We start from the raw sequence: 66,367 nt of genomic DNA, 5'->3' as shown, positions 1-66,367 counted from the left end.
AGTACATAACATACGTAGGTAGATATATAATGTAGGCTACGATGCGCCTTTCAATGCAAAGCAATGAAACAAACATGGCGCTTTGCATTTCAAATACCGAACCATAGATCATTAAACGTCATGATGGGAACTTTTTTATTTTCTAAAAAAAGAACGCGACCATAACATAATAATCAGTAATAGCGCTTCAAGCGGCTTTATTGCGCTATAAAACTGCTTGCGCGGCGCCGGCTTTTCGAAATTCAAATTCGAATTTCGAATTGTTCCTAGAAGCACTAATAGGGTTACCGTGGAGTAAGCATTTTATACGTTTATTGTTTATTTATTTTACGTGGAACTGTGCTTTTCGCTCAGATTCTATTAAATGATTAGTATGCAATTATATTTACAATTAATGGTAACATTGCAACTACTAGTTCTGAATGATAAAAAAGCATTCATAAGTGCTTACAATGTCTGTTTATTATCTGTGTTAATTTATTTTACAAGCCTTTATATTATATCAGTTATTTTAATTCTACAAGAACTATCTTTCACTTGTGTGGTCGTTATATTATAGTACTAGAATATACCTAATTAAGATTATTTATATCTGCAATATTAACTATTAGAAACAGACATTGCAAACTAGTATAGTAAACCATAAATATCATCGAATTGCTTTTAATTTAAAAATGGTTAAGTAGTATAAAAAAACAATGAGAAGCCATAAACAAATCTCCAAACCAAAAAGGTTTGTTCACGCCTCATAAAAGCATAAAGGCATATCGGCAACAAACGATAAATGTCACAGAACTATAAATAAAACCGCCATGAAAAAAAACCATAAAATAACACAGAACTCTATTAAATCAACTACCGTTTGGGCAGAATGTTGTTTAAATAATAATTAATAGATTTTGAATGAATGTGACGAAATTCAATCTTAAAAATATTAATAAAAAATTTGACTATATAATTTTATTATCGGCTAAAATGTCCTATATGAATAAATAAATAACTTTTGTTTTGATTTGGTTTGGTTTGATTTGATTTGATATATTATATTGCTAGTGCTTTACATAGATTAGACTTATAAAAATATGTTGTAAAACAATTTATTTGTTGTAATAACCTTTAATGGTAACAGTAAAAGAGTACCGTAAATAGTAACACCTACCTACTGTAATAAATATTAAAGCGTAATAAATAAAACCTAAATATTTTCTTATCAATGTATATGAGTAGTAAAAATTTTTAAAAAGTACCTCTGCCATCAATTGTTTCTCTACTGTATTCCACTGAACCTGCGACTTGTTCTTTTACCACAGATAACATAATATAACTTGTACTTTATAGTTGTAATACTTGGTCTATAACGCCATTATGTGCTAATTTCGACATTCATATATGTTCTTAACACTTTATAAAACTTGGTACGATAAAGTATTCGATCTTACATTTAGGAAGTTGAGGGGTAATTATGGGGCAAATAAATAAATAAATTTATTAAGCATATATCATATATACATTTTCATAAACAATTTGTTGTAATTATATCTCAAATTATAGTAAATACGGGAACTAACACCTCATCTTGACTGAATATATAATATATATTTCTGGCTAAAGCGAAAGTTTTAAGTCTACTTGACTTGATTATTTTAAAGAAAAAAGTTACTCTATTAATAAAAAAATTGGACTGGCCCGCCGATGGTAATGCATTCAAGAGACTATTTTGTTAAAGGGTCAGATTTCGCTGTTGCCGACAATATTATCGGATGGCCTGTACTTTATAGGGAGTTCAATTCCATAAAACGAGTGCGGGAGTAATGCGTAAATATTCCATAATTACATAGATATATGAATAATCATATACCGCATATATGTATGTACTATAAATTAGTATGTTACTATAATTAATAAGATCTATTAAACATTTTAGAATAATAATGATTCTTAATAATTTTTCATTAATAAAGTAATAAGTTGTCTTATGTAGTACCAGTATAATCTAGTACCAGGAAATATTACTTTTTAAACACTGACCTATAATTAGGTATTACAATACCCACTTTATTAATTGAATTAAATAAAATATTTTATGAACCAAAAATGAATAAAAAATATCTGTTGGTATCTTCAGTAATTGGAATAAACATAAAAAAAAACACAAAAATATTACTTAGGTAGTACTAGTTAATTATGATTACCATCAAATACAGTCAATTCATGTTTTCAATCATTCATAACCTTAATGTTATACATTCCAATTTAAAACAATATCTAGAACTACTTAAGACTTCACAAAAATTGTTTTTAAACCTGCTTGTTACTTAAAAACTCTCACCAAATGGGTTGAAAAATTATAAACTTATAAAGACTATAACAAAAATTACCCTTAAATTTCCTTTTGATTCTATTCTAAATTCGTCATCCAGAATTTCTTTAATTTATAAAGCATTTTCGAAATTTTTGTTATAGGCAAACACATCCCGTGCCAATGCAAAATTTAAAAATAAAAATCATTTACTAAATTGTATACGAGTTGTTGCACTGCATCCTGTGCTCATGCAAAATAAAAAAATGTCATTTACGAAGCGCCATGCGCCAACGAAATCTGCCGATGTTCTCCGACTAAACCCGATTGTAAAAGGCGCGGTCTCTTTACTCCTCTGTTTAACATTGTACATCATTTTTTACAATACAAATGACAATTCAAATGAATAGGTCCTTTGCAATTTTTTCCCCCAATAACAGGGTCCATTCTTCTATTGTTACGGGGGGTCTGAGTGTTCCATTGCGATTTTTTTGTAAGGTGCTCTGTGCAAAAAGAGTTCACGGTTCTTAGAGAGATTATTGATTCTGTAATGTTAATTCTGTTGGCATTTTATGATGCCGCTATTTGATTGTTATTAATGATTGTATAACTTGACTTAAATTATGTTTGGATTGTGTAATTTTAATTTTTAATGTGTATTAATTATCTATAGTTGATTGTTGTATATTTTTTTTAAGTTTTTACGTAACTGGAATGTTAAATAAGTGCCCACTTGATAGAAAGGGCCATTCGTCAATTGGAACGCTATGAACAAAATACGGCGGCAATTTTAGCACCCCCTGTATATATAGATTTAGTTTGCTATGTACATATTTTTTAAGTAATTGGAAGAGCAACAGATTGTAAATAGCAACCACCCGTTTATAGTAACAAGAATAGCGCTACGAACATCACATTATCATGTGTTACCACTAATACTCACAGGATTAAGATGTTATGTTTCTTATCTTGTAATTTCACTGCCTAATCTGCATCCTAAAGCCGAAATACAGCTTACAAAACAAGCTGCTTGGTGGCTGAAATATGTGAGTCTCAGGTACCCGAACGAAGACGAGTTTTACAAAAAAAAATATGAATATCTGTCTGTGTATCTGTGTTAAGAATTTTTAGGAAACTAAAAGATATAATTTGTACTCAGTAATTTCACTGCTATATATTACCATTCATACCAGAACACAGGTTGTTATGAGAATTGCTTAACTATAGAATTAAAAATCTATATATATATATATATATAGCTTGATACTTGACTTGTTAAGAAAAAGGTGTAGTAAGAAAGAAATAAAAATATATTGTATTACTTAATTAAAATCTTTATTACTATAAATTTATTATTTATTTATTATTTATATATTAAGTTTATCCCTTTATTCTACAGCTATATAGAATTAAGTGAGGCAAAAAACCAATATATACATGCACAAGAAAAGGTTGTAATAAAAAAGTATATATAATAATATACTTTTTTATTACAACCTTTTCTTAAATTCGGTAATAAATATTTCAATTAAGTATTTTTAATGTTTTATTTCTTACGAGTACATCCAAGTGAAATTATATCTACTTAGTATAAGATCTTAGGCGAAAATAAATAAATAAAATGTATTATTTCTTTTCTTTTATTCACTTTCTTATATCCATATGTCTTTTGATTTTAATGATCAGGATAATGGAATGGTGCACTAACGGTGTACGCCGACGGGATCGAAGTGGATGATAGGATGAGTATGAAGTCTGGTTAGTTAGCTCAGCATGGCAAATTCATCAGAAAATTTCATCACCGCCATGACAATTACCAGGAAAAATCGCGGGAGGTCACCGCGTTGGGTCCCTGGACCCGATCAAATATAAAAAATTCTCATATCGCGGTGTTTATTACTAAACTCATCAGTTCTACCGATTTTATTGACATTTTTTATGCATATCAGATAGGTCTGAGAATCGGCCAACATATATTTTTCATAATCCTCAATGGTATGTGGGCCGGCACTCCTAAATATTTTTCTATAATTTTACTGTGTATTTATTAATTAAATACATAAAATACTAAATTTTCACCCTTCTACCATCAACCACTATTTTTTAATAGCAATATCAATTTATATGTTTACAAAGCAAAACAATGTTTGCCGGGACAGGCGACACATATATGTATATATATATATATATATATATATATATATATCTCTAATTAACCTCACATTTAGTGATACGAGATTTTTTATAAACGATATAAAGCTAAACTAGTTGCAGCGCATGTTTTACAAACTACAGAATGTCTGAATGGTAATTCTAAAGTGTGGTCATTGTGAGATAAATTGATCGCATGCGTTTATGTAAATTGTGGGAAAAAATAGACGCCACAAAACGTCAGTGTCACGCTGAACGAGCATTTTGCTTTTCAGGGGATTTTCTGTAACACTACTGCAACGAATGTTGTATTTTTTAGTGCTTTAACACGCCGGCTTATTCGGTGATGGTCGTGGGTTCGATTCCTCATACAAAACAAACTTTTGTGTCTACGAGTATGTTTGTTTGTTGAATACAATTGGGTATTATCTATTTGCATTATGTAGTATGTAAAATTAAGATTGTTTTTTTCCTTGTATTAGTATCTATGTATACATTAGTAACTAGTGTGTATATATGTATGCAATCTTCCTAAGTGGGCATAAATAAATAATTACGTCTGTATGTGCTATTATATTAAAAATATACCTATGGTTTTCATTATTTATAGCAGTTGTTTAGTACCTTATCTTAGCTTGGGACTAGATGGCGAAGAAGTGTTTTGTAGTAATTTGGGTTCGATTCCTCGCAAGGTACAAAGATTTGTATTCATGAGTAGGATTGTTTGGGTATGTTCTATGTATTTATAACGGTTATCTAGTACCCATAACACAAGCTCTGCTTAGCTTGGAACTAGATGGCGCTGTGTAAATTGTTTTGAGATATTATATTACATAATATTTATTTTCCTTCCACACTGACTGGCTAGAAAACAAATATTAATACAAAAAACTTGACTTGCATAAGTGACTAGAATGTCCTTTTTGAAAAAAAGAATGTCTGAATTTGAATTTGGAATAGCGCCATATTTTGCAATATTGACGATATTTTGACAGCCCTTTAATTCCACAGAGAACATAGACCAAAAAACTCCCGCCAATTTGTAGAGGCAATAGTATTAAGAAAGTGCTACGTCATCACCTAATGCACTCGGTCACCGTTCTGTCGCGTCATCACTTAAATAAATGTATCCCAGTAGCCAACAGTGATGTCTCACTCGGCCCTGTCAAAATATTAAAACATTTTACTGATTTATTAATTTTGATTTTTTTGTCCGCCATTTTGGAATTGACGACGGAAACAAGTCTTGTAACTGTAATTCTCTATAGTCTCATAATTCTAATTCTAAATTTGAATATCTAATATGTTGATCATAGATAGTTTTATTATCTGTATCATATAGATTATGTATATCTAAGCACCGTATTTTTTATGTCATTTGTATGGTGAATCATGCTGTTCACCCACAAGATGGTAAGTGGTAAGCGCTTACGGACATCATATTATTATAAAATACCGTTGCTATTCCGAAGGACTAAAATATAATGTTTTCTATCCTGTATTTTCACTGCCTTTTCTTACCACTAAAACAGCTTATAAAAGCTTACAAAGGTTAAAACACTGCTGGCGCTGAAGTACACAAGGAGACGATTTTTTACAAATACGTAAGTAGGTACCTACATGAATAAACTATCCTTGCCTACGGTTTTACTCGCGTGAAATTTGTAGCCTAATGTGCTATTCTGATGTATAAGCTATATTATTGTAAAGTTTTATTAAAATCCATTCAGTAGTTTTTGCTTGTAAGACCAACAAACACCCATGCAATATTCACACTTACAAACTTTCGGATTTATAATATTAGTAAGACTAGCTGATCCGCGTAACTTCGTCTGCATCGCACTTACATGACATTGATACTTATATTTTGCGCAATTTACGTAATATCTTTTAAAATTACAGCCACAATTATTCTGATGTATAAGCTATATTATTGTAAAATTTCATCAAAATCCTTTCAGTAGTTTTTGCGTGAAAAAGTATCAAACATCCATCCATACTCACAAACTTTCGCATTAATAATATTAGTAAGATGAGTAACTATATAATATTGTATGTTGTATTGTTGATTGGAAGAAAAAGTTGCGAGTTGCAAGCATGCCTTGTTCAGTTTTTTTATGTAAGTGATAAACCAACTGATGTCCTAATTAATAAGATAAGATAAGAAGTATGTGTGTATTAAGGATATTAAGAATTTATTAGGGCGTTGGGTTCCGAAAATTTCACGAAATAAAGTGCATGGCTGTATATGCCGATACTCGAACTGTTAATTATAAAAAACACTAGTAGCTCATCAATACAGTATTATATCCCTATATACGATATCAAATAAACAGTAAAACTGAAATGCATTTAGTTCGGCACATTTCACCGTAAAACAATAACAAAAAACATATACTATATTACAAGTTCTACACTCAACATGTTCAACCGTATTCCTTTGCCTTAAATCTTTAAAAATGTCGACGTGCAGTGTTGCCAACCGCAAGAAATAATTTTGTACAGCTATAAAAACGGAGTTGTAGCTAACAAGGTGGATTTTAATTATTTAAAGCTCTGTGTTAATTTAGTTTTTTTTTTTTGCCGAACCGATGCGGCGTCTTTGCTCGGCGGTCACTTTATGGGTGTATTTTTTTTGTTTGTATAATTTGTAAAATGCCATGTTAGCGCCGTCGTAGTGTTCGAATGGACTTTTTTAAATGATTATTTATATTTGAATGTTTCCGGCCGAGTTACATCGAACACTGGCCACCCAGATTTAGAAAAAAAAGCAAATGTTTATTCTAAAATTTCATATTACTTTTTAATTATTATTAAGGTTTAGGTAGGTAATTCATAAAACGATTAAAACAAGTAGTTTTTATGCAACTGGAATATAATAGCAACATGTTGACGGATAACGTGATGGTAAATAATTTTATTTGTTAACTTTGACGGCCTTGGTGGTCTAGCTGTTGACAACACCGCTTTACTTTTTTTTTTATAACATAGAGGACAAACGAGCTTGCGGCTCACCTGATGGTAAGTGAATACCGTCGCCCATGAGCGCCCGCAATACCAGGAGAGCAATTGCAAGCGCGTTGCCGGTCCTTTAAGAAGGAATAATATAACCTCTCTTCTTGAAGGTTTCAATCAATTGTATCGGTTCGGAAATACCATTGCTGGAAGGTGATTCCACAATGTGGTTGTGCGTTGCAAAAAGTTTCTAGATAAACACGCGGTGGAGAGCCGCCAATCAGCCAGATGATCAGGATGGTATTTTAGTTTCTAGCAGTCTAGTTAGTACTGCAATGGTGAAATTAAGTTTTGCTGTTCATGTTGATATAATAATAATAATCTCAGGACAATTCACACAGCGCCCTCTAAATCCTAGTTAAGCTAGCTAAACATTGTAATATGGGTACTGGATAACTGATACAAATACATAGATATATATTTTTTCGTAAATACATACATATTATACAAACATCCGGAACGATACAAATAATCATACTCATGAATACAAATGTTTGTGCCCTAAGAAGAACCAAACTCGCGACTATCGGAAGTAAAATGGTATGCTAAACCGTTAGACCACCGAGGCCGTCAGATATCACTCAGGTGTTTGTCATTTCTATAAAAAAGATAAACAATTAGTAAAAAAAGATACGAATTAGAAGGACAAACAAGCTGCTAGCCCACCTGATGGTAAGTGGTCACCGTCGCACATATACATGAACAGCACGTTACATGTGACACCTGTGATACCACTCATGCGTTGCCATTCCCGCGGACTCAGGTGTGTTTTCTTATCCTGTAATTTTACTGCTTAATCTACAGCCTAATCAATTGATAAACAGCTTCCAAAGCAAGCTGCTTCGTGGCTGAAATAGGTGAGACTGAGGTACCCACGCTGACGAGTTTTTACGTCTGGAATATCCATGTATTAATACTTGAAGCATAACTTTGTACCTCTCTTTACGAAAATTGCGCGGACCTTTCATTTATATAGAGAAGGACTTCATAGTGATAATATTTGTTTAAAATTATGCATAGAGGATACTTTAAATCAATAAATAAATCATAACACACACTACAGGGCTGATAACAAAACGTCAGTGTCAAATAATGTCAAATTTGTTAATAAAATTGTCAAATGAGCGAATCGACGTTTGTCTGTTAAACTTAATCTCTGTATATATTAATATGTGAAACAAGTATTTGACAATAGTAACTTAATAATGTTCAAACTTATTAATTATGGTCGAATTAGAGACCATTAGTTAGACCAATAAGAATTGTATCTTTACAGTACTATAGCTCATACATCATAATAACGTATAGGTTATAAATATAGGGTATAAATAATTTCCCGCGGGTGAAACCGCGGGAACAGCTCGAAGTAAATAAGAATAATGCTGTAATGCTGAATAAATGTCTTTATTATATAAGTATTTAAAACCTATACGAATAAATAAATGACTTTACAATGATCAAAAATATTATTTGTAACTAAAGAAAGAGGTTTTACTTACTAAACCTAATAATACACTAATAGTGTCCATTTTGTGTCATAGACACACAAATTACTTCCACTTTTTTTTCTAGCCGGCTTTCTTTAGAAAGGTGTATAACAAAAGTTACCTGCCGACAAAGTGTCTGTATGATTGATGTGCAAAATCTAAAGAACTCGCATTGACAGTTAGCAAATTCGTTTATGATTTACGCGTGCCGTACTGTACCATTTTAAATTGTCTACCTTCAAGCCATGTCTATGGGGTGTAGTTAGAAAATACAGCAGATATAGCTTGTAACTGTTGATAACTCTTATCTATGGTATGGTATGGTATGTTAACTAGTTACTCGCCCCGGCTTCGCACGGGTGTACATGTATTATATATATAAACCTTTCTCTTGAATCACTCCATCTTTTAAAATATCGCTTCAAAATCCGTTGCGAAGTTTTAAAGATTTAAGTATACATAGGGACGGACAAACAGCGACAGCAACTATGTTTGATACTGTGTGAGACACAAGAAAATGTTATCCTACATATTTGTTTTTAAATAGAATTTTAATTGCTATTTCATAGAACTTAGTATTTAACCTTCGCCTATATAAGTACCTGCAGTGTGGGAAGGCCTCCAGCAAGGTGGACCGACGATCTGGTCAAGATGGAAGGCGATGGATACGAGAAGCGCAGGACCAATCGTCGTGGAGATCTTTGGGGGCGACCTATGTCCAGCAGTGGACGTCTTCCTGGCTTAGATGATGATATAAGTAGCTGAGCATCATCTCGATTCTCCCTATACAATATCAGCGGCCTCGGTGGTCTAGCGGTCTAGCACACCGCCTTACCTCTACCGGTCGCAGTTTCGATTCCTGGCACGGTAAGAAACAATTATATTCAAAAGTATAATTGTTTGTATCGGTCGGTACAGACTAATACAAAATATAGTAAACACGCAGGTGTTTTCTATGTATATTTTGTATGCATATAAAAAAATACATACGTTATATATCAGTTGATCAACGCAAATAGTTATGAGCTACAGATAAGAGCAACACATAAGTTTCTTGCTCATTCTTCTTGCGATGAATCTGCATTCCGAATGTGCGGTAGAATAAATAATTTGACTATTCAAAAGTGCTTATATTAAATTTATTTGAATGAAGATTATTTCTATTTCTATCTATTTTTATTTCTATATGTTATTTATTCATATATATTTGTATGTGTATCGTTTAATATATTTTTTATATTTGCACCGCCAACAATTATTCTCTGCACCACCCATGGTTGACTGGTAGATAATGCCGCATGGTGTTAAGTCCGCCATATGTACTTTTATGTGCATTAAAGTTTTAATAAATAAATAATGTCCTTGTAACTTGTATTATGCAAGATTTTAAAAACATGTAAATAAATAATCAATATAGTAGGCAACGGTATTTTTTTTACTAAAAGAGAGGGTCTCTACCTCTTGGAGCGTAAAATCTACTTTGTAATATATTCTAATCACATCATTTACGTTCCACGTACCCTTTAGCCATGCCGCTTAGGGTTGGTTGGTTTACAATCGGATCGGTTTTTGTTAATATAACATTATAACATTGTTGGTACGTCCATTGTTTGGGATACTGCCGCTACCGTTTCAGTATTGATTTTTATAGCTATACTAGCTGACCCAGCAAATGTTGATTTACGATATAAATTTAAGTACTAATATCGCTATTAAAAATAGAGGTCGGTGGAAGACAGGTGAAAATTTGAGGCTGGATTAATTTTTTATCTACATAGTAAAAAAAATTGTCGGAATAATAAAAATTTTTTTTTGTGGTGAGTTACCCTTAACACTTAGGAGAATAAAAATTAGTTATAAATATATATATTTCAGACCTACTGAATATGCATATAACATTTCATCAAAATCGGTCAAGCCGTTTCGGAGGAAAATTTTAAATATTGCATTAGTTGTAATATTAAGTAATACAGCATTTTAAATGTATGCTGAATATTGGTTTGAAAGACCTACACGGATATATCTTACCATATCATATGTTCTTCTCCGAAATTTCGAGTAAGTGGTAGAATCTTACTAATATTATAAAGGCAGAAGTTTGTGAGTGTGGATGGATGGATGTTCATTACTCTTTCACGCAAAAACTACTGAAAATGAATTCTAATTAAACTTTACAGTATTTTAAATTATATCATTACATAATATAAAACAAAGTCGCTGTCGCTGTCTGTCCGCCCCTATGTATGCTTAAATCTTTAAAACTACGCAACGGATTTTGAAGCAGTTTTTTTAATAGATAGAGTGATTCAAAAGGGAGGCTTACAGATATAATACATGTACACCCGTGCGAAGCCGGGGCGAGTAGCTAGTCATTCATAAGAATAGCACATAGGCTATAAATTTCACGCGTATTAAATCGCGGGCACAGCTACTGTAAAATATTATGAGTATTTAAAATTCAGTTCTTATATATATTTTAATTATTTTGATATGGGTATTGGTATGTGTATGGTATGTGTATGATTATCTAAATGTTAATTTAGATAATCACACTCAATAATAATTCAATTCGACGTATTTAGTCCAGTGATTCACAAAGTGGTCTATATCAACCCCCAGGGGTCTATGACAAACTGCAGGGGGTCTACGACAGCGCTTATCTTGTTGTTTTTACTTATGTTTTTAACACTAAACTTTACTACAGTTAGAACAAAAAAGAAGGGGGGGTCTCCTTAAATCGGAAAATATGGGTAGGGGTCTACGACACAAAAAAGTTTGGGAAACTCTGATCTAGACCATAACGGGTGTTATGGGTATTAATTAAAAATATTAATTAGTATGATAACTAAAAATTGTAACTGAAGTTAGCTAATAGCTGGGCAATTCACACAGCTCCATCTAGTCCCAAGCTAAGTAGACTTTATGTTGTGTACTAGACAGCTGATAAAAATATAACTCTGTTCAAACAATTCATAGGTACTTACATTGTAAATCATAATTACAGTATATTCTATGTTTGAGATACCTACCTGTATTTTACATAAAAAATATAACTCAAGCTGTATGACACGTTTCCTTCGGCTTCCCGCCATTTCAACATAACCTAACCTAACCAAACCTCAAGAATAAAAAAGTCCAGGGTCTCGCGTGTCGTTCGTGTTGGAAATAACCGGCACATAGCCGGTGTATAATTGTACATAATCCCTATGTATCGGAGGATAATATAATTTGCGTCCGCGAGCACCACTCTAATGACAGGCCGCGCAGCGTAGCACGCATGCGTCGGTCGCGACACACTACGCGGATTTGTTCCTTCACAATTGTAACGGATACAATAATCTTATTAAAATTATATAAACGCGAAAGTTTGTAAGTATGGATAAATAAATGATAATCTTAGAACAATTCACACGCAATCTAGATTCAAGTTAAGCTAGCTAGAGCTTGTGTTATGGGTACTAGATAACTGATACAAATACATAGATTTTTTTTCGTAAATACATGCATACACACATATTATAGATAGTAAACACCCAGACCGATACAAACAATGAAACAAATGTATTCATGAGTATGATTGGATCGTACACCGTAAACCTCTAGACCACCGAGGTCGTCAAAGATAAATATTTGTTACTATTGCTTTTTTTCCATAATCAAAGAATACTTGTCCGATTTTATAAATTCTTTAAGTGTTGGATAGCACATTTATCTATGTAAGATTCCTCTGCGACCATTAAGAGCAAAATATTGCAAAAACGTTAAAAAACAGCAACTTCACCAGCGTAAAGTTGCTGTCACCTACATTAGTTACCCGCTTAATATCAGTACCTACTACATAATTAACTCTTTTGTAGCCCTATACAAAGGAGAAAACAACTGTTTTTGAAATTCGAATTTTGAATCAAGATAAGTACGTTCTCGATTTGAAATGTAGTAAAACTGCCGAATATAGATATTATATGCTTATTGTTATGTACAAAGAGAGAAAAAATCGCGTTGTGTGTTCGCACAGTGTTCAGAGAAGTAAAAACAATCGCGTTTCCTCTCGCCGACGTGATTGAAGTTGTCTATTTCGGTACACTCCTCCACAACCAAAAGTGATTACGATGTAGGCATGTGATCACTATGATCGTGCATACGACCTAACCATAGAGTCTCTAGTAATCTTTTTTGTGTAACTGGAATAGGAAACAAGCAGACGAAGTACCTGTAGTAAAGGAGCAGAGGGTTATTTTTTTATGAATGATAACGGAGTGGTGATCTCGCCTGCGCTAATGGTTTACACTGGCGGGCATCAGTGGAAAACGATAAGATGAGCATGAGATCAGGTCAGTTAGCCCATCGTGACAAATTCACTAAGAATTTATCACAATGGTTTCCAGGGGTTTCCAGGATGGTTTCCAACCTGACTTGTACATTGCTAGGAATAAGATAATCAGTCTACATTTCTAATAATCCCCTTTACCCCCAGCAGGGTGTTGTTAATAATTTGTCACATTGTCACATGTACCATGTCAAATTCAAATTCAAAATATCTTATTCATGTAGGTCTATTATAGACTCTTATTATATGTCAAATCTACCGTCAGTTCAGAATGATTTCGAGATGAGAAGAACTGACAAGAAACTCAACTCGTATTTTTTTTAATTTTGTACATATTTACAATAATACTATTTCATTTAAATTCAAATTTGGGATGTCATTGTCATTTTGTCATTTCGACCTCCACGTTGTGTACCATGGAAGACATAGAGTGACGAGAGAGCCCTTAGCCTCTCCTTATGGAATACCTTTCGCGGGATTGGAGAGCCATCTCCACTCGCCGCTATCGTCCGGTGAAGCTGTAAAGGCTAGCAGCATTAGAATAGTTTGAAAAAAAAAACTTATAAGGTTTTCCATCAACATCAACACATGGAGAAAATGCCTCTAGGTGTTAAGTCCGCCATGTGCACCTTTATTAATGTATCTGTGCATTAAAGTTTAATAAATAAAAAAAAAAATATTTGCCTTTCTACTTACATAAATAAAATAACAAACTGAACTGAACGGATATTAAGATATACGAGGACACGACTATATTACGAGGATAGATATTGGCTCTGTATCGTCGCGAACTTTCTAGATTAATTTTATCGTTAGTTTTTTTTTTATATACTCTCAATATCGACGTTTATTACTCGCAACGGATAGCAATAGCAGTCGTACAAGCTGCTATGCACACGCCCAGTTGTATCTGTGACTACGGCGCGAGTGCATGTCCATCGTTTCGAAAATTATCTCTTCATTCGGCCTCACCTACGTATTCAAAGACCGGATCTTCCGTAGGTGGATGTTCATCGAAGGCATTAGCAGAACAAGGTACGTGTGTGCATTATATTTGCTATTGTCAACGAGTTTTAGAACATCGATTTATTCGTATACGTAATAGTCCCTATGTAGCATAAAGCCGCTATTTCGGATTGGTGCGAATGCTACAAGCTCCTTCAGCGTTTGGGCATTACAGCCTAGACAGAAAGCTGAGTGGAAACGAATTTGGTCGCTACTGTATTTTAATAATTAATTAACAATGTTTGTAATATTGTACACGTTGTTTCTTATATGTTTAATATGAATGTTTTGTATGCGCCAAATAAATATATTTTTCTTTCTTTCAGATAAAGTCACGCGTTAAGCCTAGTATGATGTAAAAGATAATATATCCGACTGTACAACGCTCAGCGGCGCCGCAGCTTTCAACGGTCAGACTTCCATCCCGCTCACGTAACAACTGTCTCTGTCTAACGCAATGACAGAATAACTCTCACTTTCAAAAATTGTTTTCTTTTTTTTATATTATTAACCCTTAACACGAATAAATTTATGGCAAATAAAGGTATTTACGTCTCTCGACGTTTCGACTTGGTTTCACTAGCTGTGGTCAGAAAAGCTGACTGAGCTTGACTTGATTCAAGACCCGGTTAATAATATAAATAATGTATATTAAACACGAAAGTTTAAAAATAGGTATTGTTTTCTTTTATTTTAAAACGACTTATTTATTTACGTTATACTAAGCGAGATTTATAGTTTCCTAATATACCTAGTTAGAAAGCAATCTTTCTAACATATACACACACTTGTATGTACTAACTCGACGGCCTCGGTGGTCTAGCGGTTTAGCACACCGTCTTACTACCGATGGTCGCGGGTTCGATTCCTCGCACGGCACAAACATTTGTATTCAAGAGTATGATTGTTTGTATCGGTCTGGGTGTTTCCTATGTATGATATGTATGTATTTACAAATAAAAGTCTATGTATTTCTATCAGTTGTCTAGTACCCATAATACAAGCTTTAGCAACTAGCTAGCTTAACTTGGGTCTAGATGGCGCGAGTTGTGAATTGTCCTGAGATTATTATTATTATTACTAATATATACACATACATACTACATAAATAATCTACTGCTATCTTATAAAACAACAAATTACAAGTAAATAAGTTTAGATATATACTCTAAAACATGTATACGACCTAAATATAGACAGTTATTCGCGACTTTGTCTGCATTTTTTGAGATAAATGTATGTAGCTATGGCTCTTCTCGTGATAGAATTTATCTTCACGCCAAATTAACATCATTTCTGTTACTTGTAAAAATATAACTATAAGACAGAGAGACATTCTTTTTTATTTACAATATTTATAGTTTTATAGTAGGTATATAGACGAGCTTGGTGCTCACCTGATGGTAAGTGATTACCGCCGCCCATGAGCACCCGCAACACCAGGGGAATTGCAAGTGATTTGCAGGCCTTTTAAGGATGGAATAAGCTTTTTTCTTGAAATAATATTGCATTTAACTTTTAAATTACTTACTTACTATTTTACCATACTTGTAAATACACCTTTACAGCATCACCTTATGAAAATATGGACGAGTGCAAAGGTCTGGCACTCCAAATCCGCGGAAGGACTCTTGGAACATCTGAAGACCAACTACTACTTCACGGATTCGAAATTAATACACATAATTCTCAGATCTAAGGTTTGGCAGTCAGGTAAGGCCTCTGCATCCTGTAACTTTACTGCCACATCTCCCCCTTAAACAAGAACACAGTTTACAAAGCAAGCTGTGTTGACAAAAAACGACTAAGTACAAAAATTTCGAGGATAAATATATATTTTTATGTTGTTAACCAAATCTGAACTTACTACTTTTTAGGTCAATAGCTTAAAATATCCATTATACCATAGCGGAAAAAAATAAATAAATAAACATAAAAACAAATACAATAAAACAATCATTTCACTATAGCTACTAATAAGACACGCTTCGGAGTAAAACCGCAGCCTTTATGACTCAGAGGCCCAAGGTTCGGTTCCCGGAAGCGATTGTAACACCTTGAACCCTTGAATATTAAGGTAAATTGGTTTTTAATCGTTTCATTTCACCAAAAATTCTATTAGAGCATCATAAGATGTATCATGATCTAATAAAATTTCATGCCTAATAAAATTATTTAGTTATACAACAATAATATCGGAAATACAGGAAGGAATTATATAATAGAGATAAAAGATAATTCCTTAAAATTGTATGAAATTTTAGAAGCTAAGGAAAAAGTATGATCATAGAATAAAAACATAGAGAGTCGCGGTGGTCTAGTGGTTTAGCACTTACATGCGATGGTCGCGGGTTCCTAGCTCGGTATAAACATTTGCATTAATTGTGTGTCTGTGGGCTTTTTTTAATATTATTATTATGCTGCTGTGGGCTTTTTTTAAACAAATACATACATACAATTATTTTCCAATTATTTTTACGTTTTCTTAAATAGTAATTGCATAGGAAATGTAATTTAATTTAATCACATATAAGAATATTATATATATATGTACTAGCTGACCCCAAACGTTATTTTGTCATATAAATTAAAATCGGTATTAAAAATAGGGGTTGATTGTAGGGTGAAAATTTTGGGTTATATGTATTTTTTAATGCCACATTAAAAAATATACATGTCTTAAAAGAAAATAAATGTCAGGGGTGGACAGGAACCCTTTTCACTTAGACCCCTAAGTGAAAAGGGTTCCTGTTCCTGTAATAAAAAATAGATAGTAGCCGGTTCTGAGGCCTAGTGACTACTCATTTTAATATACGTTATAATATTATTATACATACTGTTCCATATTCCGAACTTCCATTAGTCTAAGCAAGTTGTATCACCGGCTTGCTTACTGGAGCGAAGGGCGCTTGGTGTAATACTGGCCACTAATAAAAACATGTGGCCATTTAAATTTCGATTATAAAATAAAATAAAATAAAACAATTGAAAATAACAACTGGATGATGAAAAGGACGCTCCGTATTTTAACTATGATATTTTTACAATTCACACAGCTATCGAAAGCTTGTGTTATGGGCACTAGATAACTGATACAAATACATAGATATATAGTTTTTACTTAAATACATATATATTATACATAGAAAATTACAGATTTTTTTTTATATAATATAATTGTTTTTATTAAAATATACACTCTAGAGTGCGTGGCCACTAAATTGTATTACACATCGGGACGTTCCTGAGCAAAGGTAAGTTTGGTGTTATCTTTGGTTTGGTGGTGTCTTTGCTTACTTTGGGGTGTTCGGAGTGTGGTAGACGTTCTTCCCGTGCGAAATCGTATTTCTCCATTTGTTACCATTAATTATTTCCTTTTCAATAAATACAGTCCACTCTCTATTTTATTTATTCTTTATACGGATTCGTAGTCCAACACATCTATACTATTTTCTATGTATATTACGTAGATATATATTTACAAAAAAATTATCAAGATTTTATATCAGTGTCTAGTACCCATTGCACAACCTCTGCTTACCGTGGGATTAATTGGCGCTGTGTTAATCATCCAGGGTTATTTATCATATGTACTTATACATAATCTATACATATAAACGAAATTGGAGTGTCTGTTTGTAATATTGAAGTAACCGTTTTTTGTCAAAGTCGCTGTCGCTGTCTGTCCCTATGTGTGTTTAAATCTTTAAAACTACGCAACGAATTTTGAAGCGGTTTTTTTAATAGGTAGAGTGATTCAAGAGGAAGGTTTCTATATATAATACATGTACACCCGGGCGAAGCCGGGGCGAGTAGCTAGTATAGTAATATTATTAAGTGTTGTACTTCTATAACAGAAGTTTTAAGAAGTGACTTTATAGTCTGTAGATCTCAACTAACAGTACAATATGATGTCAGTATTAATGAATTACATTAGTGGTACATTAAAGTTCCGTACGACAGTCGGACGGTGACTGTCAGAAGTACGGTTGGCGCAGGCGCCGCCCACTACCGGACACAATAACGGATAAACCTATTAATTATTTTTATATATATTCTTTATATATGATACATTTCACAATTATGATATAGTAAATTCACACATATATTGACGTTCTCGGTGGTTTAGCGGTTAAACACCGCTTTACTTCCGATCGTCGCGGGTTCTATTCCTTGTACAGTGCAAACATTTGTATTCATGAGTATGATTGTTTGTATCGGCCTGGATGTTTTCTATGTATATTATGTATGGATTTACTAAAAAAAATATCTAAATATTTATGTCAGTTGTCTAGTCCCCATAACACAAGCTCTGCTTACCGTGGTACTAGATGGAGCTGTGTGAATTGTCCAGGGTTATTTATTATTATTATTATTCTATATAATAAAAAAACCATTATGAACCATTTCGGTCACGTTAGGTTTTAAAAAACACATTATTAATGGTATATTCCTATACGAGATACGACGTCACAGACAGATACATAGACACAAACTTAACACCCCTCTTTTTGCGTCACAGTTAAGTACAATACTAACATTTAACAAAATAATACCAAGTATCTACTGTCCTATTTATTTGAACGCAAGTGTATTATATCTACTTGCAACGCATGCTGATTCAGCATAATTATATTCCTTCCACATTACACTAGTGTAACAATACCTTATGTTGAAGGAATAAAGTCCATTTTTGTTTGTATTGAACAATGCAAGCTCATATACGGTCAAAAGAATTAATTAGTGATTTAGTTCAACATCTTTATATTCATTCCGATCTGCTACCTGCTCTGTAGGACCATGAACTATTTATTTTTACTTTTTTAATATTGTCGATGCCTTCAAAGAGTGTGGAAAGGATATTTCATATTTATTAATACTAATATCTGATGCATTGTCTTTTGACACCTGCTTTGCTTGTTAGTATATTATATTGAATGAACGATACATACATACTTATATGTTTCTGAGGAAAAATAAATAAAAAAAAATGCTTACATTTACATTAAGTAAATACACATATTGCATACCTAAGTAAATATTATTTTACTTCAATAGTACTTTATATATATTATAAACGTAAAAGTATTTTAGTATGGATGTTTGTTACTCTTTCACGCAAAAACTGCTGAATGGATTTTTGATGAAATTTAGAATGAAGTTTAGAATAACAGATAGTATGAATTTCACGCAGGTGAAACCGCGGGTACGGCTAGTACGAGTGTATTTTTGTTCACTAAAACAACTAATAGATAATGTAGAAAATAATATTAGAAACTTTTGTCATTTGAAAATTCTTTTAGTGTTGTTTAAGTGTCTTCATTTAATGAGGATTGCTATACGATCATATAAAACATCACGCTACCGATAATAGGAGCGGAGCTGCAATGAAAACAGTAGCAAAAACGAGGAAAATAACAATAATAATAATGGATAATTACATAATATACTTACATAAAAAAAACCCAGACAGATATGAATAACGTGACCATTTATTCTTTGACTCAAAACGGGACATTTATTTATATCAATTAATAGACAGTCAATAAAGGAAACAATTTATTAAAGGTAATTCTTTTAAAAAAAAGTATTACCCCCGTAAAAAGGGAGATGTAACATATATAAAAGAATAATAATAATTAACTCTATATTGTGTACACAGAATAAACAATAAGAAAATACAGTAAATAGAAAAGTAATTACAATAGGCAGTCTTACAACAACTTACAACAACCTAGAGGAGAGGACGTATCGTAGATTAAATAGAAAAATGTCATTTTTAAAAATTAAAAGCTAGAATTGCCTCCTTTTATATAAGTCAATTAAATTAACCACGCCGTCTTAATCATTATCTAAATACTTTTAAAATGATATATGATACTTCTTTGTGAATTTAAAACTTTAAAGGTAAAAATAATTTAAATTAATTTAAAAACTTTAATTGCTTGTCTACAAGACAATATAAAAATGGCACGTTTTTTTATATTCACCTTAATTATCAACAATAATCTACATCACAACCGGCCCGCTCGACTAAACATATTTTCACCGAGTTTCCAAAAACGGGACAATTTTGCGTCCCAGAGTTAATTTCGGGGACACCGGGACTTGTTGTTATAAAAAGGGACAGTCCCGTTTAAAACGGGACGTCTGGTCACGTTAGATATGAATAATCATACTCATGAATGCAAATATTTGCATCGTGCGAGGACGCGAACCCGCGACCATCGGAAATAAAGTGATGATCGTAAACTGCTAGACTATCGACCTCGGCAAATGTGAGGTAGACACAGTTGCGATGGTCTGCTAGTATATGTGTCTAAAAACTATAAAATGGTAGCTCTTTTAGATACTTTTTCAATACATTGATTAATGATGATCTTTCCTTTTCGCTATTACCAACATCATCAGCCATTCCACCAAATAACAATTGCTCATTTATCATAAACAAAGTGTGAGGCCGCAACTCGTAATGTTAAAGTATGATTTATTAAATATTAACCTGCTTTCACACGTAATAAAACAAAAAGCTCGAAACGGAAGAAGCCGAGATTAATTACTTTTTAATTCGCCATTTTGGTTGCGTCATCGCCGTGAGTGACGTACGTTTGCGCGGGAACGATAACTTTTTTTTTATTTTCTTCGCTTGGTTGATCTGACGTTGACCGCGGGAGTATGCATACAGCCATCGTACTTAATGTAGATTTAATGTGTGTCTTTTTATTTAACAATATAGTTTAATAAAATAAATAATATTATGAATACATAATAATGAAATGTGAAGGTGGTTTCACAAGGTCGTAGATAAATAATTAAGTACCTAGTGTTTTATTCCAAAATATAGGTATATTAAAGGCAAAGTTTGACTTACAGAAATCATATTAAGAGAAGGCGTAAATTTGTTTCTACACGTTTTTAAAAGTTTAATATGTCAAAATATTTGTTTCACATAACGGCAATAGTTATCTATTTTTCTAACTAGGTACTCCGTATAGCCATGAATATATTCTAAAATCGTATTGACTGAGGGCTTTTTTTTTAGATAAAGAACTAAGTTAATGAAGTACATAAATAGGTATATACCGTATCATACCTACAGTCATGATTGTGATTCCGAATATGGTAATCAGAGGTATTGTTATAACTAGGTAACTACTTAGATATATACTTACAAAGTCAAAAAATCTCCCTAAAACAAACATCTAAGTTGTATTGTATCAATTGTATGTGTTGCACTTTTACCATTAACAAAATGCAAATCAAAAGACGTTCGTTTCCTCTACACAATTACCTAGTTAATTATCTTTGGAAAAATCGCGTTCGCGCCAAACAATGGACAATGGGGGCGCAGATAAAAAATAAATTAGTTTTATTCGATAGATTCCGAATCGTTGAATCGATTAGAAATATGTCGATTGTGATGTAATCATTCTGTTGCAAGAAGATCATCTTTATTCGATATTCTCTTGTTTGTAATGACAATTACAATTAGTCGGATTGATGAATTATTAAGTAGTTACATAACCAATGCAAAAATTACTCTATTTAGTTGTTTTACTCTGTGCTTCTTCCTTAATAATGACTTAGCATTAACTGTGGTATCAGTAAAAATGTATCATAGGTTTTCGTCAGTTAAACCAAAATAATTTTTTTATGATACTGTGTATACTTTTGAGTTATTATTATTAGTTTGACTATGTAGTGCTAAAATATTATTCTGTAGTTCGTTCTCATAAGGACAGCCCCATCTCTTTTTTTCTTTTGTAATGGCTTGGCACGTCCCATCGTAAAACGTAAGTATTTGTTATTTCTTCTATCATCAATATTTTTATTTTTTTTTATTAGGGCAGTGTATCAATAGTGTTGCCACGCGTAAATTTTTACACGTTGCGCCGAGTTATACGTCTGTCTCATCTATTATATCCCCCCAAGGTAAAATATGGAGGCATATCACATAAGTCCTCAGAAATGGTAAGGCATAAGAAAGATAACGGAAATAACGTGACTACGTTTCATGGAGCCGTGAGTAACACAATCGCTAAACCGCAAGATAAGACCTAAGATTTTTAGGTTAATTCATCGATTGATTTTGTAATATATAGAATCAATAGTTCCGATTCAATTCGTTTACTATTTTCTGTAGCTACATATCGAGTATTCGGCGCCGTGGGCGTGTCTATTCTAACAACGTCGAGTGTCAGTGGCGCCAAAGCTTTCCGCTTTGACTTTTTAATTTTTTATTTCTTTTTTTTTTACGGACGCCCCGCGGCAAAGGCGTTGGTGCGGCACGAAGAAAAGAGCAGATAATTTAATTAGGTTATAAGTGACATCGAATTTGCCGGTACTCAATCTGTGCGAAGACTTTTTTTCGGAAAAAAATATGAGTATGGACAACAAAGTTTGCTATACTAATATAATACAGTAATGAAATATACTATAACTAATATAATATAGTATAATGAAAAAATATATAAATTATAAGATCATAGATTCGATACCAGGACGCTGCACTATTTGAATTGTCTTATTTTTTACAGAGTAAGCATGAAAGGAGAGACAAAGTAGTGCCGTGGCCTAATGGTTACCAATTAGGTACTATAGAGTACCCTGACTCCTCGGACACCGTAAGATCATGCGTCAATCTGGTCGAGATACAATGTAATAATATCTACTTATGTGTCAATATAAATCCTAGAGACAAGAGTAACCTGCAATATTGATTTAAAATACCTACATCTACCAATCTAGCGAAATTGGCCTTTTCGGGTATTGCATTCACCATAACTCTGACGTTTTCGTTGGACAATTATTCTTACTATCCCACTTAAGCTAATAGTTTTGTTTTTTACGTATATTTGTATTTATTATGTAAATGAAACAATAAACAATCAGATGATACACCTGATGATAAGTAGCAACCATGGCCTATATATAGGACTAGCTTTTGCCCGCGGCTTCGCTCGCGTTAATTTATCCCCTTAGGGGTGGAATTTATCAAAATCCTTTCTTAGGGGATGCCTACGTCATAGTGGCTTTATGCATGCAAAGTGTCAGCCCGATCAAATTGACAAAGTTTCATATAAACTTTCATTCCCTATTTTATCCCTTTGGGGGCAGAATTAATCAAAATCCTTACTTAGCGGATGCCTACGTCATAACATCTACCTGCATGCCAAATTTCAGCCCGATCCGTCCAGTGGTTTGGGCTGTGCGTTGATAGATCACTACGTCAGTCACCTTTGAGTTATATATATTTAGATATCTAAATATATATGGGACACGGTTGGCCAGTCGGTTATATACATGAATATGAACTACCTTAAAATGTCGTAGGATTATGGTGTCATTACTCCCTTCGATAATTTCACTGCTATATATCTCAACCATCTCAAGTCTCAACCGATACAGCTTCAAAGCAAGCTGATTGGCAGCTGAAATGTACTCATTTACATGTTACCTCTGTCATACTTGACAGAGGTAACGCAAGCGACTTTATGTAAAGTTTATCTTACTCTGTAGGTATACCTAACTAGATATTCTTCGCACGAGTGTAATATTATACATATAAACCTTCCTCTTGAATACCTCTATCTATATTGCTAAAATCTGCATTAAAATCCGTTATGGTGAGTTTAAATTATCTAAGCGAACTAAGACAATGGAAGCGACTTCATTTTAGGCATACAATGTATGATACTTGAAGAATACGAGTAAAATAAAAAACTCTTTATTCAAATAAACTTAAATTTAAGCACATCTGTATAGCCATACTTTTTTTTTTAATCTACCGCTCATTCGGAAACATGTCCCATCACAAGAAGAACAAGCAAGAAACTTGCGTGTTGCTCTTTTAAATAATTGTTGTAACTTTACATTTTTAAGTTGATATTTCCAACAAGCACTAGATTCATGAGATTCAAAATATTAATTAATAAATAAAATTCTCATGTCACAGTTTTTGTGAGAAATCTCCTACGAAACGGCTTGACCTATTCTTATGAAAGTTTGTGTGCATATTCGGTAGGTTTGAAAATAGAACGCAAAGTATTGTTTATACCCCTAAATGACAAGTATGGTCCACTCCATTTTTTGACTCGGCATAAAAATATAATCCGTAAATTGTCACCTCAACCAACAACTCATTTTTAATAGTGATATTATTTATATAGTAAAACAACGTTTACCGGGTCAGCTAGTATTAATATTATATACATATATATACTTATGATTTACTACATTACAGTTTTAAGTAAACTAAATATAACAATTAATAATGCAAATATTTATTGGTAGGAATTAGAAAATGTAAATTTCGAGCGATCCAACTCATCAATTAGTTAAAACCCGACCGTTTCCAAAAACTCGAGGCCCGCTGCTGGGTACAATTAAAATGGACCTCTGGACTACGTAAAACGGCTAATAACAGTAATTATAAGCGATTTTAACAAAACAACAAGGTTTTATTCACAAAGCACGCGCCGCAGCGCCGCCGGCGGTGACTTTTGGTACTAAGTGACGCACAGATGGCGCCACTGAACATTTTCAATGTGATATTGTGTTACATTAATAATTTGTTTAGCTAATAAAGTATCTTACTAATATAATAAACACGAAATTTTGGTAGGAGGATAGACGTAGGACGGATGGATGTTTGTTAGCCTTTCACACAAAACTATTGAAGGGATTTTATACATTAAAATAACATATAAGCTATAACTTAAAAAGATATCATGTAAATTCGGCAAAATGTATTGATAAATGTGGTATAATCATCACAAAAAATTATCACAGTGATGCAGACAAAGTTGCGCGGGTCAGCTAGTATATATTATGTAAGTCACATGGTAAAACATTTTTTATTTTCTTATGTAATTAAAATGGCAAAAAAATCAAAGGTCAACCTGATGGTAAATGGCAGTCATCGCATATATAGGCGTTACATGAACAGCATCATCGACATCACGGTATCAAATCATTATGATGGCCGCAGTACCCCGCTTACTTTACGAAACTGGAATACTAGGATATCATAACACCATAGGCAGTAGTTTCACTTACTTTTAATGCTTGAGTCATTTTTTATCTATACATTTAATTAGATACTGAAATGGGTACAGGCATAGGTTTATCATATATTTCCTTTGTATCATGGTTCGGGATAAAAATAAAAAAAAAACAATTCTTTGGAACTTATTTACTTGTATGTGCCCTCTAGAAGCTGAAATTTAATGTTTGTATAATAATACATAAAAAATTGCGCGAATGTGCATAGATAACTTTGTACAAAGTTTGTCTTAAAAAGATCTGGGTGGACGAAAAGATAGTCTACTAATATAAAGTCCTTAAATACATATAACTATAATAATTAAACAAGTTTTTACCTTACCTTGTACCTACCCATGCAAGGACGGTCATAGATTTTAACCGAGATGGACTTTATACAAAAATGTTTGTATGAGTAAGTACTTCCTATTTTACCCGCCAGTAGCTTGTTTTATTTTTCGATATAAAGCATTGAAATTACAGGGTACAGAGTCTTAGTCCTCCGAAATGAGAACTCATATGAGTGGCAACACGGCATCATATGATGACACGATGTTAGTCGTGCTAATTTTATATACGAGTAGGCGAATGTTACTGTCTATCCAATAGACAGACAGCTCGTTTGCCATTCTAATTACATTACAATAAAAGAAATAAAAAATTCAAAATCTATTCCTACATATGTATATTTAAGTATAGGTACTACTTTTCTACCTACTGAGATGATATAAAAAACATAAAAAAACTGCTCGTTCCGAGTAAACTCGAGAGAAACACAGACGTATCATTACAAGGCGTCCGGCACGCAATTTCTTTAAAAAAAAACACGCTCTAAATCTCTAATTTAACGAAAAAACTGTATCATTCACGAGACGACCCTTTTCTATTCGATTTTTTTCTTTTAACCAGCTCCGAACGCGTGACTTTTGACTGACTGTTTTGGCTCCGGGCGATTTCTATCCCGAGCGCAACCGCAGGAATAAAAAAATAAACACAAAAGATGGCGCCCAGACGCTCGCGTGCGCGCCTTTCGGCGGGAAGGACTTTGGAAAAAAACTTTATTCAGACTTTTACCTGTGACGTCGTGTCGGTGTAAAACAAAGTAGAATTAGTATCCCGCTATTATTATTATGAGAGAAATTGGCGCAAGTTTAACGACTGATAATTATTTAGGTTAGAAATAAATAAATAATATCAATGGATATCTAACACTTTACTTACAAAAAGCTAATCATACATTATTTTTTTATTTCAAATGTCATGTCATTTGAAATAAAACATGAGTTGAAGTTTTTTAGCTTATAATAGAAAACATTTTAAAATAAGTTTTTAACGAAATATGTAGATGTACCTGATGACCTACCTATGCGTCTGACTACATCATCTGGGATCAATCGTGAGAAAACGCAGATACAGATATTTTTTATCATAAAATAAAATTTAAATAAAAAAATAGTACTGTGTGCCAGTAAGTAACAATTTATTAACTACCTAGGAGACTTAGTAATAACAATGAAACATTTTGTCTAAGGATACATTGGGATTGGGATACATTCTGTCCTTTGCCAAATGTCCCACAACTTAGTGGACCTTTTGGCATAGGCCTTCTACAGCTCTCTCCATTGAGCTCTATCCTCCGCAATCCTGTACCAGAGCTATCCAAGAGCCAGGTTGTTGTCACCTTTCCAACGTGTTCTTTGGCACCCCAGTCTGCAGGTCTCATCTCTATGGTAACAAAGTGACTTGTTTGCTCCATTTGTTAATTTTGCATCTTAATAGGAGGTTTATTAGATAGATACTTATTAAAGAGGTATATTATCAGTTCTCCAGTTACTCCCGTATATTTAAACTTTGTTAGAACGAATAAACATCGGTTTCAATCTGATCGAAACTTAATACGGTTCTTCAAATACACTGGAGGTCTCAATTCCATACAAAATAACAGAGCCTAACAGACCTTAATCATCTATTACACTATCAGAGATAGAGTGTAAGAAGTCTGCGCGCACCGGTGCACCTGTGTCTCACCTAATTCAGACGCCAAGCAGCTTGCTTTGTAAGCTGTGTTTCATTTGTAGTTTCATTATTTATGTTTTATGTATAGTTATGTATTGTTACTAATTACTTATTATGATAATCATAATAACAATAAGTCATAAAAAAAATACAAAACTAAAAAAATAAAAACAGCAACTATACAAATTACAATTATATTAATAATCTAGAAATATATTAACAATACAATTTGGATTGCTAATTTGCATTGGTATTGTACTGTAATACTCACCGAGAGCATGTAATTTTATAAATAAATAAATAAATTTGTGGGGTCAGATTAGGCAGTGGAAATACAGAATAAGAGGCAAACGCCTTCTTATTGGAAAACACCCTCTGGAATGGCAACACATAAGTGGTATCACGGGTATCTCATGATAACATGATGTCCGTAGTACTGTTCATGTATATAGACGCAGGTTACCGCTTACCATCAGGTGTGCCATCAGCTTGTTCGCGATTCTAATTAAAAAAAAAATTAGAAACTTAGGGACAGAAAATTGTGGTGATATTTCTCCATTATCACACGAAGAATCACCGACTGTCTATATTTTATATTCAGTACGTGCCTACATAGTTGCAGTGCCACTTTACACAAAATTATAAAATTAATAATAATATAATTTAAAAGGTGTAATTATATTTATATTAGATTACCTTCGCGATAGGTAATCCTCAAATATGGCAACAGTTGACGATGTGACGTCTGTGGTACTGTTTATGTATATCTATGAGCGAGTCCCTTTTAACTGTTTAGATCCTCCGATCGATTCCCCATCGAATTCAAACGAGGATCGAAACTACGACGGCCTGAACCGAGGTTCGAACCTTAAAATTCGTACTCAAACTAAAGTCGTATCCGACAGACGAGAGTTGGCCGGCAGTCGCTCTATAAGTCCTTCCGCGGGTTTGGAATGCAATCTGCTCTCGCCCCCTATCGTTGTAGCTGTAAAGGCCAGCTGCGGCCAACAGCATTAGAATAATTAGGAACAAAACTGTTTAGAGTGCTCGCCTGCGCTGGCGATATACGCTGGCACACATTATTACACTGGACACCAGTAGACGTAAAATCGGGTCTGTACTGTAAAATGCGCATACATAGGTACATTATACAAAAAGTCCTACATCAGTAAATGATTTTTTAATTTGAATTTGAATTGAACTGAAAATTGTATTGGTAGGATGTAAAACATAGTTTCTACTTAGGTACAACTATTATTAAATACACAGAACTGTCCTCTATAATTTCAAATTAAGTTAAAATGGGTAAACATAAGTAAAATTATATTTTTTATTTGGTTTATATACAAATAAATAGCAAATTAATTACAAAATATTAATGATTAATATAAATAGGTTTAGACTTATTGAATAACAAAGATGACGCCTAACAATATTCATTAGCAAAATTTTTGTTATACACATTCTTAAGTTTTGTCAAGGCGTTATTTATTTTGTTATACATCTCTAAATTGTTTCTAAGTAGGAATACTTTATTCCATAAATTAACCATTTTTATATATTTTTTTTAGGAAGATATGATGATGTATATAATATAAAGATATGATATATATACGTCCAAACTGTTGAATTTGCGTTTTGGAATATCGTCTTCTATTTCTAATAATCCTGATATTAGCTCTACGTGTAACGGAACGTACTTTGAATATAGCAGCTACAATATACTGACATTCAGATTGACAATTGAAAATGACATTAGTTAGTGTGACCATACATAGTAATTTCTAACATTTTAGGCATGTTTAGTTTCTAACACCTATTAAAATTTTGTTAATTTGCCGCAATTTATACGCAACTATGTAAATCAAGAGTGTTTTTAACAGTTGGTTTCTAAGAACTGTATATAATATTAAATACATGTAAAGAAAATTATACTCGCTGACGGTAATGATTGTATTATAAAAATATAGATGAGCATGTAAAACAATAGATTATTTTAATATATAAAAATATAATAGAGTCTCATTTGTATGTTAAAAAAATTTATTTAAATATAGCTTTTTTAAATGATTCTACCGATTTTAGATTACTAATTTCTTATCCATTATCTTATCTTAAACCAGACCAGTCAATATGTATATTTCAAAATACAATACTCAACAGGATTTGGCATATTTATCTCTGAATATGGCACGTTCCGTTATTAGACTATGTTCACATCGACTGAGGCTGTTTGACAGTTTGATTGACATTACAAATTGTTTTTTTTATACTTATTAGAAGTTGATCATACGTATATATATTGAGATTTCAAAATTGCGGCCACAAACTTTTTGCCGGTAAATAATTTAGTAAAACAATAAAATTATAGACAATGGCGGCTCGTAATATTTTCAAATTAGGAGCGTTAGAAGCACCAAGGACAGCATTTCTCCTGTGTGATATACAAGAAACGTTTAGACCTCATATAAAACATTTCGGCGAAGTCGTACGAGTTGCTAATAAAATGGTTTGTACACATTACATAATGTCCCTTATCAAGTTAATCGTTATCTGCTTGATCTTTGATACTTTGCATATTTATTGGCCTATTAATTACCATAATATTATTCACTTAAATATAAGTATCTCCATCACTAGTTTACAAGATATGAACTGATATGAGTAGAAATAACTATTATTAACTATATAATTTATTATTATATTTATTTTATTTATGTACTAGCTGGAACTGTAGTGTTACCCGCGTTAATTTGTTTAAGGAATATTGGAGATTAACTATAAAAGACAATAAGGTCTTAACATGTTGTCAATCATTGTTAATTCACTAGGAATTAACTTTTTTTCTTTGTAAAACAATAGTCATAAGATTATAAACTGATGTCTTAAGTCTTTCTTTATTTGTAGGCAAAGAGGTCAGCACCTAAACTGACTTTTTACATTACATTCTACTTCCTCTTCAGTATCTTGACCATGCTAGAAAGTTCCAAAACCTGTGTTGCCAATGGATTAGGAGGGGTAGAGTCCATCTGTATATTTCCTGTTGTCTGTTGTTTTTAATTGTGTGAAATGTAGGTACATTCAGGTACTTATGAACTAGGACTTAACTATATAGGTTGCTGGGGGAGAGGACCGTATGGGAGTCTACCTGATATAGTGCATTGCAACCAATATCATTGTTAATAATCCCATCTACCTATAATAATATTATTGAATCATTGATTAACAGGTTGAAGCAGCAAAACACTTCAAAATACCAGTGTATGTTTCGGAACAGTATCCCAAAGGTCTGGGCCACACCACCAAGGATGTCAAAATTGAAGATGCTGCATTGGTCTATGAAAAGACTAGATTCTCTATGTACACACCTGAACTGCAGGAACGACTGAAGAAAGATGTCCCAAATTTGAGTTCAGTTGTGTTATTTGGTATAGAGGTAAATTCAATAATAATTATAGCCCTGAATGATTCATATAGCGCCATATAGTCCCAAGCTAAGCAGAGCTTGTGTTATTGGTATTAACCAACTAGTAGAAGTAATTTAATACATTTTTTTGTAAATATAGACGCATAGAAAACACACAACAATACAAAGTATCATACAAATACAAATTTTGTATAGTGGAAGGAATCTTAACAACAACCATAATATGTAGTATTGGGTAATACTAATATATACCATCCTTCTGCAGGTTTGTAGTATCATCTGCACTCGCCCCCTATCATCTAGTGAAGCTATAAAAGCCAGCTGTGAGAACCAGCATTACAATAGTTTAAAAAAAAAAGATAAATTAGCTATCAAATGCTAAAAGAATTTTCAAAATCGAATCAGTAGATTACTCGGAACTTTCAAACTCAGAAACTACTTTCACTAAATTTAAATTATTTTCATTTTCAGGCACATGTCTGCATCGAGCAAACTGTGATAGATCTTCTGAATGAGGACATCACTGTCCATGTTTTAGCTGATGGAGTGTCATCTAGGTCTTTAATGGATAGAGGGCTCGCTTTTCAGGTTAGTTTAACTTATCATCATCATCATTTGCCTTGCCTTTATCCCATTATTTGGGGTCGGCACAGTATGTCGATTAGTCTAACTTATATTAATAGCTATTGATCAAACTAAATTGATGTTATTTATTACTCTAAAGACAATATAGGTACAAAGTTGTCTGTAAGTTAGTTTAAAGCTTAATAAAGTTAATATAAAAGAAATGCAAGGCTTACCAATCAATATTAAAGTCAAAAAAGTTTATTCATATAGACATATGTTATATATAAAATTCTCGTGTCACAATGTTATTTACCATACTCCTCTGAAACGGCTTGACCAAATTTTATGAAATTTTATATGCATATTCAGTAGGTTTGACAGTCGGCTACCATCTATTTTTCATACCCCTAAGTGATAAGGGTTATCCAACCCAAACATTTATTTTTTAGACATTTTTTGTAATGTCATTAAAAATACATCCAACCCTAAATTTTCACCCTTATATCACCACCTACCACCCCTATTTTTTAATACCGCTTTTAATATATATGATAAAGCAATGTTTGTGGGTTCAGCTAGTAATATATATATATTTGTTAATCAGTCTTTCAATCCACATACAGCCGTTAAAAATACCACCATTTGTCTACCTTGTAAACCACAGTTCATCACTTCGACCCTAATATTATTCATTAAACAAATAAAAAACTCTGGATAATTAACACAGCACCATTTAGTTCACGCTAAGCAGAGCTTGTGTTATGGGTACTAGACAACTGATATAAATACACACATATATTTTTTGTAAATACATACATAATATAAATAGAAAACACCCAAACCGATACAATCATACTCATCAATACAATAATATAAAGGAAGGAATCAAAATCGCGACCACCGGAAGTAAAGTGGTGTTTTAAACCGCTAGACCACCGAGATCGTCGAATCATCAATTGATACATTTTGTTGTCTTAATCTGATTCCAGCGCATGCAATCTTTAGGCTGCTTCATCACAACTTCAGAGAATGTCCTGTTCAAACTCCTCAGAGACAAGAATAACAGTGCATTCAAACATATATCCAAGTTAAACAAGGAACCCACTGTTGATACTTTGGGATTTGAAATAGCATCCAAATTATAGATAACAGTTATTTTTCTCTCGTTGTTTACTGTTGTCCGTCGTATAAACGAGATATTTACTATGAGCTCTTTAATAGTATTATATCATGACAGCCCCGGTGGTCTAGCGGATTAGCACACCGCTTTACTGGCGATGGCCGAGGGTTCGATTCCTCGCACTGTACAATATTATGAATAAGGCTCCTGATATACATTCGGTTCATCGTCTTATATATCGACGCCCTAAGGGAGTTTTGTCTTAGTAATGGTGTATTTTGACTACACAATTATAAATTTTTTAGTTTTTTTATAATATATATTTTTATACCATTGTTAATAAATTATATTTTGTATAAATAAAGCATTCCAACACTACATTGGCATTTTTTTTAATTCCAGCGGTTCCAAAACATCGGCTGCTTCGTTAGTACATCGGAGAATGTGCTCTTCAAATTATTGAGGGACAAAAACCATGAGGTTTTCAAGGCGATCTCTAAATTGAATACGGAACCAACGCCAGACGAGTTCGGTGTAAATGCTAGGAAGAGTCCATAAATGTGTTACTGTTACCCGCGACTTTGTCTGCATTTTTACTTAAATAACTACTAATACTTATTGGTGAAGATTATTAATTCGCATAGGACAATTCAATGATCGGTAACATCCAAAATTACACTGATAATCTTCTTAAAATAAATAAAGTAATATGTCTTCGTGACAAACTAAATTAAATTTTCATTAAGAACGCCTAGAACGCCTTAGAAGTCGCCTAGAACTAATATATATACATTATCCAAGTGTTACATATATCTAATTATATATTAATAAAGATATATAATTTCGCATACGAAGTCGTGGCCACATCTAGATTGTACATATAAGTACGATTTGTATATATGTATACAATATAACGAGTAAAATTTTTTTAATGGTTTTTTATAATGGTTAAACTCGAATACCTATTTAACCAATTTTAAATATGCTTTGACTTATGGACTACATTTTGTCAAGTGTAATAAATTAAATAGATTTATTATTATTTTTCATTGTTTTCAAATGGATAGAGAATAATCTATAGAAAGTGATGAATGAACTGAGTTTGAAGTTTTTAGACTTTATAAATAATACGAATAAATTTATATCATCATCATCATCTCAGCCCGGAAGATGTCCACTGCTGGACATAGGCTTCCTCCGAAGATATATATAAATAATAAAGATAAATATATATATTGTACCATAAAAAGTTTATTATTATTATGTATTGTTTTTTTTTATGCTCTCTTCTATTCTGTTATAGCCTTTATTACTAAACTAATACAATTATTCATTTATGATTCATAGGTAACAATTGGTGGTATAAAAACAGGTAACAAAGTCTATTAACCTATTAGGTATATAAATAATAAGTGATATAATAATAATATTTTTTATTGACAGCAAAATTATAATAATATTGAAACAGTAAATTATTGCATAGTATCTTTCGTTTTCTGGAATGGCAACTTATAATTTATCACGAATGTCGCTGATGTTTATTTGTTTGTAACGCTATTGTACAGTAAATACATTTAAAATAACAGGTTACAACACTTTGTGATGCTGTTCTTGTATGTGGGTAACAGTTACCATTTACTGTCAGTAAGGCTGTTTGTCATTAAAGTCACAAGAACAAAAAAATGTACCACAGTGGAGGCACTCAGGCGTATTTTCTTATGTATATTGTATACAATAAAATATATCTATTATAGCGACAAATTTATATTTATCTTGTATGAGAATATTTTTGTAATTATATCATTTGTTGTTATATTTTATAATACATTATTTATTATTGTTGTAAATGTTATTTCAGCAGCGACCACTTTAGTTGTTCCTTTGCCGACTGTAGTACCTGGAAATAAAAAAAATATATAGATTACTAGCTACTCGCCCCGGCTTTGTCCGGGTGTACATTTATTATACACATAAACCTTCCTCTTGAATCACTCTATCTATTAAAATAACCGTTTCAAAATCCGTTGTGTAGTTTTAAATATTTAAACATACATATATAGGGACGGACAGACAGCGACAGCGACTTTGTTTTATACTATGTAATGATATGGTCTACACATGACAATGACATGACAATAAAATCTCAGGCAACGTTGGAGCAGTGGCAGGAAGCAACTTGGGTCGCTTCCTAGTTCTTTTTTATGATTTTATCATTTCGAATACCTGGATAGTACTATATATACATATCTGTTGGCCCAACTGAAATTCAGCGTTATGCGTCAGCATTATGTTGAGGTTGTGTTGTGGTCCACATTATACAATAATATATACACATCACAAAACAGAGTCCTTGTTTTATAATTGTTTTGTTATTTAAGGAGGTATAATTTTACATTTTTATTTTATTTATTTATTTACTTCTATTTGTCTCAAATTTATAATCTTATAGTTAAATAAAGAAAAACCATATTATTTACCTTCTATATATGTAGTACTACATTTAATAATTTACTCCTATTTGACTCAAATTTATAATTTTATAATTAAATAAATAAAGACAATATTGTCCACCTTTTGTTTATGTACCACATTTAATTAAAATCTATTTATCCAGTAGCCTTCGTACATAGTTTGCATACTTGACTCGCCTATTTCAGCTGCTAATAATTGCTTTGCTATCTATGTTATATAACAATTATTGGTGAGAAATAGAATATACGAGGATATATTTTCTCAAAACTTACTGTTATACTTTATACTATATATATAGGTATATACACTCTGTTTCACGAATAATTAACAATTACTTATACTGTAAAATTCTCATTGTTGTACTATATTAAACATTTTATCGCACTTCATAGCCACTATAACGTCAAAACAACGTTCGCTTCTTGGGAAAATCTACGCTGAGCTACCGCTTCTTTGAACTGCATGCATTGTGTTTTTGTTTTCAATTTTGTTACCGGTTTATTATGTATTTATTTATTATGTATGTAATTTTCATATTTTTCATGCATTATTAATAATAATATCTCAGGACAATTCAAAACAGCGCCATCTAGTCCCAAGCTAAGCGGAGGCTGTGTTATGGGTACTGGACAACTGATATAAATACATACATTTTTTTTCGTAAATATACACATAAAACACCCAGACCGATACAAACAAACATCATGAATACAAAAATTTGTATCGTGCGTGGAATCGAACTCGCGACCATATGTTACTTCCCAATGTGCTAAACCAAGTAATGGGACTCTTATATGTGTGTTGAAGAGTGAGATAAGGCTGAAGTTACAGGTTCAGGAGGCATCATATTCTAGTTCTTCGGAATGGCAACATATACGGGTTTTTCAAGGGTGTCAAATGATGTGATGCTAATAATATAATATTATTTTTTTATATTTTAATTAAATTCAATATACAAAAATAATGTGTACATACGGCAGACTTAACACCTTGCGGTGTTATCTACCAGGCAATCATGAGTGGTGTAGAGAAAGATTGTCGCCGGTGCACTAATATAAATTAGACATGTCAAAGACAATATGTATATATTTCTATAAAAAAATATATCTGAAGATAACATGTTCTCCATCTCAAATGATACGGGTAAGCAGAATTTGATGATAATTCGTTAAAATATTAGTGGTTGAAAGCTTAACACTACCTCAATTTCGTATTTTACAGTTTATCACACTGTCAATAGTCACGGGTTCGATTACCGTTTAATACAGTAATTTCTATGCGTTATTGCATGTCTATTGGTTTATGTGTTTTTGTGGATTATATTTACAAAAACATAAATTATGCAGTATCTAAAGTACAAACTCTTTAATAATAATATCGCGCCATCTAGTCCCACGGTAAGCAGAGCTCGTGGTATGGGTACGAGACAACTGACATAAATACTTAGATACATTTTTCATAATATACCTAGGAAACAGCCAGACCTATACAAACAATCATACTCATAAATACAAATGTTTGTACCGTGCGAGGAATCGAACCCGCGTCCATCGTGAGTTAAGCAATGTGGTAAACCACCGAGGCGGTCTTAACCTGCAGCCAGGGGCGGATCTATCTAAGGGCTTTTTGAGCGGCAGCTTAGGGCCCCGATGATGCAAAGGGCCCCCAGCCCCATTGAAACAATGGAATGTTAAAACCCTATCATTAGGTTGGCAACTCTGAAATTCAAGCCATGCAAGTGCGCGTCTATCGAAAGGAACGGCGAATTTCTGGTCGGTGTATTTTTTTAGTTGAATAATATAATTAGACAACGCATCTAAAGTAGATTTAGTCCAGGGCCCCGTAAATTCACGATCCGCCCCTGCCCACAGCTATATGGCGTTATATCAGAGACGTAGAAAAACTGTTAAATACCCATACACACCAATAATTACTAATTTTGAAACATAATAATGTATATTTTTTAATCCGTGTTATATGCTAGCACAAGCAAAAGCAAAAAGCGGTGGGGTTATAAAGCTTAAAAAAAAATAAAAAGCAAAAGAAAGAAATAAAATATTTAATAGACAAACTACAACTGTACAGTTTAACTAAATGCTAATGTTCGATATATCTGGGCATCTCAAAAATTCATTATGTTGTTCAGTATCTGAAATAGGAAACGCATACTAAATATTCCCGTTCTATAATAACATGCTTTTGAAAATCATGAATTATTTATAACAATAAAATATCATAATGACTTATACTAGACGGGGTAGTCAGAGTCATACCATCTGTCTATACGTGGTTAAACTAAGACTTGAAATGCTTACTGTCATTTCGCTGTAAGCCCATGTTAGCGCCGTTTGATTTGATAAGCGTGTTTCTTTCAGTTCGTGAGTCAGTCAGAAACATAAAGTGACACAAAGTTTTTTTTTAATGATATCATTATTACTTTTTAAAATATAAATTAATTTATAAAAGAAAAAATAAAATACCATTCATGAAAAAAACTTAATTCCAGACCAATAAGGCATGTAAATAATTCATTACCATAAAAAATTACAACTTTAGTTGTTGGTCAGGTCATTGATCTTATTTTAATGGTCATAAACACCTGTGAATATTTTTTTTATTCAGTTGTTTTGTTTATTGATGTTCTCAGTGGAGCATACCGCTTTACTTGTGATGGTCGCGGGTTCGATTCTTTATACAGTAAAAACACTTGTATTTATGAGTATGATTGTATTAATCTGGGTGTTTTCTATGTATATTATATATGTATTTACAAAAAAAAAGTATGTATTAATTTGGAATTAGACACACAGACATACAGTGCCAACTGTATGTATTGTCGAAAGATATTATTATTGAGCGGAGTCATCATATAGATCAGATTTGCACCCTTTGTAACGAAACTCTTCCGAAACGGCTTGATCAAGATCAAAATTTCATCGAAGGTCTACGTTCTGGTCTCCATCATTTATCACTTAAGGTCGAGTTATTAAGAATAAACGCGCTCCACGAGAGTAACTACACACTAACACTAACACGAGACCTGATGCGTAAACTGGTAACAAACCTAGTGATTTAAAAATCAAACCGATTTTGATGATGTTCTATGAAACAAATCTGATTATGATTAATGTATGGCCAATAAATATACATAGTACTGTAGAGGGAAGTACTCATTAGCGTCGTCAAGACAGCTTTAGAAGCTTTACAGTTTACAGAATGAGATATGGTAGTGAAATTACTACATACGGGTATTATTGCACAATAATTTTTACATTTGGGTTGTAATATCTGTTTCAAGAAAAATTATGCTCATATTCATGCCATACTTGTTGTAAAAAGCGATATAGAAACCAAAGGATTAATAGTGAAGTGTTTGAGAAGGGAAAATCGATATAAAACACTATGCCAGTCCGTCCGGCCAGTGTGTATTAGTGGTCTAAACATTACGAGGTGAGATTCTATTCTCAATGGACAATGGATTGTTATGTTGGATAGATTATGGGAGTCTTTATGAACAATAAACACATATGTAAGTATTTACCTCAGTTGTCTAGTACTTGTAATAAAAGTTCTTAGGAAAATTGGAGCATCAACTTGTTTAAACATTTAAAAAACATGCAATGACTTAATAATAATAAATCTAATAATATCACTTTCACGCATAAACTACTGAACGGATTTTGATGAAACTTTATAGTAATAGCTTATACATAGAATAACACATAGGTTATAATTTAACAATATATTATTGTGATGGAGACGAAGATGCGGTCAGCTAGTGGATAAAAAAAAATAGGACCATACAACTTAATTAGTAATGACTACACATACAAACTTAAATAAATAAAAGATAGAAATTATAATAGCATTACAAATGTTAGTAGTTTATTTAATTAAAAAAAAAACTTAGAAGCATAAACAATAACCAACCCATAGAGAAAAATATTATATTAGTGTAACAATAGGAAACTAACTCGGTTAGTATAGAATTAAAACAATTACGTTAGTTCATAACTTGTTAGTCATACAGCATGCATAGAATATGTTATTGTACAAAATTAGACAAAAAAATTGCTTATTATATTTATACAATTCTAGCGAGTTTTATCTAACTATACAATTAAATAAAATTGTAGTGCCACTTTGTAGTTTTAAATTAACAGCTTTTCACTAAATTCATTTAAACGCATATACAGTACTTACTTAAAAAAAATTGTCTGTCTGTCTGTTCTTGCCAATCTCTGAAACGGCTGGACCTATTCTGATAGGATTTTTACTCATATTTCATGTTATAGGGAGTAACTTAAGACAGCTTTTATTTTAATAAAACTTAAATACCACGCGAACAAAGTCGTAGGTAACAGGTAGTATTAACATAGTATATCAATTTAGAATAATGGTACCTTTTAAACAGTGAAATGAATTCTCCAATCGGCAATGTTGCCAGAAGTTAATACCCAAATAATAAAATTCCCTTTCTCTCTTATTAATATTAGATATAAATACTGTTATATTATTGTGTATAGAATCTATCTATCTATCTATAGAAGTATTTACAAATACAAGAATAATATAAACACAAAACCATGCTCATAGATAAATATATACGCACTCATACATTTGCATCAATAATTATGCTATTCGCTTGGATATATCAGATTATGACCCGAACCTATTCCTTTTTATCCTACAGATAAAAACAAAGAAATTATTAACACCCACAACAACAAATTAAATTAATACCCTGTTCATATAACATACATAAATAAATTATCAAATAAATCATAAACTTACTCCAATAAAATATATCTGGTAAAATATATAATTTGCATAATTTAATATTCAAATTCAAAACAAGATGTCACAGTCTGTGGTGCTGATATCAATCTATTCAACATTCTAATTGTTAAATAAATAAATAAAATTATCAATTAGAATAAGTGACAGATTTATTTTATTAGTTTTAATTGTATTTATTTCAGATTGTACCAGGCTACTAGGACTATGTAAGAGTGCTCTCTAACCAGTGTGGAGCATTATATTGAATTAAACTAGAAAGCTTTTGTCTTTCAATTTCTACTACGCTACAGTATAAAAAAAGTTTTCAAAAAGAAACGACGTAGTGTGAATGTAAAATTGCCAAGCTGAGCCAAGTTGTCAGGCAAATTTGTACTAGGCTACCAGGAGTATGTAGGAGTGCTACCTAAACAGTTTGTTCAGTTTTTTTATTACCTGCGCGACGGTTTGTTCTCCAAGTGGTACATCTTCCGTCCGGAGAGCGGCGCGTCCTACTATAGACATCGGATCCGCATCTAATATCACCCTGAAACATACATTGTTATGAATATATATTTATGTTTACGACTGTTATCCCAGATAGGGAAGTCAGAGATATGATCAACTTATGAAGTATTTGCAAAAGCTAACCAAAACACAGTTTACAGATCAAGCAGAAATACGTGAGACAGTGGTACCTGAGCAAATGAGTTAACCAAGATACTCGGTGATAATGAAATCAATATAACTTTATTTATACCTTACTATTATATTCGTTAACGGGAGCTGCTTATAGGGACTTGTCTGATAACTAAGACTGATTTATTTTGATACTCAAGTAATTATTTATTAATAGAAATAGAAATAGAAATAATCTTTATTCAAATAAACTCATTACAAGCACTTTTGAATAGTCATATTTTGATTCTACCACTCATTCGGAATGCAGATTCATCACAAGAAGAATGAGCAAGAAACTTGTGTGTTGCTCTTTTTAATATATGTTTTTTTTATATAAATAATTACAGTATAACAAGTAAGAGGCATGCGATAATCAACATAGAAGTCGCTACGCACTCATTATTAATGTAATCAGATAATATTGTCAGTGCTATGGATTCAAAGTTTTTCTATAAAAACATTATTATCGTTAACGAATTCTTCAATTTTATAGTAAGCTTTTTTGCAAAGGAACTGTTTTATTTGACATTTAAATCTTTTTTCTGGCAGATTTATAACAGACTCTGGTATTTTATTGTAAAACCTTACGCAATTGCCATAAAACGAATTACTAACTTTAGCTAAACGACATTTAGGTAAAATCAGTTTGTTATTGTTACGTAAGCTTTTATTAGTGCAATCACTAACTTTCTTTTGAAACTGTCTATATTCCTTCTGGCATAGACGATATTTTCATAAATGTATTGAGAAGCAACGGTGAGGATATTTGATTCCTTAAAATATAGACTCCCATACCATAAATGGAACGAATGGCCCTCTTTTGTAAAGTAAATATTGTATTTATATCAGCTGCTTTGCCCCAAACAAAATACCATACGACATAATGCTATGGAAATAGCTAAAATAGACAAGTTTAGCCGTTTTGTTAATTGTCTAATTCTTCTTAGCGGCAGAACTAAGTCGACTCGCCAATTTAGTAATATGAGCACCCCATTGCAACTTGGAATCTAATGTGATACCTAGAAATACAGTATCGTCAACAAAATTAATAGATTTATTGTCCAATACGATTTTTGAATCTACCGGCCTTACATTGGGGAGAGTAAATTTGATACATTTAGTTTTATTTGCATTTAGTAGCATATTATTTGCCGTAAACCATTTTAAAAGATAAGAGAGAGAACAGTTTACTTCGTCCATATCATCAATATGTCGATTGACTTTGAATACTAATGAAGTATCATCAGCAAACAGAACTATGTCAGCTATCTTTTCTACCATATAAGGAAGATCGTTTATGTAAACTAAAAATAAGAAAGGACCTAGAATAGAGCCCTGAGGAACACCCATTTTAATACTAGTTCCCTCAGACTTTACACCATTTATTTCAACAACTTGCATTCTATTATTTAGATAGGATTTCATCATGCATAGTGCTTCATATCTAATACCGTAATGTTCTAATTTGAGAATTGAGTTCTATTCACGTCAATGTTGCTTTATGGCAGTTTGTATTCACTCAAAATCTTAAATTCAAATTCAAATATCATTTATTCATGTAGGACATTTTAGCCGCTTATGAACATCAAGTTTTTACATTATAATTTTTTTCCCTACCGTCCAATTCGGTATATAGATCCAATTGAAAAGAACTGGCAAGAAACTCAATTGAATTACTTTTTCTTTAAAAGCCAGTTTATTTACAATGCATTGATATCGGTCTCTAAAAAATATAATGGTGATCAACATATGTTTTAATTTCTTAGCAAGAGTTTCTTATTCGATACGATTCCTCGCAGCATACTAACATTTTTATAACGTCGCGCGTGAGAGAGTATAATATGCAAATAAAATTAATCTTTCTCACCCTCCATCGCATATCTCGTCGATGGCCAGCATCACAGCGTCCAAGTTGTCAATCAAGGTCCGCCAATCGACGTTTCTTCGAAGAAGTATGCTCACAGACTCATATAGAGCAGTTAGCACTGACTGCAGAATGAGCTGTAAATTGAAATAGCCTTAGTAAGGACCCCATAATTTCTAAGTAATGTAGTAAAATCTACATTTTACAATTACAATTGTATAATATCCCCATAAGTATAATAATTGGAATATTACTTGAGCTGATGGCTTGCCTTATGGCAAACAGTAACAGTCATCCACATACATCACTATCATACTTATAACAGTTTGTCATTAAATACTTTTCGACTGTATTCACAACAAAAGTATAATTAATAAAAGGTTTGTTTGTCTGTCTGTTCTTTTCTTTCTATTCTCAGAATAGACATGTCACTCATATTTTCGTATGAGTTTCTGCTCATAATGGCTCATTTCGTGTCCACAAGCGATGATTATCACTTACAAGCAGATATAAGATTGTTTGTAATTTCTATATAAAAAAAATCATGAAATGAAATTAATTTATTTGCAGAAAACAGTTAGTTCACAATTACTATTAATATTTAGTAACTGATAAATTGTCCCGATTTATGGGCATATAATGTTTTTTCCAGTATATTTAAAGGCTTGAAATCCGAAAGCAATTTATTAAAAATAATGTGCCATAAATGAGCCATTCTTTTAGTAATACTAATCTTAGGACAACTGACACAGCGCCATCTAGCCTAAGTTAAGCAGAGCTTTACTACACAACTGATATAAATACATTTAAAAACATACATAATATAATTATTAAAAATGAAGGGACCATGCGAGGAATCGAACCTGCGACCATCAAAAGTAAGGCGGTGTGCTAAACTGTTAGCCCATCGTTAAATTGCTCATTGATACCAGTATTTTATTATTTCATGTTACCTCATTTTCATGTGAGCTGCCCATGACATAGAAGAATAAGTTGAGATTACTCTTGTATACGCACGTTAATCCTTCTAGCATTATGATTTCTGCATTCGCCCTGAAATTATAAAGTTTAATACATTAGCTAAATTCTTCTATTTGAGAAGAATTGTTTAATTTTTATGTTTACTCCGAAATGTGCATTAATGTCGTTATATATGTACTGAAATGTATATATATATGGACTATTCTCTGTATTTAGTCTCTCTTCTGGCCAGTTAGGTGTATAGTGCCGAGACTACTAAAGTAGCCGGCCAAGCTCCTCCCAGAAGCACAGAAGCATCCTGGTGTCTTCATAGGCTTCACAAAGCGACCTCACCGTTCAGAGGCTTTGTGTCTGTTGTGGGGCCATTGCTACACACTCTAAGATTATGTGAGTGACCGTGACCGACTTCTAAGCTGTCCCGACTAAGAGGACTGCCTACAGCACCAACTGTGTATGTGATATATTTGACCAAAATAGTCAGGCAGATGAATAACTTAATATAAGGAGGGTCTGCTCTAAACGGAGTGGCACACTACCTGATATACTGAACACCACATTCCATGTGACTGTTTGTTAGATTTCTAAATGATAAAAGTTTATTCAATATTATTGTACATGTTTCTATGACTTTTTTTTTAATTTATTTTAAATATATTTTTGAAGTCATGGTCTCAGTTCTAGTCTGTGGTGTAGCTAAAAATATAACAATTTCTTTTATTAATAATCATAATACAAATTCTGATCAGCTTAGACTAGATGATGCCCTGAATTGTCCTGGGTTATTATTATACCATTAGCACAGGTGGGTGTACAATTCCATTACATACCATTAAAAAAAGAGTGACAAGTTCTCACCTATGTGTCTTATTGAAAAGATTTTTCTCAAATGCCTTCTGTTCTTTGGTTGTTGGCATAACATTTTTATCATAATATCTAGCTATGACTCTGTTCCCTTCATTGTCTAATATGCACATGCCCTTGACAATGTAAAGTGTGGATTCCTGAAAATCAAAAATGTCACAACTTTACTAATATTATAAATGCAAAAGTTTGTGAGTATGGATGAATGTTTGTTACTACTGAATGGATTCTGATGAAACTTTACAGTAATAAAGTTAATACTTATATAATATAATAATACATCAGAATAATATACAGGCTGTAATTTTAAGATATTATGTAAATTGGGCAAAATATCCTGATAAATTTCAAATGCGACGCAGACAAAATTTTGTGGGTAAATTATTAATAAATAAATAGATGTTTTACAAATTTAGATTCTACAATACTGTATATAAATGCATACATTTGTAATATTTAAGTAAAGTCATTGTCATACTCATCTATTCCAGCCTACAAACAGCTTGTTTTGTAAGCTGTGTTTTGGTCGAAGGGTAAGGTGGAAAGAATGTTCTGTATAAGAGACATGACATCTTAATAATCCTCTGAAATGACAACACATGAGTGGTACCACTGGTGTTACATGATAATGTGATGTCCATATTGTAACACGAGTACCTTAACTCAAAGGTCCGAAAACCAATATGGCATGTAGAGCCTTTTATGACGACATACTCTAAATGCATTACAATAGCCCATCAAATAAGCTTATCGTAAAATGCAAATGGGGCTGAATAGTGTGGCGCTACCCTAAACACCGCTTTGCTGAGTAGAAACAAACCACAAAATTAATGTATATACAAGAGGGTTACTGCTCATCATTAAGTGGATCATCAGCTTGCTTACCATTTAAATTACATTAGCTACTCACCCCGGCTTCGCATGGGTGTACATGTATTATATATATAAACCTTCCTCTTGAATCAGTCTATCTACTAAAAATTGATGATTCAAAGTATGTTGCATAATTTTTAAGATTTAAGCATACATATGGGCATAGCATTTAAGCATACAGAGGAATAGATAGACAGCGATTTTGTTTTATACTATGTAATGATAACTGTCTGAATGAAGAAACTGTCATATGTATAGATGTAAGTACTACTTTTATATTTTGTTTATTAATAAAGTGTATTAATGTAGGTAGGTACAATATGTTCTTAACCTATTGATATAAGCTACATAGCACATTTTATTTTATATTACTATACCTACATTAGAGACATATGAACAACCAACTTAATTGATTGAATCTTTTTTGTTTTCTACAGGCATGCTTCGTAAGCTGTGTTTCAATAGAAGAGCATTGTAATTACAGGGTGTGAAAGCAACTCCGTTTCGCTGTAGTGGTACTGAGAACTCAGCCCTCGGTAGTGGTGCTAAGTACTCAGTCCCACATAGGTCTGAGGCTGGACTCTTAGAAGGATGAGTACCAGTAGTAGTAGTACAGAGATGACTACTACAATTATGGCCATTACATTATTATCTTGTCTGTGGTGATGTTTATGTGTTAGGCGACAATGACCACTTACCATCAGGTGGGAAGCTCAGCTTTAGGTTGTTTATAATTGCATAAAAAATATGCCGATTATTTAATTGCTCTATACATAATAGAGAAATAGTTACTACAACACAATAGGCAATAATATAATTACAAAAATACTTTAAAAAAGACGAAACATTATAGCTTACTTCTAGTATAGTTCTAAATATTGATAAACAGAAAACTTACAAATAATGCGCCTTCCATCGTTGCATGTACCATTACACTATAATATGGTAAAATAAAATTATATATAAGTAGACTTTTTGTCTTTAATTAATAAAACATGCAGATACTAAAGAAATAACACCAAACTTGCCAAATAACCAAAAACAAATCAACAAAAGCAACGTCAACAGTGTAGCTTAATGTCAGGGTTGCCAACCTCAAAACATTTAGCCTTGCATGAATAAAAGAAAATCAGATAAAATCTAGTATACTAGCTTAATTTGGCTCTCTGACCTGGCCCATAATTATATTTTAACCAATTTCCGTAGGTCAAAGTCTCGTAAAAAGTTATAAGTGTATAAAAATATACTGACACCAAAGGCCAATAATCTCGTATTTCTACGAGGATTCTCTTACAGTTGGCATTCCTGGTCAGTGTTACCATTTCGAAATTACAATATTTTACCTATGACATCGAGTTAATTTAAGCCAACATCGATATTTTGTTTTGAATTTCTGCATTGCAAAATGTGAATGATTTATGATATTGCCCGGGTCAACTGGGGGGATAATTTTATAATTTACGATATAACGATACAAATATTTCAATTGCTTCTATTATATCCCATTCAGGTCGAATTAATCTAAATATTTTATGAATATAAATTAAACAATAGCCAATATTTATAATTTGTTTTCTAATTAATATTAATTCAAAAACAGTTTAACTAGCGGAACTTTGAAAAAAAATACCGATTGTCTCAATTACTCGTCAATATTAACTTATATTACAGATAAGATAATATTACAGAGCTAGATCTATAATTCAGTGAAACATCTAGAATTTAGTGTTTTTTTACAATTATCATAAATGGTATGTTGATTTGTACTGTCTGAATTGACAATTCAGAATATGCTAGATATTGTGAAAAATTGCTCGAATTACTATATGGTCACCCTAAACGTCAACGAGTTAAAATTAAACTGACGTTTAAATTCACTGACTGAAAGTTTAAATTCAAACCATCATTGTCATTCACTTGTTTCTCCATACGAACTCGACTTTTTTATAGATGGAGACAAAAAAATATTGATTATGTTTTCCTCATCTAAGAGAAGAGAATATCATTTGCAAATCTTAAACTAACGGACTAACCACGATTTTTGTTGTAATTCCATTTGTATTTTCTTTTATTCAATATCTTACTTATATTATAAACATAAAATTTATGAGTACACTACTAGGTGTTACTCTTTCCCGCAAAACCTACTGAATGGATTTTGATGAAACTCTACAGCATAATGCTATACAGTTTCAGAGTGTTTCCACAGTGTTTCCCAACGTTTCTTATACCCCATCTTAACTTTTCCAAAATTCTTATGCAACTTTTAAGATTAAGAATTAGATTTTTCGTTATATTTGGCACCGAAATCTATAATTGCATATACCTAAATAGCCCGGTGCGAAAGGGTTACTCGTGTCCAATCCATTTTCGAATTGTCCCCCTTAACAATCAAATTGCCCCCCTACGGGGCGTGGGCCCCACGTTGGGAAACACTGATCTCGGATTACTTTTATTATAAGGGTTTCATCACGGGAGAATCAGTTAGAAATATAAATTAAATTGACATCCAAAGGTTTATTGGTTTTTGGCCAGATTGGAACCCAGGATATTAGAGGTCCAAGTTATTTTCAATGTTCTATTTGAATGAAAGCAGTAACTATGTGTACATACCTATATATAATCCTACATATATATTTGAACAGGTGTAATAGTCTTATTTGATTAATTATATAACTCTATGTTTCAAGAACATATATTATTTTTTGATGGTAATTATTATAGGAGGTATTTTATGAAATGCTTATAACACTACTACTTATATAAGTCTGTGTATATTTCAAAGAAAATAGCAAGTGCCTCCGTGGCGCAATTGGTTAGCGCGTTCGGCTGTTAACCGAAAGGTTGGTGGTTCAAGCCCACCCGGGGGCGAAATAATTTTTGATTAATTGCTACACAATGTTGATCACTCACAAATTAGGTCTAGAGGTTTAGTATACCACTTTACTTCCGATGGTCGCGGGTTCGATTCCTAGCATTATACACAAATTTGTATTCATGAGTATGATATTTGTATTGAGGTAACCAATTTTGTGGATGCACCGCATTAGAGTAGTATTATTATTAGTATTGCTATTTATTGGTAGGTGCTATTTTCTATTTTTTTTTTATTATTTGTCTCATTTTCTCAGCTTTTGCTGCTAATTGTTATTATAATTATTATTACCACTTAATGTATGTATTACGAAAGTTTATTGTTTAGTGAGTGCATTGGTATTATACTGTATTACTCACCGAAAGCATGTAATTTTATAAATAAATAAAAGTATGAAACTATTCTTTTACTAAAGCAGTATGAAATGAATACCTTTTTAAGTTTATCTGCCGAGTAAATACAGTACAAAGTGACACGGCAGCGACAAATTGCGTTTGAGATCCGCTCGCTTCCTGCATGCACTTAGTTGCGTTGCATGTCTTTTTAATGGACCCACTATTACACTATTATGTAACACATTTTTATTGCACTCGCAAAATACAGTAATAAAATAATTTAGGTACAACGTGAGCAAAGGTAGATATCCCTAGAAGAATCATCTCTTCCAGTCAACCTGTGGAATTGGTATTGAGTGGTAATAATTAGTAGCAAAATATAAACACAATTGTATTATTTTATGTTAATGTTCATACTATCTACATAGTATTAACATCGCGCATACTGCCATGACACGCTCGTCTGCGGCTGCGCGCCGTGCAATATTGTGCATCTGTGGCGCATTACGTTTGCGCGGGAAAATAAAAACTACAAAAATGGCTTCTGCTTAATGCTTCTGCAGACATACTGATTAATTGTTGTACTCTTCATTATTAATTATTTTATACTATTTATATCTGCAATTTACTTTTATTATTGCTGTATACTATACACAACAAACCCGAATATAAAAAAAAGCGCCTAGTAACTGATCTAACATCTTATAATAATTATATTACTTAATGGATTATTTTGTTTAATTTCGCTGCCATTAGTATGTCTAAGACCACAAATATTTATTGATTAAACCTGACCACCACTACAGGAAGCGTTACAACCTTATCTAATGGTGATCAAATGCCGACCGTTGTTGAGTCTACAGCCATAATGCGACACGTGTTTCGCTTTTGAACGAGGCATCATGAGGCATTGAATAGAGTTCGGATATATGTAGCTTGGAAGCCTAGTGTTGACTATTTAGCGACCAATCACAGACTATTACTATTTGTAGGTGTATATACGTCTACATTGGGCTGCAAGGAAGGATTGGTTGTAGAATGAAATCAGGCAGTGAAATCACAGGATAGAAGGGATGACATCTTTGTTTTCTGAAATGGCAATGCAGGATTGGTGTCACGGGTGTCACATGATAACGTGATCCGTAAGCATCCGTAGTGCTTGCTGTTCATGTACATAGGCGACATTTTCATTTAGGCGGTTTACTATTACAGTTATATAAAAATAAAATACATATAACGTAACGGTGTAATACGGTGTATTGTCCTCGTGTGTCACATAAAGTGTGTACTGTGTTTATGCACGTCGTAGCTCCCTGTATTCCGTCGCAGAATTTTTGCGATCGGCTGCTTTGATTTATTTCATCTTTAATGTATACTAACTGTTACCCCTGACTTCATTCGTTTTGAATTAAAATAAATAAAATTTCTAAACTAAAAGTAGCCTATTTATAACATTAGCTGATTGCAAGTGGAAGGCCCATCAAAATCGGTTCAGTTTCAGAGATCAGCAAGAACAGACAGGCAGACAGATAATAATATTATCTCAAGATAATTTCACATAGCGCCATCTAATCCCAAGCTAAGCAGAACTTGTGTTATGGGTAGACAACGGATACAAATGCATAGATTCATTTTTTTTTAAACAACACATTATCACCCATTCATTGGTCTATACACCGCCTTACTTCCGATGGTCACGGGTTCGATTCCTCGCACGGCACAAACATTTGTATTCATGAGTATGATTGTTTATATCGGTCTGGGTGTTTTCTATGTATAATATGTATGCATTCATGAAAAAAAGATTTATGTATTTGTATTAGTTATCTAGTACCTATAACACAAGCTTTAGCTACCTTATCTTGGGGTTAGATGGCACTGTGTGAATTGTTCTGAGATTTTTTTATTATTGAACATTTATTTAAAAGAACAACATGCAAGTTTCTTGCTCGTTCTTCTTGTGATGAGTCTGCTTTTCGAATGAGCGGTAGAATAAAAAAATATGACGATTCATTTGTTATATTAAATTTATTTGAATAAAAATTATTTCTATTTCTATTTCAATCATGTTTAACTTCAGAAACTGGCACATATATTCAAAATTTGTCTGAGTGATGTTGATAAAATAATAAACAAATATGAGCTCTAAGTACATAGATATACATGACATTATGTATGTTTGTACAGACGTCGTTCAGTGCTTAGAATTGAAAAGGGACACGCACACTACACTTTTTTATATTACGCACTTTCCACGACGAGTGCGCGTTTCCATTGTCTTATGCACGTTTATTTTTCAGTCGACACGATTATTTTCTTATTCGATGAATGATCGTGTTATATTTCAGCTTATTACTTAGTAAAATAAACAGAATTGACATTAGCCATTTTTACTAAAACAATTGACATATGCAGCAATTATTTATTTGACAGCCTCGGTGGTATAGTGGGTTAGCTTTACATTTACGGTCGCAAGTTATTAATATTTTTATTAATGAGTATGTAATAATTACGGTAGTCGTATCTAGCGGACATAAAAATACAAATAATTTTAACTTACATGAAAATTATAAATAAGATACTACATTGGAAGTTACTAAGTAACTATATAGAACTAAAGAAACGGGTGACATCGTTCAATACTAGAACTATATAATATTATATTATCTGTGCTAGAACGAATGTCTGTTAACTCTGAACTCGTTACACAAACCACAGTTGTCACAAGATTATAGTCAGAGTTATACTGATTTAATATGCAATTAACAATATTCCAATTAAAACTGTCCAACTACTATATTGAAATTGTGACATTGCGGCCTCGTATATTCCTTGGCGCCTTCATTCATTTTGGTAAGGGCTATGCACTGCACTAGTAACAAAGTATATTATGTATGTGTTTACATGGTTTGTAATTTAGAATTGTATCGAAATTCTGACACAATGCTCTAAAGACAGATCATTTCATAATAATTTTATGTCTATACCTACTAATATTATATGAGAGTGATACAAAATACATATTATATTAAAATATATAATCTTGTACAAAGTTATGAGCGATAAATTGTTAAAGATAAATTTAACCTCAATCCGAGGGGCATCAACCAATGCCTTTATCAGCTTCATGGGGGGGGGGTAAGATATGTCAAAAATGCTGCTTATTCCTCTCCATATTTAAAAGGGCAGTAGTGCACACACAAGCCTCTATATGAAGAAAATATAGAGTTTGATGTAGTCTATGTGTATTTTTAATCATTCCATAAACAATATCTTATCACGCACAAGTTGTTATTCTATTGAACCAATAACGATATATTATGAAGTAGAATATAATGTATTGAATTTCAACGTAGAACAGTGCAAACACTCGCCAGCCATTCTAACGAGCAACCTAGGAACCCCACCACTCACACACACAACACTACCCACACATACAAACAACGCGCTCTCATACAAATACACGTTGTGCAGTGAATTATTTTTTTCAATACAACTTCCTTTCAACTTGTTCTTCAAGCAAAGACTATTGCTACCCGCATATTCATACTAACTACAAATGTCTAATATTATTTTATTCGAATTGTATTTGTCCCATTTTTGCTAGCTTATTTCTTAATTGAAGTGATAGAGACAAAATACCTAATAGTGGAAACGGTTTTTTAAGTGGATCATAGGGATATTATGCTCTCTAGCGTTAACAGTCTCTGGTGGGGCACCAGTACAGGATCATGAGCATGATGTCAGGTCAGTTAGAACATTGTATGAAGAAACAGGGAATTTACCATGATGGTTTTTTTCTGATGGCAAATGGTTACCAGGTTTCTAGGGGAATCGCTGTGTACCAACCTGATAGATATATTGGGACATTTTTGTCCCATTCTTGCTAGCTTATTTCTTATGGTAATTGAAGCGATAGAGACAATATACCTAGTGAAAAGGGTTTTTAAGTGGATGAATAGGATAGAGTGGGGCACCAGTAGAGGGTTTTAGTATGTGCATGATGTCAGGTCATCGTAACGAATAAACCAGGAATTTACCATGATGGTTTCCAGAGGAATCCCCATGTATATTGGGATATGGGGCAACTAATATAACCGTTACTAACAATAATTGGGGATTGATAGTAATGTGTTCTGTTGACTCCATTGTTAGCAATGTACCATGTCAAATTAACCTCCGCGTGGTTTCCCTGGAAACCATCATGATCAAAATTCTTGGTGAATTTGACGCGATGGGCTAACTGATCTGACCTTATGTTCATCTTATCATCCTCCACTGGTGTCCCGCCAGCGTAACTCTTTGCGTAGGCCGGTGCACCATTCTATTATCATCCATAAAAAAATATTATCTTAAATTCTTGGTGAATGTGTCACGATGGGCTGACTGACGTGACCTCATGTTCATCTTATCATACTCCACAGGTACAAACTAAATAAATCTTGTACTCTACTAAACAACTGTTAGAAATCCTTTTTTTTTGTTCCTGGTTTATCCGCGATGAGTATATCTACTATAATCGGATTGGTTGTGCAAATGGCAATGAGAGTCTGCAGTCCATTGAGTGCAAGACTTCTTATTTAATGACGCCCTCCGGCATACCTTCAGGAAATAAGAACTGGGAGTTTTGCTTGTCTAAATCCAGTAGATATGTTCTTTTCAGGCGTTTTGGGAGGTTGTCAGTTAGTAACCTCTGAGCTAGTTCATTGGGGTGGACACTCAGCCGAGCCTTGTATTTTGAGCATGTGCTAGCAAGCTCCTCTCGTACTGTGGATAAATTTGAAAAGTGATGTATTTCCAAGTTGGTTATGAACTATGGTGCCCTAAGATGGTGCCCTATGGTCTTCAAGATAGCGTTCTGGGACCGTTGGAGAAGAACCGTGAAAGACCGTGGTAGAAATACTTAAATGCATTTTTTAAAAATACATACACAATATACGTAGAAATACAACATAGAACTCACGGAAATAAGCAGGTATGACATGAAAACTGCAATATTTTTAATGTATGAAGGCTTGATTAATTATCCGACGACACGACCACATATTCATATTACATATATATAAATGTGTGTACGTCATGACCGTATCACTATTACGCATACACGCGTGCCTCTTCTATTGAGTAGAGCGCGTGAAAATTCACGCCCCAGCTCGGGTGGCTCGCGATTTTTTTTAATTACAACCTCACGGCGCTATTGTTGAACAACCCTAGTTGGGGGAATCTAGCTTTAGGGTTGTTAGCACATTATGTATCAGTCATATTTTTGATAAACCTTGTAGAGTCAAATTTGTTTACTCATATAGAACACCTTCCAGTCATAATTTTTTATTACCCGAACTCAACTAGTTAAAAAGAGTAGTAGCTACCTGAACAGAAGGCTCAAACTGGCAATAAACACAACTCGTTCATTTTGGGAAATAAACTACGGCTCACTTTATTTATTCGATCATAATGTTGCTTTGCTGCTGCTAAAGCTTTTAAAGTCAAAATTATTCATTTATATAGATAACCTTCCAGTTATACAAGTCATAATCCGTTGCCATTCCTGTGGACTAAGATGTCGAGCCACTTACCCTATAATTTTGTCACCTTTCAACCAAAACACTCGCCCTCATATCGTCCGGTGAAGATGTAAAGGCCATTTATGCTGTTGGCCATAATAATTAATTTGAGAAGATTGGAAAAAAATGGCGACGAAATATGATGAGTGCTGTACCGTAGATGACTTTTTCACCGTTGATGATAAAGTGAGGTGATAGACTTTATAAAAAGTCGTCTTTGTAAAACGTAAAAGTTATGATGAGAATAAAGAAACTATGTATAAGATAGAGAGCAAAAAGATTTAAAATAAGACATTGCTTTAAGCGATAAGACCGCATTTCGTTAGCATATTTATATTAAGTTCTTTTTTGTAATATTATTTCTGTGCACCATAAAGAGTTATAATATTTTTACTGTCCACAGAGAAAAGAAAATAAAAAAGAACTACGTCAATGTGTGACAGCCCTGTGTAACATTTTATCGAACTGGGGTTCGTCAAAGAGCAAGCCCTAGTACCACGGTAATATAGAAATACACGTAACGTGACAACACTTATTCATAGTCCGAGCCGGCAAATATTTTCTAGCTAGTTGCGCCCGCGATTTCACTCGCGTGAAATTTATTGCCTACTAGATGTGCTTGCAATTCCACCCGTATGAAATTTATAAGTGTAAGTTATATGACTGTAAAGTTTCATCAAAATCGGTTCAGTAGATTTTGCGTGAAAGTTACAAAGTATCAAACATCTAGAAACTTTCGCGTTTGTAATATTATTAAAATAAGATGTGTTTCTGATATATAAGCTATATTACTGTAAAGTCCAGTAGGCAGGTAGTTCATTCCGTAATCTAAGAGATCGCGGGAGTAAGCTCCTAAAATATCAAAAAATACAAAAATAAATAATAGTCATATCAAAAACACTTCACTGGCAGTCGCCATTTTGTAATGAGTTTGTAATTTAAATGTAATAGTATTTTACAAAATGCACACGAAAGAATGTTAGTAATTTATGTCTCTCTGTCTACCTGTATGCTCATGGTAATCTTTGAAACGGCTAAGCCAATTTTGATGGAACATTCACTCGCAGATAGCTAAGTTTATAAGTAGTAACTTAGGCTACATTTACATCAGAAATATTATTTATTTATTCCACGCGGACGAAGTCACGGGTATCTATAGTATTAAACAGCTAGTTTCATACTATAGATTAAGCACAGAGCATCTGTAACTGTGTAAGTAATTAGACGGGACACAATCCTAAGTGGTGAAAGGCGAATGATCTTGTAATATTGTATTTTCATACATCATTTATACCTCTAGGTAAAAGTTATGGTTTAACGGAAAAACTGTGAAGTTTATATTTATTTATATTTATTTTATTTCATGTTTTATCTATGTATATAACGGCCTTAGTGGTATATTGGTTTAGCCCATCGCCTTACTTCCGATGGTCGCGGATTTTTTATTTTTAGTGGACGATAATGGAATTTTGCAACATCTGATACTTAAATTACTAGCCGTTAAATATGTTTTTTAATCTTTTTGTTGCGCGAAACGACATTTTTTTTAACAACCTGATATAAATTATATATATAGATCTATTATTGTTCCACTGTTAGTCAAGAGAAGTAGGTTTTTTTTAGTGGATGATAATGGAATGTTGCACCCGCCTGCGCTAACGGTTTACGCTGGCGGGGCACCAGTGGAGGATGACAAGATGAACATGAAGTCAGGTCAGTTTCCTGGGGGAACGGTGTGGAGGTCAACCTGACATTGGTAGCAATGGGATCATCAGTCCACATTACTAGCAATCCCCTTCCCCCCGATGGTCGCGGGTTCGATTCCTCGTATGGCACAAACATTCATGAGTATGATTGTTTGTATCGTTCTGGGTGTTTTCTATGTATAATAATATGTATGTATTTACAAGTACATATCTTAAAAAGTGTTCTTATATAAATTTCAGTGTATATTTGTAATCGGTTCCCCCAAATAAAAGGTTTTATGGAACCGATTATAAACCCCTTTTTTGGACTACTCTAATGCTGTTTACCGCAGCGGGCCTTTACAGCTTCACCAGACGATAGGGGGCGAGTGCAGATGGAACTCCAAACCCGCGGAAGGACTTATGGAGCGGCTGACGGCCAACTCCCCCCTGACGAATACGACTTTAGTCTGAGAACACCTAGGGGTTCGAACTTGGCTTAGGTCGTCGTAATTTAGATCCCCGTTTCAATTCAACTCATCCGTCATACTCGTGAACGAGTGCTGCTTGTAGGGACTGGTCTGCTCTTATCACTACGGCTGATTTAATCTTATTGTGTTTTTATATTTGAGCCTAAATAAATTAGTGCTGGTTGGTAGTTTGTATTCACACGTTTCGACTTGTAAAATGTGAACTTACAAGGATTGTTTAAAAGAGCAACACACAAGTTTCTTGCTTATTCTTCTTGTGATGAGACAGCTTTCCGAATAAGCGGTAGATTTAAAAAAATGTTGACTATTCAAAAGTGCTTAAATTAAGTTTATTTGAATAAATGATTTTCTATTTCTATTCTATTCTAATTGGATCTAATTTTTTAATTTTAATTGCTAGGAACTCCTGCACTAGCAGACTCCCTCAACATTTTATAACCCTATCTAAAACTGTACAACCAAAAAAGCTAACAAAATATTTACTAGTTAATTTAAATATGCTAAATTGCGTGTACTCAGTGAAATTGATACATAATAGAAAATTAAAGAGAAGAAATAAGATATGCCCAGCTATCGCCAATAAAACAAGATGGCCGCCACTCAAGGGAGTCGTTTTCAATGAATATGCAGTACATATTTATTATTCCCAGTGCTTGGAACGATACCGTTCAGGATCCGATAACAATATTGTGATTTGGATGCGGTTGTTTTTTAAATTGTCTCTTGTTATAATAATAGAATATTAATTAATTTGTTTTGTTTTTTACAATTAGGAAATCTAATATATAAAATTCACAATGTTAGTAACCTATACATCCGACTTCCGAGACGGCTTGATTATTTTTTATAAAATTTATATGCAAATTCAGTAGCTATGAGAATCGGCTACTGTCTATTTTTCATACCCATAAGAGATACGGGTTGTGCATTATTTTAATTTTTTTTTATTGTTTTATAATGTGCCATTAAAAATATGTAGATACAACTCCAAATTTTCACTTTTCTATCTCTAAATCCATTTTTTAATAACTGTTTTAATTTATATGGAAAAACAACGTTTGAGGGGTCAGCTAGTAATATATATATTTGATAATCAGCCTTTCCATCCATATACTGCTGTTAAAAAAGACCACCATTTGTCATTGACCATCCTTGTAAACAATCATGGCCAGTTCATCATTCCGATCCTAACCCTATTTCAGTAATGTCTACCTATGTTAAATGATAAATAAATAACTCTGGACGATTAACACAGCGCCATCTAGTCCCACGATAAGCAGAGCTTCACCATCATCATCATCATCAGCTTCTTCCTTATCCAATTTATTTGGGGTCGTCGTAATATGTTTTTCGCTTTCATTCATCCCTGTTCGCAGTCATCTCGATATTTACTTCCTTTCTTACCATATCATCTTTCACACAGTCCATCCATCTCTTTTTCGGCCTTCCTCTGCCCTTATTCACATTCATAACACCTTTCTTAAAATATTAAGCAGAGCTTCACCAATTCCTATTTTTAATAGCGATTTTAATTTATAAGGCAAAACAACGTTTGCGGTGTTAGCTAGTAAATTATGAAAATACAGATACCACATCCAAAACACACCCACATTAATACGTTCGTTAAAAAGGAAAATCCTCAAGTTTTTTAAGAACTCTTTATACATTTTTTTAATGTTCACGAAGACATGCTTCACGCTAAAAAGGTCAAGATACGGATGTTTTCAAGTGCGTATTAAAAAAAATATAGCGAGAGTGTAGAAGGGCGTATATTTTGACGACTCCAGTGGTCTACAGGTTGTGCACACCGATTTAGTTACTGGTTGCGGGTTCGATTCCTCGTTCCGTAGAAACATTTGTATTTATTAGTAAGACTGTTTGTATCGGTCTGGGTGTTTTCTATGTATATTATGTATAGTATTTATAACACAAGCTCTGCTTAGCTTGGAGCTATATGGCGTAAGTTGTCCAGAGTTATTTATTTATCATTTAACATAAGTAGACATTACTGAAATATAAGCAATAGAAGTTTTACAAAATGGCGGGAAAATTCTATTCTAAAACTGTCTAATGAATACGACGTACCTATTTCAGCGGATAAATCGAATTAGACCAAATGGACCAGATTAAAATATATATATATATATATGCCGTTTAACTCGCAACTCATACTGGGGTTAATATATCGGCACTTGATACCTGATGTGCAGTTGTATGGTACAAGTCAATCGCTTTAGAGATTTTAAACGTCATATTCAACTAGCTGTGTGCAACTGTGGGCATTAAAGTTCAATATAAAATATAGCCTATATGTTATTCTGAAGCATAAGCTATACAACTGTAAAGTTTTATCCAAATCCGTTCAGTAGTTTTTGCGTGAAAGGTAAAGATAAAAAGGTATAAAGGTATAAAAGTTTACAATAAGATACCCTTATTGTAAATTTTTATACCTATTCCCATAAAAGACATATTGACTTTTTCTAAACGATACTTGGTCACAGCAAGTTTGTCTTTATATCTAGTATTAATATTACGAATATTGCTGTTTTTTGGAAATAAGGCAAGATTTTTATGAACATATATGTAGGATATTTGAATATATAAATTGAAAAGCAACGGTGAGAATATTTGCCTCTTTGAATTTCTGTCTTAATGAGTCACGACTCTTCATACAGTAGATCGCTCGAGCAGCACGTTTTTGTAATATGAATATATTTTTAATATCTGCCGCTTTTCCCCATAATAATATTCCCAGTGTAAAGATTAACGCAAAAGCATATTGTGAAATCACCTTCCAGCAATAGTATTTAAGAACCGATATTGGAACCTTCAAGGAAAGAGCTTATTCCTTCTTAAAAGGCTGGCAACGCGATTGCAATTCCCCTGGTGTTTGTAAGTGATTACTGCCGCCCAGGGGATGGGCCCGATTGTCCCCTATGCTGTAAAAAATCGACATGGCTGTGGTTTATTTCGACTGTAATCGATATATAGGTATATACTAATATTATAAATGCAGAATGTTTTTTTTTTCGGACTACTCTAATGCTGTTGGCCGCAGCTGGCCTTTACAGCTTCACCGGACGATAGAGGGCGAGTGCAGATGGCACTCCAACAAACCCACGGAAGGACTTAAGGAGCGGCTGAAGGCCAACTCCTGCCTGACGGATACGAGTTTAGTCTGAGGGCACCACTAGGGGTTCGAACCTCGGCTCAGGCCGTCGTAATTTCGATCCCCGTTTGAATTGGACTGGGGATCGATCGGAGGGGTGCAGAAATGTGTCAGTCTGTTTATATCTCTGTTAGATACCATTTCACAGTTGAAAGGAAATTCTACATGAAGATATATTATGAGGGCGGTTATCTCAAACACTAGAAAGAAGTGAAGTAGGTGATAAAATTCTTTTCAATAAATATCATTTATAAGTTGTAATGCAAATAAAGTATTTAGTATAATAAATCAATTTTGTGTAATAGAAATCTAAATATATAATTCAAAGGTGACTGACTGACATAGTGATCTATCAACGCACTGCCCAAACCACTGGACAGAATGAGCTGAACTTTGGCATGCAGGTACATGTTATGACGTAGCCATCCGCTAAGAAAGGATTTTGATTAATTCTACCCCCAAGGGGATCAAATAGATGAAAGTTTGTATGAAACTTTAGGCATCCCCTAAGAAAATATTTTGATAAATTTCACCCCTAAGGGGGTAAATTAACGCGCGCGAAGCCGCGGGCAAAAGCTAGTCGGTTATAGAATTAGTAATCTAATATAAATTAGCAGACATTTAAATTGATTTTTAGTCAGCAGTTGTCGCTGTTTTTTAATCATAAAATAGCCCATCTTTAACGTTATATACTATGGAATATAATAAATATAATAAACTATGGAATAATACATGCATATTTTAAATGAAAAGAATCGCTAGTAGTCTATGAATTGTAGTTTTTTTTATCTGGTTTCCACTTTGAGTGCGGTTTCCACTAATTAATTACCTTTCAGTTGTACGGTACTGGCGCTTACAAAATGGCCGCGATATCAGCAGTCAGATAAAAATACAAAATGACTACGACCGAAAATAAAATTAAATATCAAAGGGATATTGTTCAATTTACTTCTTTATCTTATTAATATATTCTTTTTATTTATTTATTTATTTATTTTGAAAACCAACAGCCAAATACCAATAATAACAAAGAATATGTGCTTAAAAATAAGGCTAATGAAAGGTTTTCTCACAATTACAACACTAAGTATTACAACACTAAAGGTACAGATAAATATTTGTAAAAATAGTAGTTTTTAAAGTATTAACATATGTATTATTGTTCTATTTATTCACAAGTCTAATTTATCTAAATATATATATAACTCAAAGGTGACTGACATAGTGATCTATCAACGCACAGCCCAAACCACTGGACGGATCGGGCTGAAATTTGGCATTCGGGTAGATGTTATGACGTAGGCATCCGCTAAGAAAGGATTTTGGTTAATTCTACCCCCAAGGGGATAAAATAGGTGATGAAAGTTTGTATGAAACTTTGTCAATTTTAATCCGATCGTACCGTAATGTACCAAAATGTGGGTATATTAAATAATGCGTTTACCACAACATCGACAGTTAATTAATTCCTCTGGGTACCCCATTTGGAATAACAGCCATGATGATATATCTTTAGTTACATTGACTTGAATAAAAATCGAGCTGATACCGGGACTTTGTCTGCGTGATATTAAAATACTGTAACAATATTTTAGGACAATTAACACAGCGCCATCTAGTGAGACGCTAAGCAGAGCTTGTGTTATGGGTATTAGATAACTGAATAAAATATATAAATTATTTTGAAAATACATAATATATATAAACAAACACGTAGACCTCTCTCTCTGCCTAGCCTTTTCCCATTTCAATTGGGGTCGGCTATTTCATTTGGGGTCGTCTCTCCATGTCCATCTTTGGCAGTCATATCTGTCCTGAGTTATAAGGGATGAAAATAAAAGATATAGCGTAGTTTAAATTAGGACGTGCATCAAGCCGCTTCCCACGCAATTTTTTTTTTGTATATGATAATGAAATGGTGCACCCGCCTGCGCTAACGGTTTACGCTGGCGGGGCATCAGTGGAAGATGATAAGATGAGAATGAGGTCAGGTCAGTTAGCCCATCGTGATAAATTCATCTGGAATTTATCACGATGGTTTCCAGGGGGAACCGCGTGGAGGTCAACCTGACATGGTACATTGCTAACAATGGGCTCAACAGTCCACATTACTAACAATCCCTTTCCCCCGCTACTAAGCAATTAGATGGGGAGGCTTGCACACAGAGAAGGTCGTCGAATCGAAATAATATACAAACAATTATACTCATACTATACTAATGTTTGTACATGCGAGGAATCGAACTCGTGACAATCGGAAGTAAGGCGGAAGTAAACTGTTACACCACCGAAGTCGACATTGAGTAGTCTATTTATTGAGTACGAAGAATTTTATATCCCTCGCTTCAGAAATGATTCCTCATACATACTAATGCCCAATTTCACCCTTTAGAAATTATATTATGTACTAGCTGTTCCCGCGACTTCGTCCGCGTGAAATTTAACTTTATGATTCTAAAATTTCTTTTTATAATATTTTTTTTTATAATAATATTAGCCTAAGTTACCCCTTATTACACCAGCTACCTGCCAAAAAAGTCCCGTCAAAATCGGTCCAGCCGTTTCAGAGTTTAGCCGGAACAAACAGACCGACAGACAGACAGACAAAAATTGTAAAAAATGTTATTTTGGTGTAAGTACTGTATTTATATTCATATGCATGTAGTAAAAAACGGTTATTTCAATATTACAAACAGACACTCCAATTTTATTTATATGTATAGATATATATATAGATGTAATATGTATATATGTAATAAGGTCAACAAGCTCCAATTTATCCCTATACAATTCAGCCGGATATATTTATATTAGGATGTGCCGCCATTACAAGGAAAGTCTTGTCTTGAATAGAGCTATTCCTATTTTATTTAGTGGAAAATATTATACATTGTCCTTTTAAAACTCCTTCAGTTCCGGAGACAGAACTCCCACCGTTGCAATCAAATTGGAACTCTAAAATTATATTTAATAATGTACTTATTTATTTTTAATATAAAACGGCTTTTTTTTAAGTTTTATATGCATATTCAGTAGGTCTGAGAATTGGCAACTATCAATTTTTCATACCCCTAAGTGATAAGTCAAATTTTTTTGACAAAATTTTTATTTTTTATAATGTGGCATTATATACAATCCTAAATTTTCACAACCCTCATTTTTCAATAGCGTTTTTAATTTATATGGCAAAATAATGTTTTCGGTCAGCCAGTATTAAATACAAATCTAAAACTGATTTAAAAGTGAAAAAACCAGAGACAAACACACCATTCCATTTATGACATTACTAGCTATGGATTGTGAACAAATGTATAATTTTAATAGCAGCTGGGTCCAGCTGAGAGGCTTGTGAAGGGCCCTCAGTGTATACAGTCTTAGTGAATAGCATGCTTTAATAATGAATTTGTTTACCCCCCAGTCGATTGTTTGCGTCCGGCCGGTCAAAGATTAACTCGCCGAATGGTCATCTGTATTTCTCTGTAATAGAAATAGAAATTTATATTTCTGACATAAATAAACTGGGGTTTTCTATAAATATTATGTGCTAACATATACATTGAAATTTACAACCTATTCCTGATGTATAAGCAATATTGTTGAACTATTTCATTAAAATCAGTTCAGTAGTTTATGCGTGAAAGAGTAACAAACATCCACCCATGCTCACAAACTTTTTTTTTCGTGTTTGTAATATTAGTCATATTATTAGATTTATTATTATTAAGTCATTGCATGTTTTTTAAATGTTTAACCAAGTTGATGCTCCAATTTTCCATCACATCTTACATAACACCTGCTAGTCCCAACCTAAGAACTCTTATTATGAGTACTAGACAACTGAGGTAAATACTTACAAACTTCCGCGTTTATAATATTATTAAGATAAATATGAATCCTTATCTTTACTATTCATTACTAATGTTATAAATGCGAAAATAACTTTGTATGTCTCGCTTTCACATCAAAACTACTGAACCTATTTTAATGAAATTTGGAACATAGATAGTCTACTAAGAAAGGACATAGGCTACTTTTTAACGCGAAAAACAGGGTCGTAAGGGGTTAAAAGGGGAGATGAAGTGTTGTATGTAAGTATTGTCATTTTTAAAGCAAGAAGCTTGAAACTTTATTTTTAAGGTTGTTAATTAAATATAAATAAATATGATATTTGACATGTCTGAAAACAAAAACCCTAAAATAAATTTAGATAAAAAAAAAAAAGAAAGTTTATAGAAATGTTACCCTTAAAGGGGTAGAACAAAATGAAAAAGGCGTGTAAGTTTGTATGGAAATTCGTCATTTTTGAAGCTAGAACAACAAAACTTTTTCATTTAGCTTGTTTGGGTTAGATTATTGAATTTTTTTTTATTTGGTCAATGTCACTATTTTACGTGGACAAAGTCGCGGGCACAGTATATACATTAAACTGAATATTTTGTTATCACACAAACATTATTCTGTTCTTATTCCAGAACTTATGTCTGTAAAGATATACTGAATTGAATTACTGAATTGAATTGAACTACTGAATTGAATACAATACATATATTGAAACTTTTTTACCTACTTTCGAAATTAAATTTATTTTCATTGGTTTCTGTTAAAAAACTATGACCGCACTAGTGGCCAGTATTGCTTACGACAAAAAAAGTAATTGCTCATTGTCTATGCGGAATAGCTTGGGGTTGGGAGCGCGTGGGTCATTTTATATGAATACAAGCTTAGTTTTGTTTCCTTACCATTTCATACGTTACATGCAACTATATGTATTTAAGGTTAAGGTTTAAGGACATGTAGTGACAATTGTATTCTTATATATATTCAGATATATATTTATATATAATTGAAGACATTATGTAACCGGAAAACATATATAATATATAATCTCTTTTCTTGAAGGTGTCAATACCGTATCGGTTCGAAAATACAACTGCTGGAAGGTGATTCCAGAATTTCGCTGTGCGTGGCAAAAACTTTCTAGAAAACCGCCATTCATACAGATGATCAAGATGGTATTTCAGTTTCTGTCGGGTGGTACGGTGGTGAAACTCAGCATCTGCTATTTAAAATATATGTAGGTAGTTAAGTGAATCACAAATACAGTTGTTATATGTTGCGCTCTCTCGGAATAAATGTTATATAGTGAACGGACGTATTTTATTGTGCTCCTGAAATAACCGATATCAGTACATATTTTACAGTATTAACCGGAACAATTTATCAGAACAACATATTACGGTGAGTGTTCTGATGAATGAATGCGGTAGAAACTGCACAGAGATGCAATATCTTGCTGCTGAGCCAATGGTATCACATGATAACGTGATATCGAAAACACTAAAAATAAGCTGAGTTTCTAGTCAGTTCTTTTCATCTCGAAATCATTCCGAACTGACGGTAGATTTGACATATCATAAGAGTCTGTAATAGACCTACATGAATAAAGATATTTTGAATTTGAATTTGACTATTGCTGTGCAAGTAAATAGGCGACAGTCACCACTTACCGTCACGTGGACAAGCCGTGTGTTTGCCATTCAAATAAAAAATAATGACGACTGTTACCAGCAGGTGGCAAATCAGCTTGTTTCTCATTTTGATTATAAAAAAATGTTTATGATCGAAATGTTAGAGACACTTATTTAGTGTATGAACAAAGCGAATTATTAAGATAACTTAAAAACTACAGTTTAGATTTGTATGTAATCAAATATGAAGCAAAAATATAATAATAATAATTATCAAAATCTGTTCACGTGGATAAACGTTCTGAGGTAACTCACAAAAAATATAGTTAAACTACTAGAACTTCTTTTTATATCGGTTGAAAAATAAAATAACATTCGTTCATCAATACTCTGTGATATTGCAGTTTAAAAAAATAGACATGAAATATATTTTCCTCTATGCTTTCGCATAATTTTATTAAGACACGTAGCTTTTTATTTGCCATAGACAAGCCAAAACCCGGGAAATGCTTTTAAGCACGCATTTCCACGGCACACAGGCGTTTTTTCTTCAATTCGTTTTGAATGACTTCATACTTTGAGAGCTCTTTACAGGGCCTTTTCCATATTATTTTTACATGGTTTATGATGTGTAAAGAGTGCAGAATGCGGGTTTCCTTTGACTTTGATTGTAAGAAACATTTTGCTCTCTCCCTTGTCTACGTTTTGTTAGTTTCAAAAGTTTTATTTCCCACCTAAATAAAAAAAACAAGTAATAGGTTATCTCATGTTGCGAAATAGTAATAAAAGGTTTTAAGAATAAAGAAATATTTGAAAAATATGTGGCGCTCTTGTATTTCGTTCTTCTTAACAGACTTTAAAAAAAGAAGAAGATATCAAATTTATGTTTTTTATTGTTCGCCACAGCATCATCAGTAGGCGCTGGTTTTCAGGCAGCCCATATTACTCATTAAAAATTATCATCGTATAAAACATATAAACGTGCGAGATTATACATATTATTACATACATAGAAAACACCCAGACCGATACAAACATACTCATGAATACAAATGTTTGTACCGTGCGAGGTATCGAACTTGCGACCATCGGGAATAAAGTGGCGTGCTAAACCTCCAGACTATCGAGACCAACTTTTTTTATAATAATAATATTAATAATATATTTATTTGTCAGGATGTTTCATCATATTTCTAGCGTACAAATATTAATTCTGTAATTCAAGCATTGTAAATCAATCAAATCATTATAATTATTTAACTAACTACCTGCCACGGCTAAGTAGAGGTGTACATGTATACATATAAACCTTCCTCTTGAATCACAGTACTGATTGCTAATCACTATATTAAAATCTGTTGGGTAATTTAAAAGATATATGCGAACAGACAGCAGAAGTGATTTCATTTTATACTATAAAGATTCACAATGAAATTCCTATAAACACAGAAGAAATCGCTTTTCAGCGATAAGGCCGCCCATTGTTGCCTCTTTCCTTTGTCAATGTGTACGTTTATACATTTTTATATATTAATAGTAAATGTTGTTTTGTATTCATGAAGAGAATAATTAAGAATTTTCATTTCTTTTCAAACACAAGACTATACACTACTATGATTTTTTTTCATCCATTTCTTGTTGGGTTTTAATATTGTTGGGAACCATGTTGCTACCGTAGGCCCCATATACCCCCTTGTGTAGATTGGTATAGCTTTACACCACATTAATGCATCCGTGTGGTCTAATTTAACTATAAAAGTGCGCTTACAGCAGCTTCTAGTATGATCAAAGGGGGTTGTATAGATATAAGAAAGT

General features: G+C 32.9%; 2 protein-coding genes and 1 non-coding gene across 6 annotated transcripts; 2 read left to right on the top strand and 1 right to left on the bottom strand.

The window, feature by feature from the left end:
* The first annotated feature begins 29,616 nt into the window (after positions 1 to 29,616).
* On the top strand, positions 29,617 to 33,807 carry LOC131852258 (isochorismatase domain-containing protein 1-like). The gene is made up of 4 exons (XM_059202914.1): positions 29,617 to 29,852; positions 30,573 to 30,779; positions 31,242 to 31,358; positions 32,860 to 33,807. Exons 1-4 carry the CDS (start codon positions 29,718 to 29,720, stop codon positions 33,013 to 33,015), a joined length of 615 nt encoding a protein of 204 aa, XP_059058897.1. The 5' UTR covers positions 29,617 to 29,717; the 3' UTR covers positions 33,016 to 33,807.
* A 68-nt stretch (positions 33,808 to 33,875) lies between these two features.
* Positions 33,876 to 46,262, bottom strand: LOC131852257 (coatomer subunit zeta-1). Of its 4 annotated transcripts, XM_059202911.1 has the most exons (7): positions 46,137 to 46,262; positions 45,864 to 45,900; positions 44,087 to 44,232; positions 43,204 to 43,303; positions 42,254 to 42,387; positions 40,162 to 40,252; positions 33,876 to 34,354 (listed from the first exon to the last, which is right to left on the bottom strand). In XM_059202911.1, exons 2-7 carry the CDS (start codon positions 45,894 to 45,896, stop codon positions 34,307 to 34,309), a joined length of 552 nt encoding a protein of 183 aa, XP_059058894.1. In that variant the 5' UTR covers positions 45,897 to 45,900; positions 46,137 to 46,262; the 3' UTR covers positions 33,876 to 34,306. The 4 variants fall into 4 exon arrangements, with proteins under 4 accessions (XP_059058894.1, XP_059058896.1, XP_059058893.1 ...); XM_059202913.1 differs by lacking the exon at positions 45,864 to 45,900; XM_059202910.1 differs by lacking the exon at positions 46,137 to 46,262 and having other exon boundaries at positions 45,864 to 46,128.
* Positions 46,263 to 47,762: 1,500 nt separating this feature from the next.
* Trnan-guu (transfer RNA asparagine (anticodon GUU)) lies at positions 47,763 to 47,836 on the top strand. Its single transcript has one exon. It is a non-coding gene; the product is annotated as a tRNA-Asn (tRNA).
* Positions 47,837 to 66,367: the final 18,531 nt, after the last annotated feature.

Source organism: Achroia grisella, unplaced genomic scaffold (genome assembly GCF_030625045.1).
Source record: "Achroia grisella isolate CSIRO2021 unplaced genomic scaffold, CSIRO_AGI_Agris_v1 utg841, whole genome shotgun sequence".
Taxonomy (NCBI): Eukaryota; Metazoa; Arthropoda; class Insecta; order Lepidoptera; family Pyralidae; genus Achroia; species Achroia grisella.
This window is presented reverse-complemented; position numbering and strand designations above follow the sequence as displayed.

What these genes read in the sequence shown, in the direction of transcription:
- LOC131852258 (XM_059202914.1), top strand. Translation starts at nt 29,718, where the DNA reads ATGGCGGCTCGTAATATTTTCAAATTAGGAGCGTTAGAAGCACCAAGG. An exon ending in TACGAGTTGCTAATAAAATG is followed by an intron (nt 29,853 to 30,572) that starts GTTTGTACACAT and finishes ATTGATTAACAG; the next exon opens with GTTGAAGCAGCAAAACACTT. An exon ending in ATAGAGGGCTCGCTTTTCAG is followed by an intron (nt 31,359 to 32,859) that starts GTTAGTTTAACT and finishes TTTTAATTCCAG; the next exon opens with CGGTTCCAAAACATCGGCTG.
- LOC131852257 (XM_059202911.1), bottom strand. Translation starts at nt 45,896, where the DNA reads ATGGTACATGCAACGATGGAAGGCGCATTATTT. An exon ending in GCAGCTCACATGAAAATGAG is followed by an intron (nt 42,388 to 43,203) that starts GTAACATGAAAT and finishes TTCAATTTACAG; the next exon opens with CTCATTCTGCAGTCAGTGCT. An exon ending in GACGAGATATGCGATGGAGG is followed by an intron (nt 40,253 to 42,253) that starts GTGAGAAAGATT and finishes TGTATGTTTCAG; the next exon opens with GGTGATATTAGATGCGGATC.